Source organism: Tiliqua scincoides, chromosome 2, assembly GCF_035046505.1.
Source record: "Tiliqua scincoides isolate rTilSci1 chromosome 2, rTilSci1.hap2, whole genome shotgun sequence".
NCBI classification, from domain to species: domain Eukaryota; kingdom Metazoa; phylum Chordata; class Lepidosauria; order Squamata; family Scincidae; genus Tiliqua; species Tiliqua scincoides.
In genome coordinates, this window is record NC_089822.1 from 22,024,748 (window position 1) to 22,096,836 (window position 72,089).

At 45.3% G+C, this 72,089-nt stretch overlaps 1 protein-coding gene across 1 annotated transcript; it reads left to right on the plus strand.

Annotated features, from left to right (window-relative positions):
* The first annotated feature begins 9,256 nt into the window (after positions 1 to 9,256).
* SNX18 (sorting nexin 18) lies at positions 9,257 to 28,502 on the plus strand. The gene is made up of 2 exons (XM_066615800.1): positions 9,257 to 10,978; positions 27,293 to 28,502. Exons 1-2 carry the CDS (start codon positions 9,352 to 9,354, stop codon positions 27,544 to 27,546), a joined length of 1,881 nt encoding a protein of 626 aa, XP_066471897.1. The 5' UTR covers positions 9,257 to 9,351; the 3' UTR covers positions 27,547 to 28,502.
* Positions 28,503 to 72,089: the final 43,587 nt, after the last annotated feature.

Here is a 72,089-nt window from a genome sequence, read left to right on the forward strand (position 1 = left end):
CAAGCAGGAGCAAACTGCAAATTACACTAGCCCAAGGTTACCTAGCAAATAGGGTGGTCACTGCCGTATGTTGGCTTTTTAAAATAAATTATGGACTGTTTTCATGCCAGCTCAGAGTTTGCCACCTTTCCTGCTCCCCACTACAGCTACAACTAGTAGTAATGTGTTAGAAATAGGGCCACATTAAATACAGGAGCTGCAGAGAGTGAAGTAACATTCTGTGGGTGGAAGTGATGTCAATCATCTATGACAGTTAACTGTGACAGTTTAACTGTCTTTACCTGAGTAAAGGGTGTGCCTTATTGAGCTCTTTCAGCAGTTTGTACTATCAAACCAAGAGAGATAAACAAACTAGGTTATGTCTGTGTTGTTACAAAGTTGTCAGAACTTCTGGTCCTAAACCAGATGCTATACAAATAAGTGAGAACGGAAAGTAAAATTTTTGATTGATATTTTACTGCACCCTCAGTTTTATTCTTTATGCATATCATACTAAGTGTTGGAAGGGTCTACCATACGTTGTTGTGTTAAGTTTACTGAAAGTTTAATACCATTGTAACATAACTGGGTCTCTCTCCTGGGTCTCTCGCTCTAGCAATGATACTCTGTAGCAGTGACCTGTAAATCACTGGAGAGCAGTTGCTTAAGAGCAGTTAAGGAAAAGCTATGGAGAAAGGGCAATTGCTGAAGAACAGTTGAGGGCAGTTGAGAAAGTAGTTCAGAGGAACTTCCAGTTGAGGAGAAAGTGTCACAAACATCACCCTTGGGATAGGGAGGGACCAGGGGAGATTCCCAAGCCAACCAGGATTTAACCCTCCTCCACCTACAAGGGCAGTTGCTGAAGGACATTTGAGGAGAAAGAATAGTTGAAGAGACAGGGCAGTTGAGGAGAACAGCTGAGGAGAAAGGGCAATTGCTGAAGAACAGCTGAGGAGGGCAGTTGAGAAAGTAGTTCAGGGGAATAATTGAGGAGAAAGGGCAGTTGCTGAAGAACAGTTGAGGAGGGCAGTTGAGAAGGAGTAGTTCAGGAGAACAGTTGAGGAGAAAGGGCAGTTGCTGAAGGACAGTAGACGATGAAGAGGAGAAAGGGCAGTTGAGAAAGTAGTGGAAGAGAAAGAGCAGTTGAGAAGATCAGTTGAGGAAAAGTAGTTGAGGAGAAAGCTGTGGAAAAAGGGCAGTGGCTAAAGGACAGTTGAAGAGACAGGAGAGTTGTGGTGAGCTGATAAAATGGAAGATTAGTTGCCTCAGGCAGAGCACAGCGACATAGATAGAAGAAAGCTCCTCAGGCTCAAAATGACTCACTATCACCAAGCTGCTTGCAATTGTAATGTGGGGCCTGTACAGACACCAGTGACCATATAAGTGGTATGAATATAATTTATTAACTAATTAAACACAAAAGCCAGTTCCAACAGTCTTAAATACCTTCCCTAAATCTTCCTAAAATCAAGTGTTGTTGGTTTATTTTTCCTCCCCTGCAGCTTAAAACCAGGGTTCTGCTTCTGAATTGCTCCATGGAGTCAAATCCTAAGTACCTTTATTGGGAACTTGAACTTCTAAGTAAATGCATTCAGAATTGTAACATGGAAATGCCAATTCATGCAATTTCTGTGACTACATTTATGTAATTGTTTTACAGCACAATCTTTTGCATGTCTACTTAGAAGTAAAACCCATTGTGTTCAATAAGACATACATTCAGGTGTTTACAGGATTGCAGGCTTGATTTAATACAATTACTGTATCTAGATAAGCATTTTCTGTACAGTGTCCCAGCTCCATTTAGGCTACAACCTTATAATATGATCCTGAAGCAAGCCCCATTGAACACGTTGGAGCTTATTTTTGAGTAGACGTGCTTACAATTGCACTGTTAATGTGCAGAAGAGATCCATATTTAATGTAATATTGAAAATAGCATAAAATGTGAGTTTAATAGTCTAGGCACACACTGTGAAATTGAACCTATCTTTCCATTTGCTAATGCTCTCCATTCTTGCTTGAAGCATAATTTGTTTCCCCCTTTTTCTGAATGCCGTAAAAGCTCCTAATAATTGTCTCATAATCTCACATATGCCCAGACATTTTACACTTTATTGCCTACATCAGTGTTCTCACATGTTTAGCACTGGGACCCACTTTTTAGAATGAGAATCTGTCAGGACACATCACTGGAAGTGATGTCATGGCTGGAAGTGACATCATCAAGCAAGAAAATTTTTAACAATCCTAAACTGCAATCCTACCCACACTTACCCAGAAGTCCCATTGACTATCATTGGTAAAAGAATATACATAGTAGTATATCATTGGTAAAAGAATACATAGTAGCTTGTTAAAAGTACAGGTCTGTAACATTTCCCCAAATGTAGTCACATGGGAGCATCAAGTCTAATACATTAAAAATAAAATATTGAAATGAATGGGGACCCACCTGAAATGGGCTCGCGACCTACCTAGTGGGTCCCGATCCACAGTTTGAGATATACTGGCCTACGTAATCCTTTTCTGATGTTCTTGTATCCTGTTGCTCTCCATTTTTGCTACTTCATCTCTTCCCACTTGCAGTTTAGAACCAGTACAAACATGGTCCTGATTTTTTCACATGGCCTTTATGGTTGTCCTATTGCAATTCCATGTGGATATTTTCATATTCATGGTTTGTTTTCACATGCACTGGCAATGTTTGTTTCCCCCTCCCCTGATTACAGCCTCCTACCCCGTTTTTTTTTAACCTGGCTGAAGTGGAGAAGGGAATTCCCATAGTAAAATACTGTGAAGGTGCATTCAGAAGTGAACCTATCTCCACCAGGTGACTGACACAGGCAGAGGTGTGAAGATATCTCCCATGGGTGAACAACTCCATTCTATGAACATTTTATTGCATTTTCACCTGGAAAATAATCATGGAACAAATCCCACCTGAGTAAATTTCCACACAATAATGGAATGTTTGTTCTGCCATTTAAATGGCACTAAGCACCTCTCCCAGCCTGTCAGGTTGTTTCTCCACAAACAATAATCTGAACTCAAAATAATTTGCATGTTGAAAAAGGGTAGCCTTTGGGAAAGTGTTTTGAGTGGTGTCAGAAGCAAAACCCCTACATCTCAAGCATCAAACTAATTGGTTGCCTAGATAAAATGTGCCCTCATTTTATTATGTAGTTATTTTCGTATCTAAACCTGTGTATCAGAAAGATTTTGCATTTTTCTTCCGCTTATTAACAATTTGGTTTTGGATTTGAGATTGCCTTCCTTACTCTTGTAAGGGTGGTCCTCCTTATTCTTGCAGATGGTCTATGCCAGGAGGAAGATTCTGTTGATTCTCTCAGGCCTCTCAATGGTGTTCAGAATCATTGGCCAAAGTATTCTTTTGGCCTGACTTTTCATATTGGGACTTGGGGCACCATTTTGAGATCATCATCAGTATAAACTGTCCAGCAAAGAGGAAAAGCAAAAGCCAAGTCAGAAGTCACCATTACCACCTCCACCTGTTGGGAATAAAATACCAACTGTTGTGTAATGGCGAGAAGCAGCAAAACCTCCCCCAAGTTGTAATGATTTCTCATTGATTTATTTTGTCTAAATAAAAACTCTGGGAAACTTGTCAGAAGAGTGGGGTACAAATGCTTTAAATAAATACAACTAATGCTGGAGATACAATGAAAAGAACAGGATCTTTTTCATAGTGGCATCAAGGCAGGAGATCACCCAGTTAGAAAAATGTTTGCTTAGCCTTCATTATCCAGCAAACTATTGCAGGTATGACTTTTAAAATATAATTTTTGCATGGCTTTTTTTCTTTTTAAACTTTTTAGTGGCATAGTTTTTTAGTTTCTTGATTTGTTTTTTTTAACTTGTATTTAAAAAATACAAAAAAAATTGTATTTTGTTGATCAAGGGAAGATATGAAGAAAGGAAAATAAGTACAAAAGGTATTTTAAAATGTTTTGTGTTTTAACCAATTTCTGCCCAGCACATTTGGTGTACACATAATGTGTACACATTTAATCCCTGTTGTATATTTGCAATGCTGGGCAGGAATTTAAATCATGATTCCTACAAGAAGTGAACTCATGAAGTTTTCGCCTAGCAAACCTATCCCATGCACATGTGTATTGGGAAAGAGAAGTCCCATTGAGCTCAGTGAGGCTTACTCCCACTGCAGACTGGGTACCTTTTTGCCCAGTTATCCAAAGTTAGAGCTGAATCCAATACATCAGTGTTTCTCAAACTGTGAGTCCAGAGCCAATTTCAGGTGGGTCCCCATTCATTTCAATATTTTATTTTTACTATATTAGACTTGATGCTTCCATGGTATGTGATTCCATTTGGGGAAATGTAAAAGACCAGTACTTTTAACAAGCTACAATGTATATTCTTTTAACAAAGATAGTTACCCACTCCTGGGCAAGTGTGGGTAGGATTGCAGCCTAGGATTGTTAAAAATGTTCCTGGTTGATGATGTCACTTTCAGTCATGACATCACTTCCAGTGGGTCCTGACAAATTCTCATTCTAAAAAGTGGGTCCTGGTGTGAAATCTGTGAGAACCACTGCACTACATGTCTACTCAGAAGCAAATCCCATTATAGTCAATGGAACTTACTGCCAGACTCCCACACCCCCAGTGTGGATAGGATTGCAGCCACAGAGCCCCAGCCTATGCTTGTCTACTCAAAAGCCAGTCCCATTATAGTCTATGAAGCTTACTCCCAGGGAACTGTGGATAAAATTGTAGCCTTAGAGCCCCAGCCTGTGCCTGTCCGCTCAGAAGCCAGTCCCAGGACAGTCAGTGGGGCTTGCTCCCAGGGCAGTGAGGACGGGACTGCAGCCTCAGAGCCCAGCCTGTGCCTGTCCGCTCAGAAGCCAGTCCCATTAGAGTCAGTGGGGCTTCCTCCCAGGGCAGTGAGGACGGGACTGCAGCCTCAGAGCCCAGCCTGTGCCTGTCCGCTCAGAAGCCAGTCCCAGGACAGTCAGTGGGGCTTCCTCCCAGGGCAGTGAGGACGGGACTGCAGCCTCAGAGCCCAGCCTGTGCCTGTCCGCTCAGAAGCCAGTCCCAGGACAGTCAGTGGGGCTTCCTCCCAGGGCAGTGAGGACGGGACTGCAGCCTCAGAGCCCAGCCTGTGCCTGTCCACTCAGAAGCCAGTCCCAGGACAGTCAGTGGGGCTTCCTCCCAGGGCAGTGAGGACGGGACTGCAGCCTCAGAGCCCAGCCTGTGCCTGTCCGCTCAGAAGCCAGTCCCAGGACAGTCAGTGGGGCTTCCTCCCAGGGCAGTGAGGACGGGACTGCAGCCTCAGAGCCCAGCCTGTGCCTGTCTGCTCAGAAGCCAGTCCCAGGACAGTCAGTGGGGCTTCCTCCCAGGGCAGTGAGGACGGGACTGCAGCCTCAGAGCACGGCCTGTGCCTGTCCGCTCAGAAGCCAGTCCCAGGACAGTCAGTGGGGCTTCCTCCCAGGGCAGTGAGGACGGGACTGCAGCCTCAGAGCCCGGCCTGTGCCTGTCCACTCAGAAGCCAGTCCCAGGACAGTCAGTGGGGCTTCCTCCCAGGGCAGTGTGGACGGGACTGCAGCCTCAGAGCCCAGCCTGTGCCTGTCCGCTCAGAAGCCAGTCCCAGGACAGTCAGTGGGGCTTCCTCCCAGGGCAGTGAGGACGGGACTGCAGCCTCAGAGCCCGGTCTGTGCCTGTCCGCTCAGAAGCCAGTCCCAGGACAGTCAGTGGGGCTTCCTCCCAGGGGAGTGAGGACGGGACTGCAGCCTCAGAGCCCAGCCTGTGCCTGTCCGCTCAGAAGCCAGTCCCAGGACAGTCAGTGGGGCTTCCTCCCAGGGCAGTGAGGACAGGACTGCAGCCTCAGAGCCCAGCCTGTGCCTGTCCGCTCAGAAGCCAGTCCCAGGACAGTCAGTGGGGCTTCCTCCCAGGGCAGTGAGGACGGGACAGCAGCCTCAGAGCCCGGCCTGTGCCTGTCCGCTCAGAAGCCAGTCCCAGGACAGTCAGTGGGGCTTCCTCCCAGGGCAGTGAGGATGGGACTGCAGCCTCAGAGCCCGGTCTGTGCCTGTCCGCTCAGAAGCCAGTCCCAGGACAGTCAGTGGGGCTTCCTCCCAGGGCAGTGTGGACGGGACTGCAGCCTCAGAGCCCAGCCTGTGCCTGTCCGCTCAGAAGCCAGTCCCAGGACAGTCAGTGGGGCTTCCTCCCAGGGCAGTGAGGATGGGACTGCAGCCTCAGAGCCCGGTCTGTGCCTGTCCGCTCAGAAGCCAGTCCCAGGACAGTCAGTGGGGCTTCCTCCCAGGGCAGTGAGGACGGGACTGCAGCCTCAGAACCCAGCCTGTGCCTGTCCACTCAGAAGCCAGTCCCAGGACAGTCAGTGGGGCTTCCTCCCAGGGCAGTGAGGACGGGACTGCAGCCTCAGAGCCCAGCCTGTGCCTGTCCCCTCAGAAGCCAGTCCCAGGACAGTCAGCGAGGCTTCCTCCCAGGGCAGTGAGGAAGGGACTGCAGCCTCCCAGGGCAGTGAGGACGGGACTGCAGCCTCAGAGCCCAGCCTGTGCCTGTCCGCTCAGAAGCCAGTCCCAGGACAGTCAGTGGGGCTTCCTCCCAGGGCAGCGAGGACGGGACTGCAGCCTCAGAGCCCAGCCTGTGCCTGTCCGCTCAGAAGCCAGTCCCAGGACAGTCAGTGGGGCTTCCTCCCAGGGCAGTGTGGACGGGACTGCAGCCTCAGAGCCCAGCCTGTGCCTGTCCGCTCAGAAGCCAGTCCCAGGACAGTCAGTGGGGCTTCCTCCCAGGGCAGTGAGGATGGGACTGCAGCCTCAGAGCCCGGTCTGTGCCTGTCCGCTCAGAAGCCAGTCCCAGGACAGTCAGTGGGGCTTCCTCCCAGGGCAGTGAGGACGGGACTGCAGCCTCAGAACCCAGCCTGTGCCTGTCCACTCAGAAGCCAGTCCCAGGACAGTCAGTGGGGCTTCCTCCCAGGGCAGTGAGGACGGGACTGCAGCCTCAGAGCCCAGCCTGTGCCTGTCCGCTCAGAAGCCAGTCCCAGGACAGTCAGCGAGGCTTCCTCCCAGGGCAGTGAGGAAGGGACTGCAGCCTCCCAGGGCAGTGAGGACGGGACTGCAGCCTCAGAGCCCAGCCTGTGCCTGTCCGCTCAGAAGCCAGTCCCAGGACAGTCAGTGGGGCTTCCTCCCAGGGCAGCGAGGACGGGACTGCAGCCTCAGAGCCCAGCCTGTGCCTGTCCGCTCAGAAGCCAGTCCCAGGACAGTCAGTGGGGCTTCCTCCCAGGGCAGTGAGGATGGGACTGCAGCCTCAGAGCCCGGCCTGTGCCTGTCCGCTCAGAAGCCAGTCCCAGGACAGTCAGTGGGGCTTCCTCCCAGGGCAGTGAGGATGGGACTGCAGCCTCAGAGCCCGGCCTGTGCCTGTCCGCTCAGAAGCCAGTCCCAGGACAGTCAGTGGGGCTTCCTCCCAGGGCAGTGAGGATGGGACTGCAGCCTCAGAGCCCGGTCTGTGCCTGTCCGCTCAGAAGCCAGTCCCAGGACAGTCAGTGGGGCTTCCTCCCAGGGCAGTGAGGATGGGACTGCAGCCTCAGAGCCCGGCCTGTGCCTGTCCACTCAGAAGCCAGTCCCAGGACAGTCAGTGGGGCTTCCTCCCAGGGCAGTGTGGACGGGACTGCAGCCTCAGAGCCCAGCCTGTGCCTGTCCGCTCAGAAGCCAGTCCCAGGACAGTCAGTGGGGCTTCCTCCCAGGGCAGCGAGGACGGGACTGCAGCCTCAGAGCCCAGCCTGTGCCTGTCCGCTCAGAAGCCAGTCCCAGGACAGTCAGTGGGGCTTCCTCCCAGGGCAGTGTGGACGGGACTGCAGCCTCAGAGCCCAGCCTGTGCCTGTCCGCTCAGAAGCCAGTCCCAGGACAGTCAGTGGGGCTTCCTCCCAGGGCAGTGAGGATGGGACTGCAGCCTCAGAGCCCGGTCTGTGCCTGTCCGCTCAGAAGCCAGTCCCAGGACAGTCAGTGGGGCTTCCTCCCAGGGCAGTGAGGACGGGACTGCAGCCTCAGAACCCAGCCTGTGCCTGTCCACTCAGAAGCCAGTCCCAGGACAGTCAGTGGGGCTTCCTCCCAGGGCAGTGAGGACGGGACTGCAGCCTCAGAGCCCAGCCTGTGCCTGTCCGCTCAGAAGCCAGTCCCAGGACAGTCAGCGAGGCTTCCTCCCAGGGCAGTGAGGAAGGGACTGCAGCCTCCCAGGGCAGTGAGGACGGGACTGCAGCCTCAGAGCCCAGCCTGTGCCTGTCCGCTCAGAAGCCAGTCCCAGGACAGTCAGTGGGGCTTCCTCCCAGGGCAGCGAGGACGGGACTGCAGCCTCAGAGCCCAGCCTGTGCCTGTCCGCTCAGAAGCCAGTCCCAGGACAGTCAGTGGGGCTTCCTCCCAGGGCAGTGAGGATGGGACTGCAGCCTCAGAGCCCGGCCTGTGCCTGTCCGCTCAGAAGCCAGTCCCAGGACAGTCAGTGGGGCTTCCTCCCAGGGCAGTGAGGATGGGACTGCAGCCTCAGAGCCCGGTCTGTGCCTGTCCGCTCAGAAGCCAGTCCCAGGACAGTCAGTGGGGCTTCCTCCCAGGGCAGTGAGGATGGGACTGCAGCCTCAGAGCCCGGCCTGTGCCTGTCCACTCAGAAGCCAGTCCCAGGACAGTCAGTGGGGCTTCCTCCCAGGGCAGTGTGGACGGGACTGCAGCCTCAGAGCCCAGCCTGTGCCTGTCCGCTCAGAAGCCAGTCCCAGGACAGTCAGTGGGGCTTCCTCCCAGGGCAGTGAGGACGGGACTGCAGCCTCAGAGCCCGGCCTGTGCCTGTCCACTCAGAAGCCAGTCCCAGGACAGTCAGTGGGGCTTCCTCCCAGGGCAGCGAGGACGGGACTGCAGCCTCAGAGCCCAGCCTGTGCCTGTCCGCTCAGAAGCCAGTCCCAGGACAGTCAGTGGGGCTTCCTCCCAGGGCAGTGAGGACGGGACTGCAGCCTCCCTCTGTCCCGGTCCTCCGGCTGCTGCACCAGAGGCGAACAGCAGGCGGCAGGAGGGGCAACCCGCTGGCCGTCCGTCCGGCTGGGCCCGGCCCCATCGATGGGGCGGCAGCTCTTCGCTCGGCTCCCCGGCCCTGTCTCTCGGCTCTGGATTAGCGAAGCTGGCGACGTGGGACGGTCCCCCGGCCCGGCCCCTTCCACGCGCACGCGCGCGCGCGCTCGCTCGCTCGCTGTCTGCCCCTCGGGCGCGCACACCCTCCGCCCCGCCAGGCGGCCACCTCAGACGGGTGAAGCGGGGACTCGGGCGGGCCGGGCCGCGGAAGAGGCGCCTCGGACGCCGCGCAGGGGCCGGAGCGGGCGCGGGAGCGGGCTCGGGGATGGCGCTGCCGGGGCTGCGGGCGCGGGCGCTGTACGACTTCAGGTCGGAGAACCCGGGCGAGATCTCGCTGCGGGAGCACGAGGTGCTGAGCCTGTGCAGCGAGCAGGAGATCGAGGGCTGGCTGGAGGGCGTCAACAGTCGCGGCGACCGCGGCCTCTTCCCGGCCTCCTACGTGCAGGTCCTGCGGGCGCCCGCCGCCGAGCCGGCCCCGGCCCCGGCCCCGGCCCGCTACGCCAACCTGCCCCCCGGCGGCTTCGAGCCCCTGGCCGCCGCCTTCCACGCGCCTCCGCTCCAGCAGCAGCCGCCACAGCTGCCTCCGCCGGCCGCCGAGCCCTTCCAGCTGCTGCCCCCGCCGCCGCCGCTGGCCACCCCGGGCTTCCCGCCCTCCTTCCCGGCGGCTCCCTACGGCGGCTCCTCATACCAGGCGAGCCAGGGCAGCGACGACGACTGGGACGACGACTGGGACGACAGCTCCACTGTGGCCGACGAGCCGGGGGTGCTGGGCGGCTCCTACCCGGACTACGACGGCGCCGGCCTGGGGGGCACCTCCAACAGGTACCGCCTCTCCACCCGCTCCGACCTGTCGCTCAGCTCCCGGGGCAGCCAACCCAGCGCCCACCACCCGCACCACCACCCATCCGCGGGCACCGGCGGCGCCAAGAGCTCTGCCACCGTGAGCCGCAACCTGAACCGCTTCTCCACCTTTGTGAAGTCCGGCGGTGAGGCCTTCGTGCTGGGCGAGGCGTCTGGCTTCGTGAAGGACGGCGACAAGCTGTGTGTGGTGCTGGGGTCCTACGGGCCCGAGTGGCAGGAGAACCCCTACCCTTTCCAGTGCTCCATCGAGGACCCCACCAAGCAGACCAAGTTCAAGGGCATGAAGAGCTACATTGCCTACAAGCTGGTGCCCAGCCACACCGGGCAACAGGTGCACCGGCGCTACAAGCACTTTGACTGGCTCTACGGGCGCCTGGTGGAGAAGTTCCCGGTCATTTCAGTGCCCCATTTGCCAGAGAAACAGGCCACAGGACGTTTCGAGGAGGACTTCATCTCCAAGCGCCGGAAGGGCCTGGCCTGGTGGATGGACCACATGTGTAGCCACCCGGTGTTGGCCCAGTGTGACGCCTTCCAGCATTTCCTCACGTGCCCCAGCACCGACGAGAAGGCCTGGAAGCAGGGCAAGCGTAAGGCTGAGAAGGACGAGATGGTGGGTGCCAACTTCTTCCTGACCATCAGCGTCCCGACTGGTCCTCCTGCCGCTCTGGACCTGCAGGAGGTCGAAAGTCAAATAGATGGTTTCAAAAGCTTCACTAAGAAGATGGACGACAGCACCATTCAGCTCAACCAGACGGTCAGTGAGTTTGCTCGCAAGCAGGTCACTGGCTTCAAGAAGGAGTACCAGAAAGTTGGGCATTCCTTCAAGGGCCTCAGCCAAGCCTTTGAGATGGACCAGCAGGCTTTTTCAGTTGGTCTCAATCAGGCCATAGCCTTTACTGCAGAAGCTTATGATGCTATTGGTGAACTCTTTGCAGAGCAACCCCGACTTGACCTGGACCCTGTGATGGATTTGTTAGCGCTTTATCAGGGGCATTTGGCCAATTTTCCAGACATCATCCATGTCCAGAAAGGTAATGTAACTGTAACAGTATCAAGATATGTTTTAACTTCATTTTACATGTACTATAATGTGAAACAACCTAGTTTCCACTGAGTTTTCTTTTCAGAGCAGTAGTAGGGCCCAATCCGATCCAGTTTTTCAGTGCCGGTGTAGTCATTTCAGTGGGGCATGTGCTGCATCCTGTAGTAGTGGGGCAGTCACAGAAGCCTCTTCAAGGTATGGAAACATTTGCTCCCTTACCTCAAGGCCACATTGCAGCTGCACCAGTGCTGGAAAGTTGGATAGGATTGGGCCCGTACTCTTTTAACAGCAAAACAAGAGTCCTGTGGCACCTTATATGGCATATTATGGTACAGTGAATGGCAACTGTGTCTATCTACTAAACCAGGAGTCTCCAAACTTTTTAGCCAGAGGGCCACATCAAATATCTGGTGTGGTGTGGAGGGCTGGAAAAAAAATTTAAATATAAAATTTAAATAAATAAATTAGAGATGGAACATAGATGAGTGAATAAATGAATGAATGGGCTCATTTATTCAACCTGTCTGGCCATCAGAAGACCCTGCAGACACAATCAGAGCACAGTTCTGGTCATGTTCAGTTGAGTGGGCCAGAGGCTTTCAGAGGACAAGAGGTTGGCCGCGCCCCGGAAACAGGCATGCTGCGGGTCGCATTTGGTCCCCAGGCCGGGGTTTGGAGACCCCTGTTCTAAACATTTGAACTGTATATTTCATGTCTTTTTGGCTCCATTGCCTACAACTTTTTTTTTTCTCTATACCCATCATGCACAAAATCTACCAACTTAATTATTTAATTTTTCATGTTTTTATACCACCCATTCTCCAAGGATCTTAGGGTGGTGCACATAGTTCCTTTCCTCTGTTTGTCTTCACATCAACCCTGTGAGGTAAGTTAGGGTCAGAGATAGTGACTGGCCCAGTGTCACCCAGGAAGCTTCATGGTTGAGCGGGAATTTGAACCTGGATTTTCCATGCCTAAGTTCAATTCCTGAACAGCTAATTGTTTATCTTATGAAGAGGACCAGAATCTATGAAAACTTCCACCACAATAAATTGCCTTGTTTTTAAGGTAATACAAAACTTTCTTGGGTTGTTTGGTTAAAAATTGAAGACAGTTCTGCCTTTGAAGTCAATTTTCCTTTTCTAATGAATATAGAGGATGAAGTTAAGAAGGAAGTGTTTTTATTAAGGATAAAGTTTTGGCTTTATATTGGTGTTGCAGTGTCTCTCTCCTTCCCAATGAGGAACTATACCTGTGTACCCCACCAGGTGATCATTAGCTTGTTTGTGAACAAGCCTGAAGAAAACTGCTGCATAGATACTGAGCAGCATCTTAAAAGATCTTAAGAATATAAGAACATAAGAATCTTATGCATGTCTACTCTCAGAAGTAAGTCCCACAGTTATCAGTGGGGCTTGCTCCTTGATAAGTATGGTTAGGATTGCAACCTTGGCTGTCTAATTAGTCTGACAGTATACTTTGTATCTGTGATTTTAATTGTAGGGACTTGATGGTACTAGTAGTGAGCAACATGATGTTTTTAACGGTAACGGTAACGGTACTATTAAACATGTGTTTAAAACATATGAATTATTTGCTTCATGAATTAAATGAACATCATGGATATTGTACCTCAGATGAGAAATTCTGTCTCCTACCTGGATACTGTTAAGCCTGTCATCCTTCACTTTTGCTCCTATAAGTACTTTGTGAGATTTGGTCATAAATGTTCAGTTTTCTAGGATCCTGGTATCTGGCATTTCCAGACCTTTCTTTAAAGACATGGACCCTCTTTGTCAGTCTCTTTATACCCTTTCATCCTTTGGGTTTATATTTCACTGTATTGTTCTTAGATGAGTTTTGTGTGCATCAGTGAAAAACAATATAAATAAAATTAAATCAGTGTATTTGATAATTATGTGACGAGAGGTTTGCAATCTGTACAAGCAAACTTGCGTAAATAGCCCCCATTCATGACAGTGTGTTTGTCACTCTGGTGTCTAAATTCTCAATGCAGTTTTAATCAGTTAATGAATTCTGCACTTTAAGGAGCAGGGATAAGAATGCCATCCATTGTGATACAAAGGAAGCCGTGTTCACTGCATTATGTTTAAGAGCTATTTCTCAGCCAAATAGAAAAATTGGATGTAACCCAAAAGACAACAAAAAGAGACAATTGGAATGCAGAGTTGGCTCATGACATTTAAGCCCTTGAAATGATACTTCCAAGAGAAATCCGAAGAGCCAGTGTATCTAATTTGTTAAACTTAACAGTAACTTGAATGCTTCTAGCATCTGTGTTGTGTGTTAGATCATAAACAATGGCTAATAAACCCTTAAGCATTAGATGACTTGGAATACGCGTACATGTGTGGCTGTACTAATACTCCCATTGTTACATTTACAGTTGTAAACACTAACAATTCCTATTGCTGTCAAAGCTGTTGTGCCTAATAAAGGTCAACTTGTTTTTTCAGTAGATGATTTTAGAGAATAAGTAGTATAGCTTTTGCAGCAATGTAAAAATATATTATTAAGGCTCCAATCCTGCAATTTGAATTTGGAGACACTAGTTTACTGTCACAAGAAGGGCGAGAAAATAAACTAGGAACATTTAAATTTTGGTTGTTTTTGTTTTAACAGTTTTTAAAACCGTATTTATATATGCAACTTTTCTAAAAAGTGCCATTAGTAGAAATTCTTGCTTCCATTAGAAGATGGGTTCTGTAGCTATAACAAATTACAATGCCGTTTTTCAGACTTACTTCATATTCTCTATGCACAGGCAGTGACAATGTGATTACCATCTAAGTGCTATTACAGTAGTCTAGCATGAAAGGACATGATGGATGCTATTCATTTTAGCCAGCTTTTATCAAAATTCTTAAAATACGAGCATCTAGTACAGCCATTTTCAACCTTTTTCATCTCATGGCACACCGGCAAGGCACTAAAATGGTCAAGACACAGCATCGGTTTTTTGACAATTAAAAAGGCACACTGTGCTGTCACATCCCCCAATGGCCCTACTAATAAATGAGCCTCTCCCAAATTCCTGTGGCACACCTGGGGACCATTCACGGCACACCAGTGTGCCACGGCACAGTGGTTGAAAATGACTGATCTAGTAGCATTTACAGTTTCATATAACTGCTTTTCCTTGGGATAAGCCCTTATTTATTGATTGCTAGTGAGGGTAGGGGTGATACCTTGAAAAAAAAATGATAATGGACATCTGCCAACTCTTGGCAAGACTGTGTTTTAAGTAAGCTCATTTTCAGAGAATTTCATGTATATCAAGTTGGCAGGCACCAGGTCTATTAAAAATGAATGTAGGTGTAGTTCAGATATTATCAAATAGTTTCTTGGCCACCTGACAAGTATTACTTGCTTTATATATTTATGTATGCAACCTAGCATGTAAACTCACTGCAAAATTTCCTCCTGGCATTGACACAAGGCACAATGGGTCTGCACAGGTTGTATCCTGCCAAACCAAACTTGCCCTGCCTGCCATGTTTTGTGACCTCTCAGATGTTTTACAGACTTTTGCTTTTGTCCTCCCAGGGAATAGGAAAAGACAAGAGATTTATCAAGCTCTTTGTGACCTGCCTTTGGTTAGGTAGGTAACAAATTGGACAGTTCTGGCTTAGATCTTCACTGCATAAGAAAAGCATTGTGGGATTAAGTCAAAGGCCCATCTTGTCCAACATTCCTTTTTCCCACGTTAGCTAACCAGCTGCCTCTGGAAAGCCCACAAGCAGACATACTTCTCTCCCACCATTGCTCCCCTGTAACTAGTATTCAGAGGCATATTGCTGCTGAACCTGGGCCAATAATAGCCCAAAGCCATTATGATCAATAGCCATTGATAGATTTGTCCAATCCCACTTTAAAGCCATTCAAGCTAGTGGCCATCACCTCATCTTGTGACAATGAATTCCGCAGACTAATTATGTTCTTTTGTCTGGCTTGGATTTCCCATGAATCAGTTTCAATAAATGACCCCTGCTACCGGTATTGTGAGGGAGCGGGAAAAGCTTATCTGTTGTCTCCAAACCATGTATAATTTTAAAGTCCTCAATCATGCTTCTCCTTAATTGTCTTTTTTCCAAGCAAAAAGCTCCGAACACTGTAGTCTTAGCTCATAAGGAAGGTGTTCCAGCCCTCTGTTCATTTTGGTTGCCCTCTTTTGCATCTTTGGCTACCCTCATTTGCATCTTCTTGTGAGGTGGCAAGGACCATAACTGTCCCCAATATTCAAAATATGGTAACGCCACAGATTTATATTGGGGCAATATGATATTACAAGGCTATACATGTCTATTCGGAAGTAAGTCCCACTGTGTGCAATGGGGCTTTCTTTCAGGAAAAAAGTGCACAGGATTGCAGCCTTAAAAGCATTAAGACATCACTCATTTTATATTTAGGTCGTACAACAGATCTGATTGCTTCATGATTTAGAATTGCAATGATCATTGCCAAACTGGCAATTCATTAGGACAGTATTAGAAAATAAAGCCATGTAGAGCTGAGTGTATAGGCTGTGTATTCCCTGTCAACCTCATATGCAGTGTATAGCATTGGTCTTGAAGAAAGAGAATCTGGATTCAAATCCCAGCTCAGACTTGAAACTGGGTAGCCTTGGCAGATCTACCAACCATTACCTTAACTTGCCTCACAGTGTAAGGATAAGATGGAATAACCTCACATATGCTGCTCTGGTCCCTCTTGCAAAATGAATGCAATGCAGACATGATAACATAAAGAGAACCTATCAAGTTGTGATATCATCTTATGTGATGTCCTCCTTATATCATGACAGGCAGTGAATGCTATTTTACATGGCCATCTAGTTACTAGTAACATTAGTATCTTGCTCTCCTCCCCCTACTCCTCCTCCCCAATCCTCCCCAACATGCTGAAATCAATAGGAGCACTATGGGTGAGCAGTGTAATGTTAATTTAGTTTTTTCTAGAAGTGATAACAAAGGAAGGTGATGATAATGAATACTTATACACTACAAGGTACAATGTCCGGTATCTCTGGGATGGAAGGATTGCCAGATATTGTAATTTACCAGATATTAGAAACTTAATAATGGTGGTATGGTTCTGGATGGGGGGTTAAAGTGCTGCCCCCCCTCACTGCCCCATTGCTGCCTCCTCACTGGTAGCTGAGTGGGCAGGGAGAGGTGAGGAAGGACAATACCATTCTTTGCTTCCCCTTCAATACCTTCTTTTTCCTAATCCTGGCACGGAGCTTTATTGAAAATGAACTGGAAGAGCAGAGGACGTTCAAGAGGAGGTAAAGAATGCGGTCATCCTTCCTTACCTCTCTTTGCCCACTTGGCTGTAAGTGAGGAGTTGCTCACCTATGGGAGGGAAGACTGCCAATTTCCAATTTAATAGTACTTTCAGGATCATCAAGTGCCAGATATCACAATGTATCCACGAATTCCATATCCACGGTTTCAGTTATCTGTGGTTCACAAATTCCCCCCCCATTGTGCAAGTGACTCACCACTTCATTTGAAAGTGTTTTGCATAACGCAGCTTTTTTGCTTTGCTTGCTACAGAATACTGAAAAATGAAAGTAGACGCAAGAAAATTGAATTTAGAGCTGGTGGACTAACGCTACAGGAGGTGGCAGAGAGAATGCTAACAGGAAGTGGAGTCTAGAGTTCTCTGTCTGCTTCCTCTGCTGTCCCAGTGAGTGTTCTCTCTGTCACCTCCTGTAGTGTTAGTCTGTCCGCTCTAAGTCTAGCATTCTGAGCATCTACTTAAATTTTCTCAGCCTTCTATAGCAAGCAAAACAAAAAAACCTATGTTCTGCAAAGCCTTTGCAAACAAAGAGGTGAGTCATGAGCACAACGGGGAGGGATTTGGGTAGGGTTTGCTGCTGTTCACCGTTTCTGGTATCTGTGGAAGCAGCAGGAACCTATCCTCAGTCACTACTGGGGGACACCTGTACAGTATATTGCTTTTAATAAAAACTTTTACAAAACATTTTGCATTGCAGGAGTAATTAAAAACTCGTTCCCTGTCCCATGAAGACTCACAATCTAAGGAAGACAGAAGGGGAACATCAGCAACCGCCATGAGAAAAAATCTTGTCCTGGTGTGAACAGGACAGTTGTTCTCCCTTGCTAAATTTTAGACACAAACCAATTAGTGCTCATCCCTAACATGCCTCAGTGCTGGCACTGGGTATCAGAAATGTACCATAAGCCCTGCTCCACCATATCCTATGCTCCATGTTAGGCTGAACAGTTCAACATGGGGCTCCACCAGTCTGCACCAATTAAATAGCCAGTGTAGAATGGAGGAGACCCATTGTGGCCCCTGTATCCTTACTTGTGAGAAGGGAACATAAGTCCCCTTCCTCCGAGGAAGCCTCCAGCAGCGCCGCTGGATGCAGCAGTAGCCATTTTGGCACTGTAGCACCTGGCAGCACCACCAGGGATAGGATTTGACTGTTGCCCTTTTATGCATATAGAGCACGGGTCTCCAAACCCCGGCCTGGGGGCCAGATGCGGCCCGCAGCAAGCCTCTCTGGCTTGCGGCCAGCCTCATGTTCTCTGAAAGCCTCTGGCCCATTCGACTGAACATGACCAGAGCTGTGCTCTGATTGCATCTGGAGGGTGTTCTGAGGGCCAGAGAGGCTGAGTGAACAAGCCCACTCATTCATTTATTCATTCATCTAAGTTCCATTTCTAATTTATTTATTTAAATTTTATATTTAAATTTTTTTCCGGCCCTCAGCACTGCTCCAGATATTTCATGCTGCCCTCTGGCCAAAAAGTTTGGAGACCCCTGATATAGAGTTTTAAGCACTCCATAGTGAGATTATGCTGTATTTCTGATCAAGCAATGTCATGCCCTACTCCTACCATTGTGCTTCTGTTCTCCCTTCTTTTTATCTGTAGCCTGCCTTCTTCAATATCTATAGCCTGCTATACTAGAAGTTTTGCACAGTGGAAAGAAGCAAGAGTTCTTCACACATTACAACAACACTACGATAGAATCGGACAGTTGGGTTTGTTACTTGATGCATAGGTTTAAGAAGGCTAGAGCAAGAAAAGCCAAAGTTCCCAACAGCTCAGGTCACATCAGTTCTCTACCAAAAGTAGACAACACTGCTAGTGCATGTAAGAAACTAACTGCAGAATCCTAGGCATGTTTATTCAGAAGTAAGTCACACTCTGTTCAGTGAGGCTTACTTCCAAGAAAGTATGTACAAGTGAGTGTTGCTTTGTGACACTCCAACTAGCAACGGGCCGCATATGTGACCCTGCCACTAGTCCTTCCACACACACACCCCAAGCATCTTAAGCTGAGGAGGAGCTCTGCTCCTCTTGTCTCTGGAGGCCTTTTTGAACATCCCAGAGGCAGTGGCAGTTGCACGCTGCCTCTGTGAGGTTCAGAAAAGCCTCTAGAGAGAAGGGGAGCGCAGCTTCCCCTCGTCTTCGGAGGCTTCATATAGCATCAAGCCTCACTTGACACGGGGGGGGGGGGTTTGCTGGTCCACATCCCTGTTGCTAAGCGATGCATGACTGTATAGGATTACAGCCTAACTGTATTAACATATGGAAGCATTTGTGTGTTGAAAATGGGAGCTGCCAGGCCCAAAAATATGGTTGCTCCCTCTCCCCAGTGTTTAGATGACCTGGGGTGGAGGATGCTCATATTTGAACAGGATATTCATTTTTATAATCTATGTAGTTTATGGAATGATTTGGTCTTGGAGGAAATATGAAATTAAATGATATTTCATTGTAAAAGGACAAGAATCTTGGGTAGGTCTGAACACTTGTCAGTCCAAAAACGTTGGGATTTGTGGAGAAAACGACTATTCCAGAATGTGCACCAGCATTTGTGAAAGTTTGGATGTTTGACAAAGCCTACTAGGTGTCATTTCCTTATTTGTCACTTTTTGAACTTCACTGCGGTGTTAGTACTCATTGCAAATAGCAGTTGTCATCATGCTCTTGAAATGAATTATCTCAAGTAGTGAGGGTGAGAAACCTGGGGGCTGTGGTTTGCTGTGGTGCTCATCACAAAACTATGCTTCCTGTCATGGTCTACTATTCTTGTGAAATTTCAGTGTGGGCTACCTCCTGCTTTGCTTCAGTATATTGTCACTGCAGGGGGAAAAAAAAAAAAACCATTCCCATATTACTTGGCCCTTTCTCATTAGACAGTTTTGCTAGATTTCTGGGCTTCAAGTTCAAACCATAACCAAATAAAATAGAAAATACTGTATCAGCAATTGAATACAAAATGATACATCTTTTGAGGGGGGAAAAATAAACTCTGGAACATCATGACCATACTTTGATCTGTCCATATAGTAGTCTTGATAAATGACAGCTAGGTAGGCTTTGTGTACGCATAAGGTAATATTCTTTAGTGGGAGAAAAGTTGAAAATTTTAAAGGAAGTAAAAGATTCAAGGGACTCTGTACTGTCAACACCAACATTCGCAATAGCCGTGATTATGTGTGCATCAATATAGCTGCTGGAAAAAGTGAAAGCTTGTTTAAATGCTAGATGAAGTGTGGGCTTCAAATGTTTATGCCTGCTGAAAATGGCATATGGTAAACATCATTTTAGGCTAGCACTTACATGACTTGCATTTTAAGTTACTGGTTAAATGTTTGATGAAATTGAGAAGCAAAAAATATGTGAGTTTGTGTGTTATGTAAAAATAGAGCATGCATAATTCTCTTAACTTTTCTTCCATTGATAGCCTTGTGGGGCTCCAGCTCCAGGTTGAAGGGGGAGGGCTCCATGTACTCACAGTACCCAGTTGTTGGGCCTCCATGGGCTTGATGACTGCAAGGACATGGGAAGCAATGCTGGACAACCTATTCTTGCATTTACCAACTCATTTAAAGGCTAACCCTGTAACAGAGGAGAATAATGAAACCTTTCTCCCTCCTCTTCAGTGTTGTAACTCTTATTGTTCCATTCTGGATAGTCCTTCCATTTAGGTTACACCTGATGTCTGGATCTGGGCTTACCTCCGTTGCACCAGATAGGGCAGTGGTCAGTGGGTCAGAGAGGATGGATTAGGCTGCCCATGTCTGCAAGGATCCAGAGTCACCAGGCTTGGTCAAATGCCCAGGGCTCTAGCAAGACGCTGGGGATCCATGCCACCACCATGCTGCTGTTACCCAGGCCATTAAAGATGTCTAGAGAGGCCGGAGAGACTTCCCTCTCTGTCACACCCTGTTCCTTGCTGACACATTTAGTGCAGTAGCAGGCAGAAGCCTTTGGCTACTCTCCAGGCGCTAGGAGCCTCTTCAGCTGCTGCAGAGCCAACCAATTTGACAGAGCTGCAGCTGAACCCAGGAAGGATTGATGGGAGAGACTCTGTGAGGCAGGGGCTCAGGGTAGTTTATGACACTTACTTGGAGCACTTTCAGGTATATAAGCCTTGGGCCCATGATGAGAGGCTGGCAGGTACTGTGAAAAACTTTGAAGGGAGATGTTTGAAGGAGAGAGGATACCCTACCATGTTGGGTTGCCCTTCAAGGGAGGGATCTGGCTTCCAACCCATCAGCTAAGATGGAGGAGGATAGGAGTGCCATGAAACTCCCTTCCCATGCCTACTCTGAAGCCCCTTTGCAAAAGCAATCAGAATGGAACCTGAGGAGAAAAAGAGAGGAAGAACATGAACCCCCTTTTTAACCAAAGGGGTGTCACACCCATTACTGGCACTAATTGCATGTCAGAGTTTGATATAGGTGAAATTACCTGTTCAGATTTTTGCTGCTGGATCAGTGCTGAATGAATGAAAGAGCTGATCAACCTGGCTTTTGGAGAAGTGGGCTGAAGGAAAGATGTTTGGAACTACCGGGCTAAGTATGATATGTTGTAGAGCCCTTGGGGAAGAACCTTGTGATACAAGTAAGTGGTAAGAGGAGGTTAATGCCAGCAGAGGATGGTCTGTTTTTACAGAAATATAACAGAGTTCTGAATAACTTTCTGAACCATTCAGTATTTTTTGTACTGTACAAAAATGATTTACATTGAGATAAAGTGTTCTCTTTCCCCCCCCCCCCCTCATGTTAATAAAAACCATATCAGTTGCAGTAGTTGAAATACTGGAAAAAATTGAGAACATTGTTTTGATGAATACTTTTTATGATGTACGAAGGAAGTTTGAATCAAGCAACATAGTTACTGAGTCTGGTGTTTGGTTTCAAGTGACCTCTCTAAGGATTTGGCCAGAAATTCTTCCCAGCTTTACTTGCTGCCATTCCTTAACTAGAGACCATGGAAGTTCAACTTGGGCCATCACTCATGAAAAGCATACAGTCATGAAGGCTTAACCTTTTGTGATCCATCAGGAGCCTCTGAGATGGGCAGGCTGTACATACAATTGAATGAATAATATTCTACTGCTGAATCTACAAAAGCCTCACTTGTTTACTTGGAAATCGTTGAAGGTTCTAATTACCTTTTCAAATATATTATTTCTGACAGTAGAACTGTAAAGGGCCCAGTCCTATCCAAATTTCCAGCACCAGTGCAGCCGCAATTCAGCCCAGAGGTAAGGGAACAAATGTTTCCATACCTTGAGGAGGCCTCTGAGACTGCCTCCCCAACACAGGACGCAGTGCATACCCCATTGGCACAGCAGCACCGGCACTGAAAAATTGGATAGGATTTGGCCCTAAGTCTAGTTCATTAAATGTTTTGTGTCTCAGCTGTTCTTGCTCGGATAGTGTCTCAACTGTTCTTGCTTGTAAGCACCTTATTAAGATGCACAATGGAAATACCAGTGAAGGATAAAAATCTTCATAAGTGATAAGATGGGGATGGTTTCCCAAGTCTAGTTAGAAATCACCACTTATAGCTATGCAGGGAAGTGCTTCCTAGTTTTGTTTTGTTCTTAAGAAAGAAACCAGCTAATGAAATTCTTAGCTTTAGTTAGAACTACTTTAAACAAATGTTAAAACTACTGATGATGGAAATTGGGAATCAATGTGAATTTGTCAAAACTGAAAGAGAGCCAATGTAAAAGGTGAGTTTCATATATATATATATATATAAAATCAAGTTTCAACACAAAAGTTAGCAGGAAAAAATCATATTTTGGAATCTCTAGACCTAGTATAGGGGGGGCAAACCTTTGACAGTGAAACTTGATTTAAGAGCAATCCCCTGTATTTGAGTTCAGATTTATTTCAATAGTTTCCTCAACAGGAGAATAGTGTGTTCAGGAACACTTGTAATGAATGGTATTTCTGCCCAACGTAGCATATATGCAGAAGGGACCAAATGTGTACACCTGTGGGCTGTGCAAAAATGGGTTAAGATGGCAAGTTATCTGACATCAGATTTATAGTGCCAAAAGCTATTCTTGTCTTAGCAACTTAGTGGCTTTATCCATAAAGACTTTGCACACTCGTTCTATGCATGTATGCAGATTTATTTATCTTTTGCTTTCCAGAAACTGTCTTAGCAGAACATGTTTAACTCTTATAAAAAGTGATTTTGGGATTTTGGGAGCAGTTTAAAGAACATCGTGGGCAGAGCAGGATACTGCAGGTACATGTGACCATTTTCCTTTCAGGAGTTAATACTAGAGTATTCTAAAGTGAAACTACATTGGAGGAAAAGACTATGTAGTGCCCCCCCATATCCATGGGGGATATGTTCCTGCTACAGCAAATACCCAGAACCACAGATAGTAGCTAACTCTATTCAGATTCCCCGTCAGGTTCATGACTCTCCTCTCATCACTTGCAAACGCTTTGGAAAAGGAAGTAGATAGCAAGACTTGTAGCTGATAGAGGAATGCTAAAGAAGTTATGTACTGTGAGTTTACATGGCATTGCTGCAGTCAGACTAGCCATTTTTCTAGTTCTGCTGGTTGGTAAAAATTGCAACATTGCAGAATGATGAGAATTTTCTAGAATCAGCATGACAAGTGCTACATTTGAATGTTTGTGCCTGTAAATTGTTAATACTATTTGTCTATTGTCCATTTTAAAAGAAGCAAATTTCTGTACATATCCCTTTCTCATAACATTGAGATTCCACTTTTATATAGCCACTACATTGTTATCTTACCCTTTAATATTGAGCAAATTTTACTTCACAATGTTGATTTCCATTTTTGGTAGTGATAATACTTACCATGAAAAACGTGTAACTATGAAAAATAGTATTGAATACACAGTTACAAATTGTCTTTTTTGAATATGTAAGATAGGAGCTAAAACCCATATTACTTATTTATGTGTTTTGTCCCATTGTTTTTCATTTTTTTAAACAATTTTAAACATTTTTTTCTGTGTGTAAGTCAGGGAATTAGAGGGCAGGTTCTCTCATGGATTGAGAACTTCTAATTCCTCCTCTTCAAATCCATTAACTCTTTATCGATTTTAAATCTTTCTGATATTTGTACAAATAAAAACCATTGACAATTTAAACCTTCTATTATTTCTTCTCTAGACTTCAACTTGGATTTCTACCAAAAATTATTTTAAACTCCAGCTGCAGTACAACCCTCAGCTTGCCCTGGTCTGAAATGCACTAAAAATATTATTACTAACATAAGTAATCCAGAAAACAAGAGTTTGGAGGCAGGGGGTTAAAAGTTAGAGCTGCTGCTAAGAATAATACATTTTTAAATATTCAAAGGTCAACATTACTTGCAACTAGCTGGGAGAAATTGGAATGTCATGAGGGAAGTGCAGAGAAAGGCATTTTAACCAATTGCATAATCTCTTCCTGTACTTGCAGCCTGTGCTGTTCTCTGTGGCACAGACCAAGGTATGCATATCATGTAGGGCGCAATCCTATCTTGCTCTGGAACAGGCAAGCCAGGAGGCTTGCGCTATATCCAGTGTGAGATAGGGCTGCAAAGTGGCTCAGCCAAAGGTAAGGGAAAACGCTTCCCCTTACCCCCGGGTAAACCACTGCAGTCCCTATGGGTCTCCTCAGACTTGCGCCACCTCCTGAGGTGGTGCAAGTCCAAGGAGAGAGGAGCAACTTGAAGCTGTTCCATGCTGCTTGGGAATGGGGGTTGGGTTTGGCATAACAGCTGGATCCAAGCCCTGCCTCCCATTCCCTGCCTGCCCACCCCCAGAGCTGCTCTCCACTTGCCCTCCCCTACCCCAGAACACCTGCTTCCCGCTTCCTCCCCACCCACCCCAGAGCCTTGCGTCGGCTGAGCTCAGCTGATGCAAGGCTCGCCCCACAAGCCATCATAGAGGCTGGATGCAGCCTCCATGTACCAGTGAACCTCCATGCGCCGGCACGGCTTGCTCTAGAGCAGTGGTTCTCAAACTTTGAAGAGCTTTACTCCCTCAGTAAGTCTTTGTGGGGGAGGGGCTAGGACAGCGACACGACACCCAGAATCGCGCTGCTGGGGGGGGCAAGGGGGGTGCTTGTGACTTACTTTCAGAAGGCAGAGCTGCAGGAGGTTGAGCCCTGCACAACGTTCCCCAAGGCTTGGAATGTTAGGAGAAAGCGGGTGCAAAGCACTTCTGTTTTACAGGAGGCGCTTTGTGCCTGCTTTCAGTGAATGTTTCAAGCCTTGGGGAGCACTTTGCAGGGCTACGCAGGGCTCCCCGCACCTCCTGTAGCCTGCTGCAGCCCTGCCTTCTGAAAGCAAGTCACAAGCACCCCCTTGCCCCCCCAAACGGATGCGATCCTGGGGGTCACTTCCCTGCCTCTCCCCTTCCCCTGCCCCTTAAAGAGACGGGGGAACCTTTACACAAACTGGTGGGTCATGACCCACCAGTTTGAGAACCACTGCTCTAAAGGAGGTGTAAACATGCTTTACTACGCAAATCTCCCTAACTAACTGTGCTGCATGTCTCACTTTTGCAAACAAATTGCTTGTGCTCCATGATGGAATGTCATACCAGGCTGATTTCAGCAAGGCTCTTTATTAATGTTGGTAAACCACCTGAGAGAGCCCTCTATATTTCAAGTGGGGAGGTTAATTCATGCTGTGTGCCATCATATGGCAGCATAGGCCTCTAAGTTTTCATGTTCATCCTAGCTGAAGTACTCACATTTCACCATTTGTGCATCAAGGGGAGAAGGTGGTCTTAAAAAAAGGAGTTAACTAGACTGATTAGAAATGAATGCCTAATTAGTTCTTTAAGGAAAATGGAAAACAAGCCAGGCTTATTCATCTCTGTCTGATAAAACCCAGATGTTGGGTATAAATCAAACCTAAATGTTTTACCAGTTCAAGCAAATGGCATGGTGCTTCTTTTGTGTTAATCCATTCTTGAAGTTCTGGTTTATAACTTCTGAAAACAAATGCAGTTAGCTCACTTAAGATGAATCAAAACTAAAGCAAAGCTCTATGGTGTCTCAGAGAGAACTAAATGGGCAAACCCTGATTAGGCAGGAGGTCTGGTCTAGAGGGTAGAGCCTCCGTTAGCCCGAAGATAACATCAGAAGGTCACCAGTTCGAGGACACAGGCAGCTCCTGAACAGCTGAGAATGGTGAGACCTTGAAGCAGCTGACAAGCCCAGCTGAGTGATTCCACCTGCTCTTGGTGTGAGCAAGAAGCGTCTTGGCTGCCCTCCATGTGAGAGATGGGGCTGCTTGTCAGCCTGCGTGGGAGAAGTGGAGGCCAGAAGTGAGACCAATCCAGGAAGATCCATTCTGAAATGTTGGTTCTTGAAAAAGAGAACCTCTATGTTTGTAAAAATCCCCTTGAGGGATTTAGAAATGCCTGCCTATGTAAACCGCCTTGAATAAAGTCAGAGGAGTAATCCGATGACCAGAAAGGCGGTATATAAATATCTGGTTATTATTATTATTATTAGCTAAAGATATTATATGTTCAGAAGTGCTGACTCAGAGCATGCTAGTGACATCTAAAGATCATGAACTTTATACTTACTTGTATTCTTTTTTGTATATACCTTACATATTTAGGACACTTCTTTGTCTGGCAGAACTAACCAATTCGTTCGTTCGTTCGTTCATTCGTTTGTTCATCATTCAATCATTACTTACCTTTGTACATATTCTGTCTCAAAGGCAATGTCAACTATATTCTGGGATAAGTAAGAATCTTGGAAGCTTATTGGAGTTCTTCAGTGGGAGAAGTTCAGTAATGGTAGATCAGCTTCCTTGAGGACAACTTGCTGACAACTACTGTTTTCCTTTACTTAGTATAGGTCCAGGAAAACATTAGGTATGCTCCTGAATGCGCTCTTAGGTCTGGTCCCCTTCTCATGAATTGACTGTGCACCTTAGAACATGTCTCAGAATCCCTGGTAATATGCAGAAGTTGTTTGACCGGTGAACTCTTTAGCATCCTTTGGAATGGCATACAAGTTTCTGAGATGTACTTGGTTTGTGTGGGAATGCTGAGCCTTGGCTTGCTGTCTTTCACCTGTATGAAGTTTGGAAATGCACAAATTTAGCTGTGGCACATGCAGATTTTAGATCAGCATTTAGTATCTTTCACAACTTCTTACCTGAAAGATTTGCTAGTGAACTGGCCCATTTGTACAGAGAGAATTCTAAAGTACTTTTTGTACTTTTCAAAGATTCTGTTTACTGGTGACATTGCATTTCTCTTGAGTATAGTTGGCTCTTATTCATTTAAGGAGATCCTATATGTTTATGATATTAAACTGAAAATCTTTTATGCAATTAAATAGTTTTAGGGAATGGTAATTGTGCTCTCTTGCTCACTGTCTCTAACCACACTTTCTCACAGTGAATTTTGAACTCTGCATATCCTTAGGAACATGTTTATAATATGAGCCTGTCATAAAATGAACAGAACCGAATGAATAACAAGAAGTGTTTCACTGTTTAATCTATTTTAATCTAACTTTCTGTTTAATGTACTGTATAGATAAAGCAAATTGAATTGGTCAAAGGCATGTTTTCTCAAGGTGTCAGCAGTTCTTTTCACTCTTAAAGAAGAACATTGACTACTTCAGAATTCAAGTATATTTTGTATTCAGTATCAGTGTGACACAGTGCAAAACGCTGGTGATTTATAAAATAACCAGCACATCTTTTTTAGATAGTGTTTATGTGCAAGAATTGGACCACTTAATTCTTTAGCATTTTGAGACCTCCTTTGGCCATGGCAAGCACTTTGCAACCACATGTGGTAACGTGTATTGAGGAGAGTATCACTTCCTGTACATGTGTAACTTTTATTATTTTACGCAGCACGGGAACAATTTCATGGTTCTTAGACTTTTGACAGCAAGCTTTGTTAGTGGTACAGCTCCTAATGTATTCCAGGCACCTCTTAATTCCTGTATCTTTTTTGTTGCTGTTTATTATGCAGGTGCCCTTACCAAAGTGAAGGAAAGTAAGCGGCATGTGGAAGAGGGGAAGATGGAACTACAAAAGGCTGATGGCATTCGGGATCGTTGTAACATTATTTCTTTTGCCACCTTGGCAGAAATTCACCATTTTCACAAAATTAGAGTTAGAGACTTCAAATCACAGATGCAGCATTTTTTACAACAACAAATACTTTTTTTCCAAAAAGTGACACAGAAGTTAGAAGAAGCTCTTCACAAATACGACAGTGTTTAAATACCTGGATGGCTACAGTATTGCTTAATTCCTGGACTTTGAATGGTGGATGTTTCTGGGCAAGTGGATGAGTTAAGCAACAGAGGCGAACAACGCTGTCAGATACCTTTGGCACTTCTTGGTGTGCTGTACAAGGATTATTTTGTAATCTGTTTTGGATTCCAATGGAACCTAATAATTGCATAAGGAGGAAATAATTATGCCTATATAGTGGTGACTATGCTACAATTTATAACTAAGTTATACTCCAAATGCCTACACTACCATTGTAATGTTTTTGAAATAATGATTATACTATTTGCCTTATTGCTTTTTTTAAATACAGTATTTTAGTGCATATTCTGTAGACCTCAAGACCTTGGAGGTCTTTAAGGAAGGAGGCTAGATAAAAGCCTGCTTCTGATGCCTTTTTAAAATCTCTTCGGTTTGAATTTTCTAAATTCAACCAGTTCTGTGTTTACAAATTCCTATTAGAGCAGCTATGCGACTGTGCCTTTAGACTCATGGTTTTCCATTTTTTTTCTAGTAAACCACATTTTTACGACTGAATGAATGAAGGAAAGGGCCTGATTTCAAACCTCATCATGACCGGGGGGGAAAAGCTAGTTGTCATGTGATTTGCACACCAAGTATTATGATAAATGTTGGCTGAAAAAAACAGGATTTAAAATCATTTTTGACTTTGTTCTGATTAAGAATACTATTTATTTCTTGTACCAGACCCTTAAATACAGTCATAAAAATACAGCTCTGCTGTATTTACTTTCTTAACATGAAATCTTTTAGTGTAACACATCTTTGAACAGAAACTTGGACCACTTATCTAATAAAAGAGTACTGAAGTGTATCAGTGGGATAAGAGTACAGGATTGGTGGTTCATACTTGTATGTATGTGTGTGGTTTTTTTGAAAGACTCTTTGCATGGCTGTTGATTGATTGGACTTTCTAATCATAGAACTACAATATCGACTGAAGCTGTTGCATATCACAAATTGTCATCAATATTTGCATATTGGTCATTGCAACAAAAATGGTAAAAGTCATTGACAGACCTGTTTATTTAAAGCCATGTAAACTAGTGGCAGTCACCACATCTCGTAATGGGGGGAGCTGTGTTCAAATCCCCATTCAACTATGAACTGTAGTTGCTGATTATGGGACAGCCATTCTAACTCATTCTAATCTATTCATTTTCATCTACCTCACCAGGTGGTTGTGTGAATGGTAAAAAGGGGTCGGGGGAGAAACCGTGTAAGCCACTCTGAATTACTTGGAGGAAGGATGGGATATAGTTGTAATAACATGTATTTAACTCCTAATGTTTGTTTATGGGCCTGATACGTTGAGGAAAAAATGGCGAAGCACCTTCTTGCCCAGTGTTCATTTTAAACTCGCTTCCCCCATTGGTTTTCCTCTACAGGGCTTCAAATTCAGATTTGCCTTCATATTAACATCATTGTGACAGAGGCTGAGAGTAACCAGCCTTAAATTCTGCAGACTAATCTACTCCTTTTGCATCTTGGGGCAAACTTCTAGGATTGCCCACTAGAGTCCATTGGTCTCCCTTAAATCTTTACAGAGTACTTGCTTAAATCTGATAGCCTTATAATTATAGCTAAATTTCTATGACTGATGAGTCAGTTCTCCTTAATGTCGTTGACAAGACTTCACAACTAGTTCTGAACTGCTAAGAGGGCTTTGGTTTTATGCTTCTCAACTATCAGCCTATGACAGTGGTTCACAAACTTTTTTGCCTGGCAGCTCCCTTGATCTACTGGGCCACTGGCTCCCTATTAGGGCTACAATCCTATACATGGTATAGGAGAGTGGGTTTTTTGCGACGATTCCTAGCTGATTTCTGCAGCTCCCTGGGGAGCCACATCTCACAGTTTGGGAACCACTGGCCTATGATACTGTATACCAAAATCTTTTCTCGCCGAGGGAGTTTCCAAAACAAAATGGAACATACTGCTCCCCCACTCTAAAAGGCAAAAATCCCAGTGGGTAAGGACAAGGTCTTTGATTCCTAGCCCTTACTTATTTTTGACCTCTTGTTATTAAATCAGTAAACTTTAAACAAAATATATATGATAAAGTTGACAACACTGGTTTAATGAAAAACTCAAGCCTGTTGATATGTACAACCAGATTCCACTGGGGGAAAGCTCTTGTGTCTAACTATGTTGTGACATCATTATAGCCTGGTGACAGAGAAACCTCATCTTTCAGAATTTCAATGATCAAGAATCGGGATTCTCATAGAATCTGACCTCCTTGTTGCCACACATAAATGAACAAAACTATCTTTATAAACTTCTTCACTTCTCTCTCAATGTGCACACACATTTTAATTTGTGTGTGTGTAAATGTGTGCACACATACATATCACACACACACACACCACTTCAGAATATTGGCACAGCAACAGAAATGTTCCCACTGAGCAAACAAGGATGTAAATCATTCCACTTAAAATAACTATTAAAAGGAATGTAATGATCTAGTAAAGAAATCATATATGACTAATTCCCTTGTGTGCATATTTATGAAGGAGCAAGACTTGTAGAGTACCTGAAGCACATTTCCACTTTTATAATGTGTCAGAATGTCTGGAAACAAATAGAGCTACGTGTGACTTATACATATATTCCTTAAATAGTAGAGGTGGTTGGTTGAGGACCAAGCTGCAGGCTTTTACATATGTTTGTAGCCAGTTTCCCTACCACGAACATCCAGCAGGTATCTTGAGAAGCCCTGATTCCTACTTTTGTGTTTGCAGTTTTGTGCCTACTCCAATTGGTACATAAGAACAGCCTCACTGGATCAGGCCATAGGTGTTCTAGTCCAGCTTCCTGTATCTCACAGTGGCCCACCAAATGCCCCAGGGAGCACACAAGACAACAAGAGACCTGCATCCTGGTGCCCTCCCTTGTATCTGGCATTCTGACATAGCCCATTTCTAAAATCAGAAGGTTGCACATACTAATGGCTTGTAACCTGTGATAAATTTTTCCTCCAGAAATTTGTCCAATCCCCTTTTAAAGGCATCTAGGCAAGATGTCATACCAATCTTTAAAAAGGGAAAGAGGGGGAACCTGGGAAACTATAGGCCGGTCAGCCTAACATCTATACCGGGTAAGATGGTGGAATACCTCATCAAAGATAGAATCTCAAAACACATAGACAAACAGGCCTTGCTGAGGGAGAACCAGCATGGCTTCTGTAAGGGTAAGCCTTGCCTCACAAACCTTTTAGAATTCTTTGAAAAGGTCAACAGGCATGTGGATGCGGGAGAACCCGTGGACATTATATATCTGGACTTTCAGAAGGCGTTCAACACGGTCCCTCACCAAAGGCTACTGAAAAAACTCCACAGTCAGAGAATTAGAGGGCAGGTCCTCTCCTGGATTGAGACCTGGTTGAAGACCAGGAAACAGAGAATGGGTGCCAATGGGCAATTTTCACAATGGAGAGAGGTGAAAAGCAGTGTGCCCCAAGGATCTGTCTTGGGACCGGTGCTCTTCAACCTCTGCATAAATGACCTGGAGACAGGGGTGAGCAGTGAGGTCGCTAAGTTTGCGGACGACACCAAACTTTTCCAAGTGGTGAAGACCAAACGTGATTGTGAGGAGCTCCAGAAGGATCTCTCCAAGCTGGCAGAATGGGCAGCAAAATGGCAGATGCGCTTCAATGTAAGTAAGTGTAAAGTCATGCACGTTGGGGCAAAAAAATCAAAACTTCACATATAGGCTAATGGGTTCTGAGCTGTCTGTGACAGATCAGGAGAGAGATCTTGGGGTGGTGGTGGACAGGTCGATGAAAGTGTCGACCCAATGTGCGGCTGCAGTGAAGAAGGCCAATTCTATGCTTGGGATCATTAGAAAAGGTATTGAGAACAAAACGGCTAATATTATAATGCTGTTGTACAAATCTATGGTAAGGCCACACCTGGAGTTTTGTATCCAGTTCTGGTCACCGCATCTCAAAAAGGATATAGTGGAAATGGAAAAGGTGCAAAAGAGAGCAACTAAGATGATTACTGGGCTGAGGCACCTTCCTTATGAGGAAAGGCTACGGTGTTTGGGCCTCTTCAGCCTAGAAAAGAGACGCCTGAGGGGGGGCATGATTGAAAAATACAATTATGCATGGGAAGGATAAAATGGATAGAGAGATGCTCTTTACACTCACATAACACCAGAACAAGGGGTCATCCACTAAAATTGAGTGTTGGGAGAGTTAGGACAGACAAAAGAAAATATTTCTTTATTCAGCGTGTGGTCGGTCTGTGGAACTCCTTGCCGCAGGATGTGGTGATGGCATCTGGCCTGGATGCCTTTAAAAGGGGATTGGACAAGTTTCTGGAGGAAAAATCCATTATGGGTTACAAGCCATGATGTGTATGTGCAACCTCCTGATTTTAGAAATGGACTATGTCAGAATGCCAATGCAAGGGAGGGCAGCAGGATGCAAGTCTCTTGTTATCTGGTGTGCTCCCTGGGGCATTTGGTGGGCCGCTGTGAGATACAGGAAGCTGGACTAGATAGTCCTATGGCCTGATCCAGTGAGGCTGTTCTTATGTTCTTATGATTCCATCACCACATCTTGGTCAAGGAGTTCCACAGACCAACTACATGCTGAGTAAAGAAATATTTTCTTTTGTCTGTCCTAACTCTCCCAACACTCAATTTTAGTGGATATCCCCTGGTTCTGATCTTGTGAGAGAAGGAAAAGAGCATCTCTCTATCGTTCCTGTGCATAATTTTGTATGTCTCAATCATGTCCCCCCTGAAGTGCCTCTTTTCTAGGCTGAAGAGGCTCAAACGCTGTAGCCTTTCCTCATAACAAAGGTGCCCCAGTCCAATAATCATTTTAGTCATTCTCTTTTGCACCTTTTCCATTTCTGTTCACACTTCTGTTCGTGCTGCATCCGTTCTATTTATAGGCTAGACCATTGGTTTTCAACCACCGTGCCATGGCACACTGGTGTGCCACGGGACTTTGTGGAGAGTCATTTATTAGTAGGGACACTGAGGGATGTGAGCCCCCCTACCAGCATCATGGTGTATCTTGTCCATGGTCAAAAAATTGATGATGTGCCTTAACAATTTTAGTGCCTTGTCAGTGTGCTGTGAGTTGAAAAAGGTTGAAAATCACTGGGCTAGACCCTTCTACAGTACTGAGTCACACAGCAACAACTTCTTTTCTGAACTAGTCAACATTTTAGAGGACAGATGCTGGGGAAAGAGAATTGAGTACTAAAAGTAGGAAATACAACATACACCCACATACTCCAATATCTCCATGATGGGGAATAGGAGAAGGCTCTCCCTTACAAGTTCTGGAGTTTGATAATGAGAAAGAAAATGTTTTGATGTGGTGCAGTGGTAGACAAATCTGGCCAGTGTTTTGAAGATATGTGGGATATGACTGTTGGAGAGAAGCAACCCTTCCACAAACACAGATCAGTGGCTTTCAGTGTATTTTTTTATGACCTGTGCTTTCATTCCCCATTGTCCAATATAAATATGTTTGCACCATCTTTTAGTAGGCACACAGTATTTTTAACTAACAAGAGAGTCCTTACCTGAATTCTGTAGGTACAATAAAACAGCCCTGAAGAACAGGTTTGAAGAGATCTTACAAGCTCTCCCTGTGTGCATGTGGTAAGAACTCAGATATTTTTTTTTCCTGCCTTTGAACTTTGCTTGTGATAAAGCCCAAGCAGATAAATTGTTCCAAGAACTTGAACTGTTCCATTAATTCTGTATGTATGTAAGGAGTTGGCCAAGTTGTGGCTATAGCTAACTACTCACATTTTAGTAAACATTGTCACTGGACCTTTCAAGCAAATTTTGGGTGGAATGAAAATCAGATCTGAGCTGCAGGGGAAGCGAAGTAGACATGTAGCTTACTCATTTAGCTTTGGGATAGCAACTCATATAGTTGCATTCCTCATCTTGTTACTATTTTCAATAGAATGTTTTCTCTTGCCAGTAACCACAGGTTAGTGCTTGCTCAGAGCCTCTCACTTTTTTTGTGGGAAATGGGTAACTTTACATGTTCAGCTTCTTCCCTTTGTGAACACTTAGGAGAGAAGATGCCGCTGAGATACAGCTTGAACTCTTTGGTGCACTTACTGTAAAGTGCTCTGCATATACAAAATTGCAGCTGGGGGGTGGGATGTTTACAACATCCCCATTACCTTATTCTGCTTTCCCCATTACCAGGTTCCTAGAAAGTCTGCCACATTTGGCAAGGGAACATACAGGACACACAATGGTTATGATTATACCTTTTTAATTGGACCAGGCATGGTGCTAATAATAGTGTAGCAAGCTTTTGAGAATTTCAGATACATCCTGATTAAAATGTAAATGATTAAAATGTACCTTTCTGCTCTTTAATTTCTGATGACGAGAATCTTTTGGCAGCTCTGCAGTGTGCTGAGTGATTCTTTTCAGTGGTGGTCTCTGAGCGTAAGAGCCATTTTCTTAACGTTGTGTGACTGATTCAGGAACTTGCTCCCTTTTAAGCAAACAATTAAAAGCCTGTCCTAAAAGGCAGTGTTTATCATTAGTTTTGTTTTATTGTTATTTGTGATTTAGTTTGTATTGATTTTTTTAATTGCATGAAGCTTTGAGAATCTTGTTGATCAAACAGTGGGCAGTAGACTGCCTGTGTAAATGTTTTCTTTATAAGCATTCCAGTTTTTCCATTTCTTTCTATTTAATTAGAAGTTTATGACCCACTTTAATTGGTATTCTCAAAGTGGGGGAGTACAGAATTAGAAATTCCAACAGGATGCAATCATAAAATACCACAATAAGGGCAACTAGATCATAGGTAAAAGGCAGGGTCAGGCACTAAGAAAACTAACACTATTCGTCAAAAGGTTGCCGAAATAACCACCTGCTTCAAGGGGGCAAAGTCCTGGATCTGTTGTATGTTTGTTTTTGGCATCTCTCTTTATGTTGTATGTTTGGAGCATTTTTATATGGCTCTCAGCATCATTCTCAATTGCTTGCAATAGCAATCCAAGGGAAGCTATTTGCACTCTGCTGGATCTGCTGGATTGCACATTATTAAGGGTGCAATCCTTTGCACATTTTTCTGGAAGAAGCCCCACTGGACACAGTAGGACTTACTTCCAAGTAAGCATGCATAGGATTATGCTGTAAATGTGCTTCACTCATTTCTGCTCAGTCCACTAGTGTACACATTTCATCCCTGTTGCGTGTATGCAACGTTGAGCAGAAATGGCTTAAACTGACAGCCCAATCCTATCGAACTCCCTGTATGGTGATGCAGCCACACCAACAGGGCAAGTGCTGCATCTCATGTGGGAGTTTCTGGCTGTGAAAGCCTCCTGGATAAGGGAATATTTGTTCTCTTGCCCTGGGGTAAGTCCCTGCTGGGTCGTCTAAGGCCTTCTAGGACTGGACCATTAGTGAAATAAATGGGATTAAGTGCACTTAACAGGAGACGGTTGTAGCCATGGCTAAGTAATTGGGTAGTAGTAGCCTAACAACTAATTTTATTATTCATCAACCCGTTACAATAAATGACACAGTAGTGCCCTGAGCTTTCCTATACTGCTTATTTATATTTATTTCTGGACATCTGGAATCCCCCCAGATTAACTGTCATTGCCCCTAGAAAATAAGTTAAAATTACATTTCAAACAGCCTGGTCCTACTGAGGATTGGGCATATGGCAGTGGAAGCAAGCTAGCACACATTTTGTGTGCAGCAGTGCCACAATTTCATCTCCAGACCCCGCCGTGCCTGCCAAACCAGGAAAGGCAGCAGGGAGAGGGCAAAACTGGGTGGGCAGGGGAAAGGGGTGGGGGTAGGGAAGCAGTAGGAGGGAATGGATTTGGCAGCAATGGTGTGTGCCAGAACATATTCCCTCTTTTTCGAGGCTGGCCTCCCAGCTAAAGAGCTAGCACAGGTCTGAGGAGACCTACTGGGAAGCTTACAGAGGAATAAAGAGAAATAAGTAGAGACACCCTAGTTTGAGAAGCCCTGATTTAGTCAGTGGCTTCTTTGTTGTTGGCAACCTTCAGTCTCGAAAGACTATGGTATCGCACTCTGAATGGTGGTTCTGGAACAGCGTCTAGTGTGGCTGAAAAGGCCAATCCGGGAGTGACAATCCCTTCCACACCAGGAACAAGTGTAGTCTGTCCCTGGTCTGTCTCCCTGGCTATGGGCCTTCCTCCTTTGGTTCTTTGCCTCAGTCTTTTGGCAAAGTGTCTCTTCAAACTGGGAAAGGCCATGCTGCACAGCTTGCCTGCAAGCAGAACGCTCAGAGGTAAGAACATAACATAAGAACATAAGAACAGCCCCACTGGATCAGGCCATAGGCCCATCTAGTCCAGCTTCCTGTATCTCACAATGGCCCACCAAATGCCCCAGGGAGCACACCAGATAACAAGAGACCTCATCCTGGTGCCCTCCCTTGCATCTGGCATTCTGACATAACCCATTTCTAAAATCAGGAGGTTGCGCATACACATCATGGCTTGTACCCCATAATGGATTTTTTCTCCAGAAACTTGTCCAATCCCCTTTTAAAGGCATCTAGGCTAGACGCCAGCACCACATCCTGTGGCAAGGAGTTCCACAGACCGACCACACGTTGAGTAAAGAAATATTTTCTTTTGTCTGTCCTAACCCGCCCAACACTCAATTTTAGGGGATGTCCCCTGGTTCTGGTATTATGTGAGAGTGTAAAGAGCATCTCCCTATCCACTCTGTCCATCCCCATGGGTCAAGGTTTCCCATCTGTTGAGGTTCATTCCTAAGGCTTTCAGATCCCTCTTGCAGATATCCTTGTAGCACAGCTGTGGTCTACCCGTAAGGCACTTTTCCTGCACAGGTTCTCCATAGAGGAGATCCTTTGGGATCTGACCATCTCCCATTCTCACAACATGACCAAGCCAGTGCAGACGTCTCTGTTTCAGCACTGTATACACACTGAGGATTCCAGCTCATTCTAGGACTGTGTTGTTTGGAACTTTGTCCTGCCAGATGATACCCAGGATGCGTCAGAGGCAGCGCATGTGGAAAGCGTTCAGCTTCTTCTCCTGTTGTGAGCGAAGAGTCCATGACTCGCTGCAGTACAGAAGTGTACTCAGGACGCGAGCTCTGTAGACCTGGATCTTGGTATGTTCTGTCAGCTTCTTGCTGGACCAGATTCACAAAGTCTGGAAAACGTGGTGGCTGCTTTACCGATGCGTTTGTTTAGCTCGGTATCGAGAGAAAGAGTGTTGGAGATTGTTGAGCCAAGGTACACAAAGTCATGGACAACCTTCAGTTCATGCACAGAGATTGTAATGCAGGGAGGTGAGTTCACATCCTGAACCATGACCTGTGTTTTCTTCAGGCTGATCGTCAGTCCAAAATCTTGGCAGGCCTTGCTAAAACGATCCATGAGCTGCTGGAGATCTTTGGCAGAGTGGGTAGTGACAGCTGCATTGTCGGCAAAGAGGAAGTCACGCAGACATTTCAGCTGGACTTTGGAATTTGCTCTCAGTCTGGAGAGGTTGAAGAGCTTTCCGTCTGATCTGATCTGGAGATAGATGTCTTCTGTTGCAGTTCCAAAGGCATACTTCAGCAGGACAGCAAAGAAAATACCAAACAAGGTTGGTGCAAGAACACAGCCCCGCTTCGCTCCGCTTCGGATATCAAAGGGGTCTGGTGTGGAGCCATCAAAGACTACAGTGCCCTTCATGTCCTCATGGAAAGACCTGATGATGCTGAGGAGCCTGGGTGGACATCTGATCTTGGGGAGAATCTTGAAGAGGCCGTCCCTGCTGACCAGGTCAAAAGCCTTTGTGAGATCTATGAAGGCTATAAAGAGTGGCTATCGTTGTTCCCTGCATTTCTCCTGCAGTTGTCTAAGGGAGAATACCATATCAGTGGTGGACCTGTTGGCTCAGAATCCGCACTGTGATTCTGGATAGACGCTCTCTGCAAGTACCTGGAGCCTCTTCAGTGCAACTCGGGCAAACAGCTTTCCTACAATGCTAAGGAGAGAGATGCCGCGGTAGTTATTGCAGTCACCCCTGTCGCCTTTGTTCTTGTACAGCGTGACGATGTTTTCATCCCTCATGTTCTGTGGTACTCCACCTTCTCTCCAGCAAAGGCAGAAGATTTCATGTAGCTCAGTGGCAATGATCTCTTTGCAGCTCTTTAGGATTTCAGCAGGGATGCTGTCTTTCCCAGGTGCCTTGCCAGAGGCGAGGGAGTCCAGGGCCACGTGAAGTTCTGCTAGGGTTGGTTCACTGTCAAGCTCCTCCAACACAGGCAGGCACTCGATGTTGTTCAGTGCTTCCTCAGTTACTGCATTTTCTCGGGAATATAGCTCAGAGTAGTGTTGCGCCCAGTGTCCCATCTGCTGCGCCCAGTCCTGGATGACCTCGCATGTGGCAGACTTCAGAGGGGCAGTTTTCTTCTGTGCTGGACCTAGGGCCAGCTTAATACCATCATACATCCCCTTGATGTTGCCCATGTCAGCTACTATCTGTATCTGGGAACAGAATTGGAGCCAGTAGTCATTCGCACATCTGGCAGTCTGCTGGACTTTGCTGCGAGCAGCTCAGAGGACCTGCAGGTTGCGCTCACTGGGACAGGATTTGTATGCTGCTTGAGCTCTCCTCTTTTCCTCAATGACTGGTGTCAACTCCTCAGAGTGGGCTTCAAACCAGTCTGCTGTCTTGTTGGTCTTCTTGCCAAATATGGACAAGGTGGTGTTGTAAACGGCATTTTTGAAATGTTCCCATCTGTTGGATGCATCTGCATCGGCCGGGCCTGGAAGAGATTCCTCAAGTGCTCATGCAAATTCCTCCACTTTTCCCTGGTCTTGCTGGTGTCAATGCGAGGTCTTCCTTCCTTTTTCGTGTGATACAGTCGCTTAGTTAGCAGTTTCACTCTGCTGAACACCAGGGAGTGGTCAGTGTCGCAGGCAGCACCCTGATAACTGCGTGTGATCTTGATGCTGGGAAGGCTGGAGTGTCTGGTGAGAATCAGGTTGAGCTGGTGCCAGTGCTTTGATCTTGGGTGTCTATGTTGGGGCTTCGTGTTAAAGAAGGTGTTGCTGACGCAGAGACTGTGATGACAACAAAGCTCTAGCAGGCGTTGGCCATTTTTGTTCATCCTCCCAGTGCCGAACTGGCCTAAGTAAGTGGGCCACAAACTCTGGTCAGCACCAAATCTAGCATTGAAATTGCGAGGATGAACGATGGCTCTTTTTGTACTCCCGTACAATCCGGCTCGCCATCTCAGGTCATCAGAGAAGGCCTTTTTGCAAGTGCCGCCACCCAAGGAGGTCCGGGGGACGGCTGCAAGAAATAGGGCCTTCTCGGTAGTGGCACCAACATTATGGAACTCCCTTCCCCTTGACTTGAGAATGGCTCCCTCTCTTGAGAGCTTTCGGCGAGGCCTGAAAACACTGTTGTTTAAACAAGCCTTCTGATTTCTGGCCTTCTTAACTTTTTTATACATCTTTTAGTTTTACAGGCTTGATTCCTCGGTGATCTGCTCTTTTACTCTTTTAATCTGACTACTGTTTTTATGGCCCTGTAGTGTGTTTTTAAATGTTTTTATCTGCTTGTATTAATGTTTTTAAAATCTATTGTTTTTTTAATATGTTGTTAGCCGCCCTGGGTCCCGTTAGGGAGAAGGGCAGGATAAAAATAAAGTTTTATTATTTATTATTTATTTCAGGGATGTTCTTGATAGTGGTGGCCAGGTCATCATAGAATTTGTCTTTAGCTTCTGCTGAAGATGACAGAGTCAGTGCATATGCACTGATGAGAGTGACAAGTCCTGCTGATGAGTGGAGCTGCAGGGACAAAATTCTTTCACTTCCTGCAGAAGGTGGGATGATGGATTTCAGCAGGGTATTTCTGACCGCAAAGCCAACTCCATGTTCCCTGGTCTCGTTTCTAGGCCCTGCCAGAAAAATGAGAAATTTCTCTCCTTGACAGATCCTGAATCCAGAAGCCTTGTCTCTTGAAGGGCGATGATGTCCATCTGCAGTCTGCTCAGCTCCATGTCGATGGCAGCTGTTTTGCGGGCGGCGTCTATTTCTTGCAGGTCATCAGAGAAGCCAGGTGTCATTGTCCTAACGTTCCTGGTGCCCAGCTTTAGGGCAGGAGTTTTCTGTTTTCTGTTGCCTGGTGCAGAGTTGTCGATCCGCTTGTTGGTTTTCACCCTAAACCCCACACACCCCATGAGGTTAACGGACCGTGGCGAGGCAGCACCTTACTGGCTGGGGACTGCCCAGCTTAAGGCAGGCAGTAGCTGCCCGATGAGATGCAATGATCTCTCCCACCATCAGAAGCAGCCCCTGGCGTCATGCTCTATGCCAATCGAGCGAAGACTTATAACCAGTAAACTGTTGCTTCCCGTGTTGTGCTGACGCCGTATGGCGAAGTTGGAGTGTCCTCTCTAGTGCGCGAAGCCTGGGTAAAGAAGGTATGAAGGATAGGCTGTTACCCATGCAGCAAATCCCCCCTCTCCATGTCGCTGGAATGGTCCAATGGAAAGGCAGAAGCCAATACGGTTGGTTCCAGCGGTGTCGCGGGAGCTGCCAGAGCGTGACTGTGTACAGCCGCAAACTGCCTCAGGGACTCCGGCTCCTGATTTTGCCTCGAGGTTGACTCCTGAAGCCTTTTCCACAACTGGATATAGCCACAAGGCAGTGGAGGTTTGAGGTCAGAGTTTCCTTCTCTTAGATGAGCTGCCCTCCTAGGCTGACGAGTCCCATCTACCCGGTCAGTAGCTTCTATCAGTGCTTATATCCAGTGTTTATATCCAAATTCTTGGAAGCAGGAGCTACTGTGACAGTAGAAAAAAGATGTAAAAGGGACTGGCTGGTTAAGACTTCTGGGTTACAACACCTTGGAGTTACAAGCGGCCCCCAGTAATGGTTTAGTCAACCACATAAGGTCTAATTATAATATGATCTGATTCTTATAAGTAGAAGGGTACATGGTTTTCCAGTAGCTACAACCAGTGATCCCTGCAATTTTTGAAGGGACTGTGTGGAGCTCAAATGGAGCACAGGGGCAGCTGCTGAGCACTTGGCAATGATGTCATCATGGAGTTCCGTGGCAGAAGCTGCCCAAGACTCCAATTTGAGTGGGTAGCTTAGAAGGAATGCTGATTATAACCTCTTAAGTGCTGAACTTGTTATGACATCTTTTCATTGTGCTGACACTTTCTGATGACTCAAGAAAGCACGGGAAGCTCATGTGATTGATTATCCATTTACAAGGAACCTTGTGAGCATGAACTTTCAGCAGGGAGCAGACCTTGCGACAGGATTCCTCGTTTCCTACATTCCTACTTTGGCACCTCTCCAAGCTCAGCCTTCTGTGGGAGAATAAAAACTGATCAATTTATTGCAGCTGCTTGCTCTGTAAACAGTTCAGTTTCTGCCATGTGGTAAATAACACTAATCAAGCATCACAGCTTAAAGACAGTGTAGTGTTGATAGGCTGATGTTAGTAAAAAGGTATGCCTCAGGACCTTAATCCAAGGTCTCACACTTTTAAAGCACAGGCTGTGGAAATGTTTGCAATATCACCAGCTTGCCAAGGTATCATTGAACATATATCAGCGGAGTCCTTATTTCTATGCCTAAATAAATAGTCAAAAGGATTATGTTGCATTAGTGTTTACAATAGGGCCTTATGAGCACTTTCCAATACACTGAAGTGGTCAGACTATTGGGCCCTAGCTATATTGTTTTCTTAAGCTTTGATTGTCGGTGGGTCTAATGGGTATATACAGATTTCTATAATCTGAAGATATGGAGCTTTTCATCTTTAGTCGTTAGTTAGTGCTTGGGAAGCAGATCATCTTCTCACCCAATACGTTGCTGTAGGTGCCACTGGAATCCATGTATCATTCATGGTATGTTTCCACTCTTAGCGACTGGTGGCAATATTTCAAGCCTCGATTATGGTCAATCACTGGTTTCTTAGATCTTCCTCAATGTGTCTGAGCTACATTTTCTTCAGTGCTCACAAATGAGGTTTACCCATAGACATCCTGTTGTACCTAATGAATGCTTTTGTTATAGATTCTGATTCTAGAACTAAACATTTCACATTTGATAAGTTATACAGGCCAAGGTAAAACACAAGCATGATTGACTTTGAAAATTTGATACCAAAGGGGCAATCCAAAGAATGTGGGCTATGGCTAAATCACACTAAAAAAAATGGATTTAAGCACATGCCTAAGCCCTTGAAATCCCTTTGAATAGAACTGAGAGCTAGAGAGGCTTTACTGCAGCTCTGTTGATATGAATGATGTAGTCTTGCTACAGTGTAATGACTGAAGTGGGAGGGAAAGGTTGCAACAGCTACTTCTGTGATTAGAAATATTTCAAGATGCATTTTTTCTACTCTCCCCAGTCTCTGTAATCTTCCATCTAACCCCACTCTAAACATTCATTTATACCTGGAAAAACAAATGGGAACTCTGTAAGGATAATATCAGCACCACTCTTGAAACTAGACATTATGTACCTTAATAGGTTCCCAACTGTGTTTTGGCTGTCCAACGTTCATGCTGGTGGATGTGCAGGAAAACACACTGCTATGACCAAACACCCCTCTCCTGAAAAGAAAAAAAAACTCCCTCCCCCCAAAAAATAACTCTCTATGTCCCCTGAAGCTAACCTAGGAAGCAGCTTGTTGCACTCTCCCTTCTAACCAGAGCTCTAGTCAGGAATCACACATAGCCTTCCTATTTCAAATGTAAATTGGAGTCCCATGTCTGCCTGGTATCACCAGAGAACAATAGCCTGAAATCTCACTCACAACTGGTCATTGGTGCAGTCCCTCACTAGGCTTGGGAACAGGAAATGTGAATGGCTGTTAAAAATCAGTCTCTCAGAACTTGGGGGACTAGATTCCTAAAAGGGGATAAAAGTGAGCTGAACAGCTCAGTTAAGGAATCTAGATCAAATCCATAGCCTGAGCAGCTGGAAGCCAAAGCTAGAGAGAGCAAGATGTGCCTTGCAAGATAACAGCCAAGCCAAGATGCAAGCTATGATGATATCCAGCTGGGAAACATTAACTTCTAGGAAAATCTTCCCTTAGGTACCAGGAAGATGCTGCTTTTATAAGTAGACGCTTGAGTCAGGGAAGTATTAGTTTTATTACAATAATAATATTATTATTATTATATTATTATTATATTATATAATAAGTATTATTATATATAATAAGTATTATATTCGCTTTATAATTTACTTTGGAATGTTTCCTTTTGATCGAAAGTATAGTCTGTGTTCTCCTTGTTCCCTTTGAATCCCCAATAAATCTTTGATCTCATTAAAACAAACCTGTCTAGAGCTTTAACATATAATGCAGTGATTCCCAAACTGTGGGAACAACCTGGTGGGTCGCAACCTGATTTTTGGTGGGTCACGAAACTGACAAGCTCATAGCTGACAAGGAAAATTTATGGAGCCCTTATGGAAACAGAAAGGAGCAGTATGTACATGTTTACTCATGAGTAGGCAACCATGCCTTGGTTCTTGTGGAGAGTTCATGTGGATAGTCCACATGTATGACTATTTGCCTCTGGGGCATAAGTCATGGGTGTGTCCTTGGTGCAAGGAGCTCCAGGGTCTCAGGGAATGCGTCCGCTCCCTTGAAGCCTTGGTGGCCGACCTGGAGAAGCAGAGGCAGGCAGAGAAGGACCGTGGGGAGACTTCCGGGGACGATCAGGCTTTGTCCCAACCTCAGGCGTGCAGCTCCTCAGCTGCCCAGGTGGGAAGTCTCGGGGCTGGAGGACATCATTCTGGAGAGGAGGGAAACAATCCCCTAGGGGGGGACCCCTTCTCCAGGGGACAGGCCCGTATCCGAACACACTCAGGATACTCCTCGGCAGGAGGGGGGTCGGGGGCTTCTTGTAGTGGGGGATTCGATTATTAGAAACATAGAGAGGGGGGTTTGCGATGGATGTGAGGACCGCATGGCGACTTGCCTGCCTGGTGCAAAGGTTTGGACATCACTTCTCGTCTAGACAGGCTGGTAGACAGTGCTGGGGAGGAGGTAGCGGTTGTGGTGCATGTCGGCACCAACGACGTGGGCAAGTGTAGCCGGGAGGTCCTGAAGGCCAAATTTAGGCTGGAAGCTGAAAGCCAGGACCTCAAAGGTAGCGTTCTCTGAAGTGCTACCTGTTCCACGCGCAGGGCCAGCTAGGCAGGCGGAGATCAGGGGTCTCAATGCGTGGATGAGACCGTGGTGTAGGGAGGAGGGGTTTAGATTCGTTAGGCACTGGGGAACGTTTTGGGACAAGTAGGGCCTGTACAAGAGGGACGGGCTTCACTTGAACCAGAATGGAACCAGACTGCTGGCGCATAACATTAAAAAGGTGGCAGAGCAGCTTTTAAACTGATCCCTGGGGGAAGGCCGACAGGAGCCGAGGGGCATCCGGTTCGGGACTCCTTGTCCCATGGGGAGGTTAGAGAACAACAAGACAAAGACAGAGTAGGAGAAGAAATGGGGAAAGGTAGTGTGATGGGATGCAATAGACAGTTTGGCACAGTGAGAGGATGCGGGGACAAAGGAGCGAATAAGCAGCCCATCCTGGGGCTTTCCATGTGCTTTTATGCGAATGCCCGAAGTCTCCAAGCAAAGATGGGAGAACTGGAATGTCTGGTGACAAGGGAAAACGTTGACATAGTGGGCATAACGGAAACCTGGTGGAATGCGGAGAATCAGTGGGATACCACAATCCTGGGCTATAAACTCTACAGGAGGGACAGGGAAGGGTGTTGGAGGTGGGGTGGCCAGACATTCCAGTTCTCCCATCTTTGCTCGGAGATACAGGCACGACACAGAAGTTCTTGATTTTACACCAGTCCAAGGGCCACATGTCTGGTGACAAGGGAAAACGTTGACATAGTGGGCATAACGGAAACCAGTCCAAGGGCTGCCGCAGAATCAAGTAGCCCCCTTGTGGGGCTACTTCCGTTACCTGGGGGAAAGGGAAAAAGTTCCCTTCCCCTGGGGAGCCAGCAGCAACTGCCCTGTTGTGCTGTTTTGGCACTGCAGCAGTCCCGGTGCAATGGGCAGCTCAGGAGTAGGCTGCAAAAAAGGTGTTTTACTTTTCCTTATGAGGAAAGGCTATGGCGTTTGGGCCTCTTCAGCCTAGAAAAGAGACGCCTGAGGGGGGACATGATTGAGACATACAAAATTATGCAGGGGATGGACAGAGTGGATAGGGAGATGCTCTTTACACTCTCACATAACACCAGAACCAGGGGACATCCACTACAATTGAGTGTTGGGAGAGTTAGGACAGACAAAAGAAAATATTTCTTTACTCAGCACGTGGTTGGTCTGTGGAACTCCTTGCCACAGGATGTGGTGATGGCGTCTGGCCTGGACACCTTTAAAAGGGGATTGGACAAGTTTCTGGAGGAAAAATCCATTATGGGTTACAAGCCATGATGTGTATGTGGAACCTCCTGATTTTAGAAATGGGCTATGTCAGTTGCAAGGGAGGGCACCAGGATGCAGGTCTCTTGTTATCAGGTGTGCTCCCTGGGGCATTTGGTGGGGCTGCTGTTAGATACAGGAGGATACAAAAGGAATCCAGATGAGTGTTTAGCCAGCAGTACCAATGTTTGGAGTCCTGTTGGCAACTTTCAGTCTCGAAAGACTATGGTATCGTGCTCTGAATGGTGGTTCTGGAACAGCGTCTAGTGTGGCTGAAAAGGCCGATTCGGGAGTGACAATCCCTTCCACACTGGGAGCAAGTGCAGTCTGTCCCTGGTCTGTCTCCCTGGCTATGGGCCTTCCTTCTTTGCCTCAGTCTGTTGGCCAAGTGTCTCTTCAAACTGGGAAAGGCCATGCTGCACAGCCTGCCTCCAAGCGGGCCGCTCAGAGGCCAGGGTTTCCCACCTGTTGAGATCCACTCCTAAGGCCTTCAGGTCCCTCTTGCAGATGTCCTTGTATCGCAGCTGTGGTCTACCTGTAGGGCGCTTTCCTTGCATGAGTTCTCCATAGAGGAGATCCTTTGGGATCCAGCCATCATCCATTCTCACAACATGACCGAGCCAACGCAGGTGTCTCTGTTTCAGCAGTGCATACATGCTAGGGATTCCAGCATGTTCCAGGACTGTGTTGTTTGGAACTTTGTCCTGCCAGGTGATGCCAAGCATGCGTCGGAGGCAGCGCATGTGGAAAGCGTTCAGTTTCCTCTCCTGTTGTGAGCGAAGAGTCCACGACTCGCTGCAGTACAGAAGTGTACTCAGGACGCAAGCTCTGTAGACCTGGATCTTGGTATGTTCCGTCAGCTTCTTGTTGGACCCCTGGGCATTTACTAAAGGGAGCCAATGCTCTCTGCTATTAGCTATTGCAAAGGGAAGGGATGCAGAGAGACATGTGATGACCATGATGGCCCCAAAGGGGTGGTGGACACATGAAAGGGAGATGCAGCACCAATATGTTGAAAGATGGAATTCCCTCCGTCTCTTTGCTGCCCTTGTGGGGTGTGTTGCACTTGTTTCCCTTGCTGAGGTGGTGAAGTCAAGGTTACAATTAGGAGTTTGAATCTGGAGTCCTCCTGGGGCAAAATACTGGAAATAAAAATTCTGAAAAAATAAGAGTTAACAAATGTCTCACCCTACAGGTTGTGAGGGACAAAAGTGTGTTCACGCAAAGTGCCAAATGTCTTTATGTGTCAAATGCCCTTCCACCACGGTTCCTATCACCAAAGTTCCCCTTTGGGGGACCAGAAAGGTATGACCCCATACCACATGTCTGATCATCTGAGTTGTAGGCTCCCTGGCAAGGGCTTCAGTGCTGAGATTGGTGTGCTATGATTGGCTGCTAAACGTAGTCTATATATTATATTGTAGGAATGTGGGTAGGGCAGGTGGTTGACAGGATTTTGAATTTTCTGCTGTTTTTCCCTTTCCTGTTGTTCCTTATAGGGTTCCTCCTCCCTATACCAGCTCTGCTGTTGGTGTAGCCCTGTTGGTGTAGCTCTGTTTTCCAGTGTTGGGGGGCATGTCCATTGCCTGAAGGGGAGTTTGGATATGATGTGCATCAACTCCTCATTCCTCCCCCTTCACACCCCAATCACTTCCCTGTTTTGACCTCTCAGCTGGTGCTGGCATTCAAGTGACATCCAGATTATGTTCTTCCAGCATTGCACTGGCATCTGTGGTGTGTCCATTGGGAGATGGACCTCAATGCCAGCAGGGCTTTTGTTGTGCTGCAGTACATAGAGATACACTGCATAACACCATGATAGGATCAGGCCTTTGTGCAACACTGCAGGGTGGTACATTAATGGGGTGATAATTTTAAGTAAACAGAGTGGATTAAGTATCCAACAAGCCAATGAACAGCTGTATTTGCTCCAGCTGTTGCATTCACTGCAACCATTCAATGGCTTATTTTAGGAAGAATGTTCTGATAAGACATTTAAATACAGCATCTTTTCCCAGGTACTAACTTTCGTTCCCATACTCCAGAGTGCAAATGTCTTTGTCATATCAGAGAGAGGAACAGATCCTGCAGCTTTTTATATTAATTCATTGCAGCTGTATTGTATCCAAAAGAACGAAAAAATGATCTATTCCACATGGCTTGTAGGGTCAGGAAAGAAAAAGTTTCCACCTCAACAAAGTGAGATTAATTTTTCAATCAGAAAATCTTGACCACTTTTCTACATTTCTGCTTCCTCTGTTGATGATTATGATGCTATTATTTTAGGAAAGGAATTTGGATCCGGGACTTTTCCTTGAACGGCTGCAGTCTCATGAAGAAAATGCTGGCTTCAGCATTGTAGGGCATAAGTGTACTGTGTGTCAGGGCTGGGGGAAGGTAGGAGATCCTTAGGTAGGAAGGAAGTTGATCTTAGTAGTTCAGCTGGACTTAAAAGATCATGTGTGCTGTTTCTCTCTTCTTCAGCTTCCTCTCCTCCCTTCTCCCTTTCCTGCTCTGTCATTTTGCTTGGCTTTTTACAGTTGAGCCCTATTTAACATTCAAATGCACGCCAAGGTGAATTTACTAGCAATTTGGCCAATGGCCTTTACATGGGAAGATTGCACCAGCAAATTCAACTAACACTAATAAAACACAATTAACATTATAACTCAGAAGCCTCTGCACTGCTGATGGATGAACAATCTTGTCTTTCCATCCTAAGTGCATCATTTTTGCAATCATAAAAAAAGATAAGGTTCACAACAGCAGCACACTATGCTCCTTTCCAACATAAGAATACAGGTCCAGCCTATTTATACAAGGATTTTTTATATTTATTATTATTAACGGTATTTATATATCGCTTTTCAACAAAAAATTCACCAATCCGGTTACACAGGATTTGACTCAACAATTTGACTCAATGGCCACTGCAAATGAGAAGGAATGTGCTGATCCCTGGAGAAGGGGAAAATGCATCCCTTTAAAAATCAGTTTAAAAAACTGAACAGTCCTTTAACTATAGCCTCCTTAATGAGAGAGGGGGGGCAGCAGACCCCTCCCTTCCCCCTGAGCACTGAAAGAAAAGTGAAGGGAGGGGGTTGGAATTGGTGCAGGGAGGGACTGATTGATGGATTGTCTTCTTAATGACTCTTATCTTACATCACAAAGATCATCAAGGCTGTTTTTAAATCACTGGGGCAAAGAAACTTTGTTTTTTAAATTGATTTGCTATAGTGCTTTTTTTTAATAATTAGTCTCAACCTGTATCTATCATGGACTGGAAACACCATAGCTACTTTCCTCTGGAATCTATATTTTCCCAGCACAACCTTGATCCTGTGAGTCTCAATAAACACAGTTGCAGGAAGTTGCCTGATAACCTTTTCATTTACCTTATTTGAACACATGATGTGTGACCCAGTTGTAAATCTATGTATGGCACTGGCTACCTGCTGGCAGAGCATGACCCAGGTGAGTAATTTCACCTTGGAGAGCTGGACCGATGGGAAGAGGCATCAGGTCCCATGGGATTCACACACAACATATACCACTCTAGCAGGCTGGCTTGTGAGAAGATTTGATTAGCTTTTGTTTCTTGGAAAATTCAGTGAACAGCACAACTTATTTGCACAGTACATTTAAATCTGTGAAGGAAAGCTACATCTTGGGAAATTCCTGACTTGGAGTAAACACAGACCTTTACAACAAAGTCTTTAGAAGGGTGCTCTCAAGTGCTCTCACCAGGGCTAAATTGAATCAAGAAGTCCATGCTAATTGAGCAACTGGCCTCCAGAGCTAGGACTACACCCTTGGTAAAGTGCAAAACAATAGATGCACCCACTCAAGGTCAGGATGATCAAGGGACAACAGAAGAGTCCTTGATGACCTCACCCTACAAAAGATCCCATAGCATTCTATGGGAAGAAAACATAAAAAGCTCTTTTTACATCTTAGAACTGCACCAGTATTGTATTAATTGTTTTTGTTTAAATGTTTTTATCAATTGTATTATATATTGTATTTTTGTTGTTGTTGTACACTTCTTTGGGCACCAGAAAAGTGGTATAGTAATATTTGAACTCAATCAATCATTAAAATAAAGCTGTCCCAAGAAGCCACTGTGCCAAACTGGCACCCAGGGTGGGTAACCAACTGTCCCTTTTCTTTCTAGCCTTTCCTGCTTCTTCTGCACAGACTTTCCTTGAGTGCAACTGAGAAAACCACTGCTTCAGCACCCATTGGGCAGGCACCCTTCCTGAGCATATAGCTGCTGTGTGCCAAGCAGCTATCCTTTTGTATGCCACCTCCCCTGGGAAAGTAGTTTCAGTTCCCTTGCCCTGCTTGCCTCCCTACAACTAGTAATGGCTACAACATAGCCTCTGGGTTTGCTTTTCTAGCCAATTCCACCTTTTTCATCACACTTTTGACCAGGAGATCATTTTATCTTAGCAACCTAGCCCCACAATTTCTGCAACACAGCCGGTGGAGTAATATACAAGAGAGCCTCCCTCCCTCACCTTAATGGAGAGCTAGATTCATAAGGAGGAAGGTATTTTGGCCTCCAGCTACCTAAGCTTTTAAAGATAGTAACTAGCACCTTGAAACATTCCCAGAAACAAACTACTAATGACTTCTGTAATAAGGGGTTGCTTTCCAAGTTGTCTTAAACCAGGGAGGAGTCGCAATCATGATTAATGGGTTTGAGGAAGATGCCAAGGAGGCAACTGGCCTTTCATTCTGAGGCGCTATGCCATACAGTTGCCAAATAAGGAGGTGGAGCATTTAGGCAAGGAGATTTCCTGGCCAAGCACTCCATACCATACAGGTATGAAAGGTTTGAATAAGAGTGCCTGAGAGCTGGAGCAAGCATAGAGTCAGAATGAATCTGCATAGGAAAAAACAGGTCATGCCTAGCTGCTAATTAAAAGCACAGTGTCCAAGAAAGCCACATGCTGTGTAATTCTTTGTCTGTGCAATGAGTGAAATGCTGACTCACTGAAACTATTAGGAGTGGATAAACAGGAAGCTGAAGTTGTGATTACTGAGTTGGAGCATCTGGTAGGGATTGCTGAATAGGGTTTAGAGCATTTCCCAGCACAGCAAATCACAAACTCAACTCTGGATGCTGTTTCTTGGGATTTAGCATGCAAAGAGTGCTTATTCATGCCTATTCCCCACCCTTCTCTCCCGCGACATGCTGACCTGTTTCTACCATCTGCTGAAAGCATCACAGACAGTGCCAAACCCTCTGGAGACACACAGTAGCTTGTGGATTTCATTCTTGTTAGGCCTCTCACTCTGCTGAATTGTAACCCCATAACAAAAACCCTATGTAGAATGGTGCGGGTTTTAACATGCATTATTGTGTCATTTATTTTTTGTGTTCTAAAATGCCCTCAACTAGCTTGTTAAATCACAGACAAAAGCTGTAATGATTCATACACCAAAAAAGATGCCAGCCAGTTGTCAGTTTGGAAATCTGCCTTCCCCTTGTCAAAAGCATCAGATATTTGGCACACTTAAGTGGGTGATTTCAAACCAATGAGACAGTCTAGCACCAATAGTTAGAACCTTCCTTTGTGATATAGTCTTTCATCTGCTGTCTTATTGTCCATGGAATATTCAGCCACTACATTTGTTTTCCAGTTTTTGTAAACAAATTGTGCAACCTACATTAAAAAAAAAAATTGAAACCACATTCACTGTAAAATCACTGTAAAACATACCCAAATAATTCCTGCCTTGTTACTGATGCTTCTATTATGGGTCAAGTGAGATGATTTGAATAGCAATGGGAAATTAGCTTGTGGGGGGTCTGACAAATTTGTGCTTGTGACATTTCCAATAGTTGGCCAGGCTTTTTAGAGAAATACTGTATACCCCAAAAGCCAGTCATGGTCCCATCTATTGCAACCGAACCATCTCAATCCAGTAGGGCAGCCATTTTCAACCACTGTGCCATGGCACACTGGTGTGCTGTGGATGATCTGCAGGTGTGCCGTGGGAGTTTGGGGGAAGATCATTTGTTAGTAGGGCCACTAGGGGATAACAAAGATCATTTGTTAGTAGGGCCACTAGAGCCCCTGCTGTCAGTGTGGTGTGCCTTGTCAAAAAAACTGATGGTATGCCTTGACCATTTTAGTGCCTTGTCAGTGTGCCGAGAGATGAAAACGGTTGAAAATCACTGCATTAGGGCATATCTTATGCAGAAGCAGGCTTCCATGCACTCAGCTAGTGCACATGCACATATGGATGTGATATGCATGCACAGCTACATTGCAGTGCTAATCTAGGCTCATTGGAACTGGCTGGACATGTCTTTTGCCTTGGAACTGGCTGGACATGTTTGATTCTGCAAACAGTTCTGCATTGCTAGTGTTGTTTTGCTATTATTGGCTACGGTTTGTTGCATTCAACTTTCAGACGTTAGCTGCTGCTGCTCTCTACTGAATGAAAGAATTGGGATGCAGCATCATGTTAGCAAGGTCAGGCCCCGATCTCCAGGTGTTAACTGAACACCTTAACAGGCCTTCCTATGCAGCTGTGTACACAGGGGTCCTGTACACAGGGGTCCTGTTCAGATGTTCAGTAAATGTGAAGCAATCAGGGCACTGTGCCCCTCCCCTATGCGCAGGGGAACACTAGAGAAGGAACAGCTGAAATAGGCTCCATTGTGTGCAACTAGCACTGGATCAGGACCTGGTGCCGTACCAGAACTTTAGGGCCAGAATTATTGTTAATGAACAAGTTATTTCTTTACAAAACTGGCCTTCTGCAAATGTTTTCAGCCAGCACAGCCCTTTGCGCCCAACTAACTTAATGGGTGAATTATACAGTGTGAATAATTTAGTAAATCAATACGGGCATTTTTCATCCAATAAATGATTCATTCCTCATTATTCTATTAATTATTCAACCTATGCTTGCCTTTTACAAGAGGACACATTGAGCCTTGCTGTCCAGTCCATAGCATGTCAGAAGGAGCAAGGTCGGTTTCTCTGACTCCCTCGGCCTGGATTTATTTTTCTTACTTGTTCTGTTTATTATGGTTCTAGAACCAGCACAGGCTCAAATAACTAAAGGGATTATACACCGTAAGGAAAAGAGAGTATGACCATGAGCATTACCTCCCCAGACATTAGATCATGAATGTTCACACTGTTTTAAACATAAACAGATAAGACAAAGGGGAAGAAATCCATTTCCTCCTGCAGTTGCTTATGTGGAGCAAAGTTTAACAGACTAGGAGTTCTTCCTGTTTCTCTGCTGTATTACACTCTCTCTCTCTCCCTAATTCAGTAGTTCAGTCTTTGCTCAAAATCAGTATATTTTAAACCAGCACAGATACAAGGTAGAATTTGAGCTACTTAGGGCGCAATCCTAACTTGCGCTGGAACAGGCAAGCGAGGAGGTTTGCTCTGTATCCAGAGCAGGATTGTGGCCAGAAGCGGCTTAGCCAGAGGCAAGGGGAAACTCTTCCCCTTACCCCTGGGTAAGGGCTGCTGGCCCCAATGGGTCTCCTCAGACTTGCACCACCTCCTGAGGTGGCACAAGTCCGAGGAGGGCGGAGCAGCTTGAAGCCATTCCGTTCTCCCCGGCGACAGAGGTTGGCCAGCCCTACCTCCTTTTCCTCACTCGCACACCCGCCCACCCCCGGGGTTGCCCATCATCCTCCTGCCTGCCCAGAAACACCTCCCCGCTTCTCCTCCCCGCCCCCCCATGCCTACCTTTTCCACTTGTGTCAGCGCAGGTGGGCTGACACAAGCGGCTGAGGGGAATCTGGCGCAGAGGCGTCTGTCAGCCTCCACAGGCCAGCGCTTCTTGGAGCAACAGCCTGGCTTCCCCTCGGGGAGGCACAAACGTGCTTTACAGCTTCCCCCCAAGGAAGCACAAACGTGCCTAACTCAAGGTTAGGATTGCGCCCTTTACCTCTTCCTGCTGCTTAATTGCATCAGGATGGATGTCCTGTGGAATAAAAGATTTGGAGGCATGCCAAGTATACTGGATCCTCTCTCTCTCTCTCTCTCTCTCTCTTTTAAAAAAACTATAACTATTGTCCTGCATGATAAGACAAGATGCTGAGGAACCCGTTGTCAGCAACATGATGGCCTGAGGGTCAAACTAGATGCAATGGGAGAATTCCATGAATGGAACTGGATGTCTTTTTTATTTAAGAACAGCAGCCTTTGAGGGAGAACCAATCCTTTCCTCCTGAGCTACAGCCCAATCCATGTTACCCCTGCAAGCCTCTATTAAGCACAGCTGGGAAAACATTTGGGCACATAATTGTGGCTCTGTGTCATTGTGGCTTATTTTTGAAATAGAAAGCAACATCTCTAGTTCCAGTTGTGGAACTCCCACATCACATGGAGATTGGCACTTAGACTACAACCTATTCTAGTGAGCTACTATGATCTGTGTGTGCACAGTTCCCATAGCCTTCTTCAGGCATGAAAGGGAATAAGGATATGGGACAGCAGTCCTTGAAATTAGCACACAGCATGATGTCTCTGGATTGACCAGGCCTAATCTAAATAGTTAGTTCAAACAAATCCGGATCAAACTATGAATTCAGATCCTGGCTTGTTACTGAACCACAGTTAGACAAACTATGAATACTGATCCTGGCTTGTTACTGAACCACAGTTAGACTAAACCATAGTTCCTTAAGTTCATTGATATAATAGAAAACAAAGGTTTATTCAAAGGAAAATGTGGAAGCTTCCAATATTCTCCTTTGAGCATGAATTAAGAGATAGGAGAAAACACCAGTCAGGTTCATTGCAAATTATTCATGATAATATAAACTATGGTTTAGACTTTTTAAAAATCAACTTCCCTGTGTAATTTGGGCAAGCTGCAATTAACAGAACAAGAGGTTTGCTTTCGAAAGAGTTGTAATTAAGATGCATGAAGGCATCCACACATAATGTGACCTGAGGGCAAGTGCATTTAACCTATCTGTGCCCCATAACAATGCACCTGTGTAAATGGATGTGAAGTAGCTGCACATGATCTGCACATGATCAAACAAGGCAGCATTAAGGCGCCGCATATGAAAGACACACATATTGTGTGGTTCTCTCTTGAGACCCTTTCCATTAAGCTCCCTTATGCTGATTAATCCATTATCTGCACTCAGCTTTAATCAAAATTGTGAAGTACACTGGGTTCTAACCATTAGACAAATTGGCAAGCAGTTATGGTGCCACTGAGACATAAATAGCTCTTGAATTTGTGCCTAACATTTGTTAGGCCTATATACCCATTCTTAGAGATGTTTCCCCTCTAACCGTAACTAGAATGATTTGTGCTCATTTGATTATGCTTTTCTTGTAATTGAATTATGGGCTGAAGCCACAGATGCTCTTAGGGCACAATCCTAACCAGGTCTACTCAGAAGTAAGTCCTATTTTGTTCAATGGGGCTTACTCTCAGGAAAGTGTGGTTAGGACTGCAGCCTTAAAGTGTTTAAAAATTATTTTGTTAGCCCTGAATGTATCCAAGAGTAGACATTTGGACCTTTCTGTATCTAACCTCCCCTTATGAAAATTTCCCCATGCCACTGAGACTCTCTTGCAAGGGAAACAAAACAGCAGAGAGAAGATAGGAATGGAGAAGGTAAAGTGAACAAGTCATGAGTATGAGCAAATTAACTAACAGCCCAATCCTAACTTGTGCTGCAACAGGCAGGCCAAATGGCCTATGCCTGTGGTTTTCAAACTCTCAGGGAGTTTGAGGACTGCAGTAAGTCCTTGCAGGGGAGGGGAGGGAGGCAGGGGGGAGGGGAAGCAGTGATGCAATCGCTAAGGGGGGCTGCAGGGACTGGGATGTACTCATCAGTCCCTGCAGCTTCCTGTTGGGGGTATGGGGAGCCCAAGAGTTTTATCCCTTTATGTTCAGTTTTAAAAAATTGAAAAGTCCTTTAATAATAGCCTCCTTAAAGGCGGAAATGGACAGACTTCAGAAATTTTGGATCACCAACGAAAACTGACACAAATTGAGCAATGGAAACCTTTCTATGCTTGGTTGAAAATGAAGTTTTAGAAATTCAGGTCCAGCCTATTTAAACACAAATTTTTTATATGTGGATTTGACTCAACACGAATGGCCCCTACAAATGAGAAAGAATGTGCTGATCCCTGGAGAAGGGGGAAAATGCATCCCTTTAAAATCAGTTTTAAAAACTGAACAGTCCTTTAACAACAGCCTCCTAAATGAGAGAGAGAGAGAGAGAGAGGGCAGCAGGCTAACAATCCATCAATCCTTCTCTCTCCTTCAGACCCCTCCCTTCCCCCAATGAGTGAAAGAAAGGGATCATTTTGCATTGGTGAAGGGAAGGGCTGAGTGAAGTGCTGATGGATTGTCTTCTTAATGATTCTTATCTTAGAGTCAAAAGGTCAGCAAGGCTGTTTTTCAATCACTGGAGCAAAGAAACTTTGTTTTTTAAAATGATTTGCTATAGTACCTTTTTTTTTTTAATCCACATGAGTGCTTGGAATGGAACCCATGCAAATAAGTAGTCTCAACCTGTATATGATAGGGCATTTAGATGATTGTATTATATATAATCTATGTATATATGTATATACATAGATGTATATATATATATTATATGTATATTATACTTGATATGATATGATAGATGAATAATGAATGAAAAATGATATTAAGAGGTACATTTAGAAGAGGAAATTAAGACATGTAATGATTTATTAGTTTTAGTGATATATGATAATATGTGATTTCCCGCACCCTTTTTTTTTGTGTGTAGTGAAGTGTGTTGATTTTTGTGTTGTGTGTTATGTGTGTTTGTTTATATTTGTCTTTGAAAAATATTTAAAAAATAATAATAGCCTCCTCAATGAGAGAGAGAGAGGCCAGCTGGTTGACATTCCATCAATCCTTCTCTCTCCAGCTGACCCTTCTCTTCCCCCTGAGCACTGAAAGAAAGGTGATCACTTTGCATTGGTGAAGGGAGGGACTGAGTGAAGCATTTGAAGGAGGACTGATTGATGGATTGTCTTCTTAATGATTCTTATCTTACATCACAAAGGTCATCAAGGCTGTTTTTAAATCACTGGGGCAAAGAAACATTGTTTTTTTAATTGATTTGCTATAGTGTGTTTTTTGCCATCCACTTGAGTGCTTGGAAAGGAACCCACACCAATAATGAGGCTCAACCTGTAGTAGAAATAGAAAACCACTGGCGCAAATCTGAGCTGCCTTGTCTAGCACCGAGCAGGCTGGGAGGAGGGTTTGGATTTGGTCTGTTGAGCTGCAGCTGGTCCCATCCCCTTCCTGGGCCCAATCCGCCCAGCATCCCACCCTCCCCCACCCAAAAATGCTCTGCCTCCTTTCCACTCTTCTGCCACCAGGCCTGCCCTGGCCGGTACAAACTTATCCCCTTCAGGTGGAGAGTCAACACCAGCAGGCCAATGCACATCCTTACACTGGCCTAGCTGATTCAAGAGTAGTCAAATAATGCATTTTATGGCATGTTCGTGACACTCTTGGGCCATGAAGAGGACTTGGCCCATCTGCCAGTCTGGGTTGTGCTTAACATATAGTTAACCTATTTTTGTCCAGCCCATAGGTGTACACATTTGATCACTGTTGCGTATATGCAATATTGGGCAGCAGTGGCGTCGCTCGGGGGGGGGGTGCGGGCCGCACCGGGTAGCGCACACAAGGTAAGGTGAATCTTTTTCTGTTTTAGGCTGCAATCCTATCCACACTTTCCTGGGAGTAAACCCCACTGACTATAATGGGACTTACTTCTGAGTAGACAGGCATAGGATTGAGCTCTCAGACTTTTAAAGCCAGGTGGGTCCTGATAGTGATATGCTTGAAATATAAGAACTTAAATTGAACTGGGTACTGGGACGGGGTGAAAATCTTACTGATTCTTTTTAGGGGAAGGGTGTTACTACAGGCAGGCTACAGAGAAAATTCACTTGGTGGAACAGGGTTGGCTTCCCCTTATTTAATTATTTGTTTTACTTTAAATATTTATAATTATTTATTTTAATTTGCTTTATGATGGGTCCTGGACAGATTGTCATTCTAAAAAGTGGGTCCCAGTGCTAAAAGTTTGAGAACTGCTCCAATAAGGTGTTAGTAAGTTGACACCCAGGGGAGGTGACACCACTAGAGACCAAAATCACTAAAATCACAATTTGTAAAAATACCATCATGTTATATATCAATCAATGTGTAATTTCTTGCAGAATGCAATGAAACAAACTGTGTTAAAATATCTTTATTCTACCAAAAGTTACAGCCAAAAAACCAGTGGGGGCAGGGCAATGGTAGATCACCACGCCCACCACCTGGAGTGTTGCCCTGCCCACTGCATGGGGGTGATGCGCTGGCCTCCCACACCAGGTGATGCGAACCCTAGTGATGCCACAGTTGGGTAGAAATGGTTTAAAATCAAACTGTATAGGTGATGTCAAATATATAGTTTAGCCCTGGATTTCTCTTTTTTTAATCCAGTCATGAATGGGTGTATGTGTCAGAACTATGCTTCTGGAAAGGGTTAAATCCTCCCCTTCCCCCATATTGCAGTCTTCCCCAATTAGGGGAGCTATTTAAAAGACCAAACTATGCAATTAACAAAATATGCTTTGTTTTGGTTGAATGTGATGGTGGCTAAACTTGTGGTCCTCCCCAAATGTACTAGTTCTTTCCTACTACAACCCAATTCTACAAGGTTCTCCACCTGGATGTGGTAATAAAAAGTCCAGCTGGGTTATCTGACACAATGAATAACCAGAAAGAAAGCTCTAGCTCAGTGTTTCTCAAACTGTGGGTCAGGATCCACTAGGTGGGTTGTGAGCCAATTTCAGGTGGGTCTCCATTCATTTCAATATTTTATTTTTAATATATTAGACTTGATGCTACCATGAGATGTGGCTGCATTTGGGGAAATGTTACACATCTGTACTTTAACCAGCTACTCTGTATATGCTTTTTAACAATGATAGTCAATGGAACTTACTGCTGGGTAAGTGTGTGTAGGATTGCAGTCTAGGATTGTGAACAATTTTCCTGCTTGATGGTGTCACTTCTAGTCATGACATCACTTCTGGTGGGTCCTGACAGATTCTCATTCTAATAAGTGGGTCCCGGTGCTAAACATTTGAGAACCACTGCTCTAGCTCATTTTGGCTGTCTGAATATAGCAGTGTTTTGGGAAGGGTTGTCTGTTGACAATAATCTCAGTGTTGTTATAACTTTTCCAGACTAGGGTTTCATTGCAGGGTGGATGATTCTCTTTTTCCACATAGAGCCCAAAGATTTTATACTAGACAGGAGGCAAAATTACATACATAGCAAGGGATTACAAATGCTCTCCAGACGTTAGCACTGACTTTATGATTATTAAGATTTCAAAAGTCTAGCATTTTTTATCATTCTGGAATGATAGAACCTTTTTAAGCAGCAAAACTTTTGAACATATTGGAAACTTGTAGTACTGTACATAGGAACATTAGAAGCCACTGGACACTAAGGTCCATAGAGTCCTGGTTCCAGCTGTAAACAGCCAGATGAATTGGGGAAGTCCACAATGTGTCTATGTAATACATGTACTGTATATCACATTTATATTCTGGCTTTACACCCGCATAACAAACACTCAAAGCAAGTACTTGACACGTATCAGTTTGGAGCTCAGCATTTCAAACTGATCAAGGGCCTGAATCCTAGCAATTCCTCACTGAAATTAAGTCCTGGGTTTTAGGACAAGAGCCCTGGAATCTCAATGGCAATCCATTCCTAGCAAGAATAGTTTCCAGAAGAAAAGCAATGTTTTCCATTTGGAAAAAATCCATGGTTACAAGAGTTATTTCTGAGCTTTTAAAGAAAGGGGAAAACTGAGCATAGGGTTGGCAAGTGCTACATGCTACTAAAATGAGCCCATGGCAGATTTGCTGTTTTATAGATTTGATACATGCAGCCCTTTAAGAGGGTTTTTAGGGCATTACAGCATTTTGAACAGACCACATCCCAAAATGTACAGCTACTGTGTGTTGCTGGTGGCCAAAGAGGCAGCATTTTGCGGTTGGGGAAAATTGGGAAGGAAATCTTTAGTACAAAAGACAAAAGAGAAGGAAACAGCTATGAAAAAAGAAAGGTGAATGTAAATAAAATGGTAAAAACCAGTAAAACAGGTAATGCTTTAGGAAGGAAGGAAGGAGAAAGTAAAAATCATTGAGGGGAAAAAAATACCCAGAAACATGAAATGTGATTCAGTTACCGTATTTTCTTGAAGTATTTCCTTATGAACAACTCCCACCACTAAATATAGCCCCCCCATGTTCGTCAAAGTCTTAAATTCAAAAGGTATTTAGAGCTCCTTATCATCAGCTGCAGATACTTCAAGGTTTCCTGACTATCAAGTGAGCAGTTTTACAACACTGGAAGGACAGGTCCACACCTTTAGTACACCACAGGACAAAGGAGTTACACCCCAGCCCTATCAAAACACCCCCTGCTGATGCAGCTGCACAACCAGAGCATATGCTGCACGCTGCAAAGGGAGCAGACCTGGAGGTCTCCTCTGGGTAAGGGAAGACTGGTAGGGGTAAGGCGCCGCTTCCTGAATGGATCTGTGCCAGCAGTTTAGCTGGTGCAAGTCCAAGTGGACCCTGGGAGGCAAAATGAGGCTGGAAAGGGGAATAGGATATTGGTGGCACTGCTGCTGCTGATACTGCCCCCTTCCCAGCCTTGATTTGCCCCCTCCCTGCCCCATTCTTCAACCTTCCTAGTCTGTTGATCTACCCCTGCCTCCCACCCCTCATGCTGACTTACTGGCACAGTGGCTCCTTTCCAGGTTGCTGGTGCGTGGCTGCATGCCACGGTGGCAGTGCAGCCATGCTGAATGGAGCATCACATTTTGCAACAGCCGTAAAGGAACTTACATGTCGGAACACTAGTTCAGGCAGCGCAGTGTTCTCCTAGGACTGGCCCGTTAGCCGTCACTGTCAGTGTTATTCTATCAGTAATAGCTTATTGCCAGTGAGGCAACGTTTTTGTATAAAAAGTATGACTATTTATGTTGCTGAGTGCACGGAAGAAAAAGAAAAGCTGAGCCAGGGAATTACGACCGGAAAATATTTTTGCTGATCTGGCCAACAGAAAATACTACCAATAGAAAAACCTGAGAGGTAGGTTTCTGATGCTCCGACGACAACACTGCTTGACTTTCTCTTCTGCTGTTGGATGCTACTGACACTTATTCCCACTGAACTGCTATACACAAAAGAAAATCAAGAACTGAAGGCTTTCCCCTGCTCCTTCCACCTCACTGCACCCAATCTTTGTTACTTTGTTGGTCAGAAACTCTAGGGGGGAAAATGTTAATAAACACTTTAAGGGCACAATCCTAACCAGGTCTACTCAGAACTAAGTCCTATTTTGTTCAATGGGACTTACTCTCAAGAAAGTGTGGTTAGGATTGCAGCCTAAAGGAATTGCAGCCTAAAGGAATTGCAAGCAGAGATTGGCTTGACAGGTGCCAGTTAGAAAACTTCCTCCAGGGGACACCTGCTATTTTGTTTGCAGTGAGTCCATGACTTCAGCAGCCCTTGCTAAAGGTTACAAGAAAGAAAAAAAGAAAGACAGAAACCAGTTAAGAAAATGAAAATCACTGAAGGGGGTTGGTATTGGTGAGAGGGGGGAGGTGCTGCTGGAAGCAAAATGATTTAAGATATTGTTTCTGAAACTGTGACTCAGGATCCACTAAGTGTGTCGCAACCCAATTTCAGGTGGATCCCCATTTATTTCAATATTTTATTTTTAATATATTAGACTTGAGGCTCCCATGGTATGTGACTGCATTTGGGATAATGGTACACATTTGTACATTTAACAGGCTACTATGTATATGCTTTTAGCAATGATAGTAAATGGGACTTACTCCTGGGTAGTTGTGGGTAGGATTGCAGCTTAGAATTGTTAAAAATTTTCCTGCTTCTTGATTTCACTTTCCAGTCATGATATCACTTGCAGTGAGTCCTGAAAGATTATCACTCTAAAAAGTGGGTCCCGCTGCTAAATGCTTGAGAACCACTGCAGAAGTCTCTGTATGTTTCGTGTACACAGTGGTGTTCCCAGTATTTCTGTGGTGTTTGCCTGTTTTTTTTCAGGTGCTAAGTTTTTCAGGTGCCTGAACATCCAGGTAAAGTGGTCCCTCCCTCTTGCCTTCAGAGCCATTTGCAGCTACAAAAGCAAAACGGGGTGGGGGGGAAGAGAGAGAGAGAGAGAGAGCGCGCCGCTATGTTAAATTCTGTCCCTGTAATTATTTGAATTCATCTGTCTTTTTAAAATAGAAAATGTGTCTGCCTGGTTTGATCACCACTTTCCAGGAAGGGAAAGATACTGTTTCTGGCATAATTAAAAAAAAAAAAAATCTTTTGAGAAAACTGTAACACTGCCTGACATCTGTCACCTATTGACCACTCGAAAGACACTGTCTGTATTGACAACAGCAATGCCATCTGGGTTTTTCAGTAACCCATATCCTATTTCTGAACTCAGTCAGAATGGAGGAGTATGGAGAGAAATTGGGATGTTTACTAGGGATCAAAAATTGCCCATTTCAGAAAGAGATTATGCAGGGGACAAACTGACCAAACACTCTCTCCATCACCCTGCAAAAAAAAAGAAAGAAAAAATCCAACTCAAATAGTCTTAACTTAAAATAGTAAAGGAGTTCATGAAGTCATTGTCAACCCCAAACTCACCCCCTCATTTTGCTTTAGAGGCCAATTCCTCCCACCCATCCTCCAGTCTAGAGGGGCAACAGTGTTTCAAAGGGGCCACAGTAAAGAGGGTTCATAGGGAGCAGATTGATCCCCAATCAGAAGTAAGCCTGCATGATGGGGTGAGCGAGGGCAGGTGAAGGCAGGGAGAGGATTAACAGGGTGGTGCAGGCAGAACGTGTGGGTGACAGATGGGGGAGGGGATCAGGCTTGGGAGGGGGCAGGGCTGGCACACCGATCCCAAATATCCTTTTACCCCAAGGAGACCACCAGCAGCCAAGACCACCCCCCAGGATGCTGCAGAAGCTGTGCCAGTGGTGCCACTGCATCACTGCTCAGGGAGAGATAGGATTGGACTGTTTGTCACTGGCAAGGAACTATGATAGCTAAAACCTGAAGCAGCATATTTGGAGGGAGTGTGTAAATTCCCATATGCTGGCAAGAGGTTTGTCTCTGCGAATCATTCCCTACTTGTGACCTCAACAGGACTCCAGGCTTCTTGCGATTGAAGAGAGAACACTGAAGTAGATGCTCACACAAGGCAATTACATTCCTAACTGTCTGCTAATGATTTCTAACCCTCAAAGTCATACCGTATGCTCAGCATCACCAATTAATTGGGTAAGGATTCTGCAATTAAAAGTTTGGTTGATTAAGGACGTAAAGCCTGCAGTCCTAATGATTATGTAAGTGAAAAAGTAATAGGGAAAGCAAATGGTAAAAAAGCAACCAAAAACATTAAGAAACAGTGTTTAGGGTGCGGCTCCTGCCTAGAACAAAGCTTGGCATGAAATGCAGGAATATGGCAACCTTCCTCACATTATATGCATGGAAGGGAAAATTGGAAACGGCTGTAGCTACAAGGACCATAAGCAGAATCATGTGCCAAAGAAAAAAGTAGAAGCATAATAAATTGCAGCTGAGCATTAACAAGTGCAAAAGTATAGGATTTTATTGAAGGACATTGAACCGGATTATGGTGTATTCATTTCAGGAACAAAAAAGCCTGGAGGCATAAAGAAGACATAAAGAGATTGTTTATTCTTTCAGAAACTTAACAAAATTTGGAGCAACTCTCCAAAACAGCATCTCTGGGAATCATCTGAAATATGCATAGCCCCCAAAGTGTTTTGCTGTTGATTCTCTCAGAGTGGATATTACACCGGAACATTTTGAAAGTTGGCTGTGAAATAACAGTCAGTTGCAAAGGACAAAAGAGAACCAGTGTTTCATAAAACATTTTGACTCGTTTTGATTGATCATCTGTTTCACCACCCTGTCCCAGGGACCTGGTGTGGATAACAAGCAGTCAGACAAACCACAGTTACACCCACCATTTCTCAGAGCACCAAAAGTCTTAAATAACATGTCTTCAGCTACTTCCAAAAGATGCTCAAACTCAGTGTTTGGCAAGTGCCTTGCTAAAAAAAATTCCACAGTCAAGGGGCAGCCACTGTGTACACCTCTCTACATGCTCTGGTAGTTGCTAACTGTTAATATTAGCTAAAAAGACACCGCATTACAGGGTTCAGAAAAGTTATGGGGTGTGTGTAATCATGGCAGGTTTTTTTCCTCCTTGGAAGATGTTGGAGGAGACGTATAAATGGCTGTCTTGATCATTATTGAATTCAGAACCCAATCCTATCCATCTGTCCCCCAATGATGCAGCTGCACCAAAAAGAAGCAAGCTATATCTAGTAGGGAGGTGGATCAGGAAGCTTCAGAGGGGAAGGGGAAATTATTTGCTCTTAACCATTCCTAAGTCTCCTGCTCTGCAATGGGTCTCTTCAGACCTGCACTGGCTCTGTAGTTGGTACAAGTCTAAGGGAGCAATATACACCCTCACTTGGGCTGGTACAAGTCCCTTGTGCCACATTCTGGGGAGACAGGCCAGCACAAATCCATGCACTGGCCTTCCCAGGCCCATGCAAGCCCTGGCGGATGGGTAAGTCGTGTCGGCCAAGCTCGGCCAACGCAGGGGTCTGGGGAGGGTGGGGAAGAGACATGGAGGAGGTGGGAGGGAGGCATTTCAGGACGGGTGGAGGGTGGGCGGCAGGCATTCCCGGAGGTGGGCGGGTGAGGAGCAGGGGGCGGGGCCAGGATTCAGCAGTTATGCCAGATCCTGACCCTGTTCCCAAGTGGTGCGCTGCAGCCTCTGGCTGCTCCGATCTACTCAGATTTGTGCCACTCCTGAGTAGATCCATTGGGGATCAGTAGATCCATTGGGGAGCAGTAGTGCTCTTCAGACCCTTGAATTTTGTGGAGAGAGAATGTGTGACAATCACACTGCCTAACCCTGTTCCCACCAGTAATGAATGCAAGTCAGTTTTTCCCTTCATGTGTTCAGCATTGTCCTTACAGACAAATCCTGAACAGGACAATGCAGGGCTAACTTCCATCCTTAGTGGGAGTGGCACAATCCAGGGGTCCCTCCCTAATTTGCTCTCTGTGGAAAACAAATGCCAGAAGATGGCTAGTATGTCAAATGAATGAGGATCTGCCCAAACATGGTTCAACACTGTAATTCAGGTATGTTCAACCAACAACCAACAGTATTTATATACCGCTTTTCAACTAAAAGTTCACAAAGCGGTTTACAGAGAAAAAAACAAATAACTAAATGGCTCCCTGTCCCAAAAGGGCTCACAATCTAAAAAGATGCAAATGAATACCAGCAGACAGCCACTAGAACAGACAGTGCTGGGGTGAGGTGGGCCAGTTACTCTCCCCCTGCTAAAAAGAGGAGCACCCACTTGAAAAAGTGCCTCTTACCCAATTAGCAGGTATGTTTATTTGGTTTGAGGGGAACAGGCAACGCATCCCAATTAATGAACTTACATTTGATTGGCATTTACATCAGTAATCTTATCTTTGTCACATAAAACGTTAGACACAGATCCTGCAATCAGTTGTCACAGCTGAAGCCCATCATTTAAATTTAGTATGGACATTGGATTATAGCCAATACAGCTGTATGATAACAAATTACAAACAACATGACGCAAAATTTTCTATTATCATACAGCTGCATGACAGATACAGAAACACTCAATCCAACATTAGCATCAGAAGATTTGCCCCATAACTGCCAACACTTTTGTTGAATCAAGGCTGGACAGAATCAACTTGAATTCCCCCAAGAAGAACGCCTTTTCTTTTCATTTTGAATGGCAATTTTCCTAAGTAGTACAGTACAGCTGGATATGGGGCCATAGCTCATTGATAGACCACGTACTTCACATATAAATGCATTGAGCTTTGGGAAAGTCAGGGTATAAATGTTTTAAATAAATGAATATAGCAGACCTCAGGTTCAATACCTGGCCTGTCCAGATAAGTCTAGGAAAGACTTGCAGTCTGAAAACCTGGTGACTTGCTATTAGTCAGTACTGAGTAAGTCAAAACTGGGTCAACGTCAATCAGTACTGAGTAAGATGAGCCAATGGTACTAAGTCAATGTCAGTCAATACTGAGTGCTGTCAGTCGATGCTGAGAGAGATGAACCAAATGATCTGACTCAGTAAACAGCATCCTATGTCTCTATGACTAATATTAACACGGCACCCTCAGCATCATAGTGCATCACCAATTAAAAGAGTACAGGTATCTGTCCTGAGAATAAGGGTATGTGTGCCTGTTCGTGTGTAGTTTGCAATCTGCTGTTTTCTTGAAATTTCAGAGATGAAATATGGAATTTCACAAATGCAAAACACGTGCCTCATGCTTGACCTACAGCCTTGCCTTCTTAATCTGTAACTGACTGAATGTAAGTCATTTTCTGCTGGAATGCAGAAAGCCTGAAGAGGCCTATATCCTCTCAGTCATGGATCATGGATGGGGGGAAATGGATCATAGTTACCCATGCTTGAGAAAGTGACCTTGGCGGCCAGTCAAGGGCTTCCATCCCACAATCTGACTGTGTTAAAAAAGACTGTTTACCATTGCTGCATCCTGTGGAAAAAAGGAGAAAGACCTCACTTAGAATGAATCATAATATTGAATACTTCGCAAGTGCATAGTGCTGTGGTTTTCAAACTGGGGCATTGTGACGCACCATCCTGAAGGCCCTGGCCTTGGCCCCCTTAAGGGGCGGGGGCAGCAAGGAGGCAGCGATATGATCCCCAGGATCGCGTCACTAACAGGGCTGCAGGGACTGGGATGCACTCATCAGTCCCTGCAGCAGCCGTCCTGGGTTTTGGGGAGCCTGCGCAAGCATCTGCCAGGCTCCCTAGGTCATCAAAAATGAAAGTGCAGCAATCGTGCTCCACTTTTGGTTTTGTGGAGGTGGAGCGCGATTGCTCCACTTTCACTTTTGGAAGGCTGGGGAGGCCTGCAGACACTTGCGCAGGGCTCCCCGCATCCCAGGACAGCTGCTGCAGGAACTAAGAACATAAGAACAGCCTCACTGGATCAGGCCATAGGCCCATCTAGTCCAGCTTCCTGTATCTCACAGTGGTCCACCAAATGCCCCAGGGAGCACACCAGATAACAAGAGACCCTTGCATCTGGCATTCTGACATAGCCCATTTCTAAAATCAGGAGGTTGCGCATACACATCATGGCTTGTACCCCATAATGGATTTTTCCTCCAGAAACTTGTCCAATCTGGTGAGTGCATCCCAATCCCTGCAAACCCGTTAGCAGTGTGATCCTGGGGATTGTGTCGCTGGCTCCCCCCACCCCCACCAAGACTTACTGCCGTTCAAACTCTCCCTGAGAGTTTGAAAACCACTGGCATAGTGCAATGATTTTCAATTTTGGGGGAAGGCCGACAGGAGCCGAGGGGCATCCGGTTCGGGACTCCTCATCCCTATGGGATGAGGATGGGGAGGTTAGAGAACAACAAGACAAAGGCAGGGTAGGAGAAGAAATTGGGAAAGGTAGGGAGATGGGATGTGATAGACGGTTTGGCACAATGAGAGGATGCGGGGACAAAGGAGCGAATAAGCAGCCCATCCTGGGGCATTCCGTGTATAAATGCTTTTATGCGAATGCACGAAGTCTACGAGCAAAGGTGGGAGAACTGGAATGTCTGGTGTCAAGGGAAAATATTGACATAGTGGGCATAACGGAAACCTGGTGGAATGCGGAGAATCAGTGGGATACCGCAATCCCGGGCTATAAACTCTACAGGAGGGACAGGCAGGGGCGTGTTGGAGGTGGGGTGGCCCTTTATGTTAAGGAAGGGATAGAATCCAGCAAAGTAGAGATTGAAGGTGGGTCCGACTCCACTGTAGAATCTTTGTGGGTTAAATTACCAGGCTTGTGCAGCAATGTAATACTGGGGGCGTGCTATCGTCCTCCAGACCAGAAATCTGATGGGGACCTTGAAATGAGGAAACAGATCAGGGAGGTGACAAGGAAGGATAGGGTTGTAATCATGGGGGACTTCAATTATCCTCATATTGACTGGGTCAATTTGTGTTCCGGTCACGATAAGGAAACCGGATTTCTTGACGTGCTAAATGACTGTGGCTTAGATCAGCTAGTCACGGAGCCCACCAGAGGACAGGTGACTCTGGATTTAATTTTGTGCGGTATGCAGGACCTGGTTAGAGATGTAAACGTTACTGAGCCATTGGGGAACAGTGATCATGCTGCGATCCGTTTTGACGTGCACGTTGGGGGAAGAATACCAGGCAAATCTCTAACAAAAACCCTTGACTTCCGACGGGCGGACTTCCCTCAAATGAGGAGGCTGGTTAGAAGGAGGTTGAAAGGGAGGGTAAAAAGAGTCCAGTCTCTCCAGAGTGCATGGAGGCTGCTTAAAACAACAGTAATAGAGGCCCAGCAGAGGGGTATACCGCAAAGAAAGAAGGGTTCCACTAAATCCAGGAGAGTGCCCGCATGGCTAACCAGCCAAGTTAGAGAGGCTGTGAAGGGCAAGGAAGCTTCCTTCCGTAAATGGAAGTCTTGCCCTAATGAAGAGAATAAAAAGGAACATAAACTGTGGCAAAAGAAATGTAAGAAGGTGATAGGGGAGGCCAAGCGAGACTATGAGGAACGCATGGCCAGCAACATTAAGGGGAATAATAAAAGCTTCTTCAAATATGTTAGAAGCAGGAAACCCGCCAGAGAAGCGGTTGGCCCTCTGGATGGTGAGGGAGGGAAAGGGGAGATAAAAGGAGACTTAGAGATGGCAGAGAAATTAAATGAGTTCTTTGCATCTGTCTTCACGGCAGAAGACCTCGGGCAGATACCGCTGCCCGAACGGCCCCTCCTGACCGAGGAGTTAAGTCAGATAGAGGTTAAAAGAGAAGATGTTTCAGACCTCATTGATAAATTAAAGATCAATAAGTCACCGGGCCCTGATGGCATACACCCAAGGGTTATTAAGGAATTGAAGAATGAAGTTGCAGATCTCTTGACTAAGGTATGCAACTTGTCCCTCAAAACGGCCACGGTACCAGAAGATTGGAGGATAGCAAATGTCACGCCTATTTTTAAAAAGGGAAAGAGGGGGGACCCGGGAAACTATAGGCCGGTCAGCCTAACATCTATACCGGGTAAGATGGTGGAATGCCTCATCAAAGATAGGATCTCAAAACACATAGACGAACAGGCCTTGCTGAGGGAGAGTCAGCATGGCTTCTGTAAGGGTAAGTCTTGCCTCACAAACCTTATAGAATTCTTTGAAAAGGTCAACAGGCATGTGGATGCGGGAGAACCCGTGGACATTATATATCTGGACTTTCAGAAGGCGTTTGACACGGTCCCTCACCAAAGGCTACTGAAAAAACTCCACAGTCAGGGAATTAGAGGACAGGTCCTCTCCTGGATTGAGAACTGGTTGGAGGCCAGGAAGCAGAGAGTGGGTGTCAATGGGCAATTTTCACAATGGAGAGAGGTGAAAAGCGGTGTGCCCCAAGGATCTGTCCTGGGACCAGTGCTTTTCAACCTCTTCATAAATGACCTGGAGACAGGGTTGAGCAGTGAAGTGGCTAAGTTTGCAGACGACACCAAACTTTTCCGAGTGGTAAAGACCAGAAGTGATTGTGAGGAGCTCCAGAAGGATCTCTCCAGACTGGCAGAATGGGCAGCAAAATGGCAGATGCGCTTCAATGTCAGTAAGTGTAAAGTCATGCACATTGGGGCAAAAAATCAAAACTTTAGATATAGGCTGATGGGTTCTGAGCTGTCTGTGACAGATCAGGAGAGAGATCTTGGGGTGGTGGTGGACAGGTCGATGAAAGTGTCGACCCAATGTGCAGCGGCAGTGAAGAAGGCCAATTCTATGCTTGGGATCATTAGGAAGGGTATTGAGAACAAAACGGTTAATATTATAATGCCGTTGTACAAATCTATGGTAAGGCCACACCTGGAGTATTGTGTCCAGTTCTGGTCGCCGCATCTCAAAAAAGACATAGTGGAAATGGAAAAGGTGCAAAAGAGAGCGACTAAGATGATTACGGGGCTGGGGCACCTTCCTTATGAGGAAAGGCTACGGCGTTTGGGCCTCTTCAGCCTAGAGAAGAGACGCTTGAGGGGGGACATGATTGAGACATACAAAATTATGCAGGGGATGGACAGAGTGGATAGGGAGATGCTCTTTACACTCTCACATAATACCAGAACCAGGGGACATCCACTAAAATTGAGTGTTGGGCGGGTTAGGACAGACAAAAGAAAATATTTCTTTACTCAGCGCGTGGTCGGTCTGTGGAACTCCTTGCCACAGGATGTGGTGCTGGCGTCTAGCCTAGACGCCTTTAAAAGGGGATTGGACGAGTTTCTGGAGGAAAAATCCATTATGGGGTACAAGCCATGATGTGTATGCGCAACCTCCTGATTTTAGGAATGGGTTAAGTCAGAATGCCAGATGTAGGGGAGAGCACCAGGATGAGGTCTCTTGTTATCTGGTGTGCTCCCTGGGGCATTTGGTGGGCCGCTGTGAGATACAGGAAGCTGGACTAGATGGGCCTATGGCCTGATCCAGTGGGGCTGTTCTTATGTTCTTATGTTAATACTTTTCTTCTCATGGCATACAGACCTCTATGGTCTTTTCTATAGTCTATGCTTCTTGTGATGTCATATCTGGCTTCTGGAAGACCCAGGTTTTGGAAGTGTGTTTCTAAAGCAACTGTCTGTAGTAACAAATTGTCTGTTCATCTTCCTCTGCTGGCAGAGTTGGCAGAGGAAAAGGTGCAGACACTTTATTACTACAAACAGTTGCCCTAGAAACAGTGGCAGAACCCAGAAGAGATTTTTTCAGAGATTTTCAACACTGTGATTCAAACTCCTGTGGCACACCTGCAGTCCTTTTACAGCACACCAATGTGCCACTGAAAATAGCTGGCATAGTGCTTTGTGAGTGTGCAAAGCACTTCATAAATAATATTTTGGTAGAATCTTTACAATAACCCTGTAAAGGAAGTAAATAGTCTTACCTCCCTTTTCCAGCTAGGAGTTGAGGCTGAGAGGAAGTGTCTTGGTTGGTGGCACCTAATGAGTTCACAGCAGAGGCAAGATTCAAAACAGGGCAGAATGAACTCAGAGATCAGTCTCTGAGCCACTGTGCTAGCTGGCAAGAAGCCCTGCAATTAGCACACATGGTTGTGATTAAGTTGATTTTGGAGGTTTTACGCTGAAAGATTTGACCTGCTGGTAGAAGCAGGAAGTTAATACGAGGCTCTAGTAAAAAATTTAAAGTCTACTCTGCAAAAACAACACACACGAATAATTTGTGGCACCCTCTTAGGCTGCAGAGTTAATACAGGGAAAACTGCATGAAACATTTTTATAAAGCTGACTTCCATTAAAACAAATAACCAAAACCAACAAGCTATTTATTTTATTCTTCAGACTTTGTCCCCTTATTGCTTAAGGCAATTAGGATGGTTTTGCTCTTATTTCCAAATCAGTGCAATGTTTAGCTGGGCCTATTTATAGCATGTGTGTTTCCCATGCTAACAAAACAGTAGTGTGGCCAGCATCCTTTTAAGCTCTTTTTAGGTCTCATCCAAATTTGCAACTGGGAGCTGGCCTAGCCATGAGGCTGACTGAAGAGCTCACGTCAAGACACCAGCAACAGCCACTGGAAAAGATGCCATGCTGCAGCTTAGAGGGACAGTTGCTCTCCCTCCACTAAGCATAAGAGGAACACCACTTTAAAAGATGCCTCTTTGTCCAATTAGCAGGAGGCAATTAAGATATTGTTTTATTTAACTTCATGAAAATGATATTTATTCCTAAATAACTTTCATATATAAGACTTAAAAGTAAAGTCTAATCTGTAAAAAAAGTTCAGATTTAGGGATCCTTAGATGAAATGTATGCTGCTCTTTAGTCTCCATATAGAGCAGGTTTGTTTATGCAATTCACTATTTTCATGACATGGTGACATTTCTCACCTGTAGTGATTAATTCTCACACAGTCAAAATGATGTGATGAAACAGTTTCAGACATAATCAGCTGCATCATGAGTTTTCCATTACTGTATTTGACATGCTGACATCATTTCATTCCACATCATAAGAACTAGTAGTAACCATGACACCTTGTTAGAGAAATGTCATTTCATATCATTAAGGATGATGGCTGCAGTGACTCTAGGGTCAAATTCTTGCATAATGCAAATCAAATGTTCCCATGAGGATTTTTAATTATATCCATGGATCCCCGAAATTTCTAAATGAAGCACAGTCAGGCCCAGAATAATCTAGAAATAAATCTCATGGATTTCTGAATCACATGTATTCATCTTGGCCTCTGAAAGACTGTTTATGGAATACTGGTTGATTAAAGCTGAATCCTACCTACACTTACCTGGGAGTAATCCCTATTGGCTATAATGGGACTTACTTCTGAGTAGATATGCATAGGATTGGGCTCCAAGGCAGCTGTGAATCCAAGGTTTATTGATGTAGTCTTGAGGCTATGGTAGGGTTGTTTGCCATCCAGAATTTTTCCAGTCAATCAGGAACTTAATAGTGGTGTTCAGAAGGATAGAAAGCATTTTTATAGAATTTTTGAAGTATATTATGGAGAAATCCTGTACTTCTGAAATCCCAGTATGGCAGGTACCATCAGATAACAGCACAACAACAGCCCTGCCATTGTAACACCAGTGATACTAACCAACATGCCTTCGACACCAGCATCACACTGCACCAACATACCTCCAACGTACACTCACAAATAGGTGAAGATGTGGGTGGGACAAGGAGGGGTTGACACACACTGTATCGTCAACACCTTCCAGATGACAGACATGCCCCAAATATTGACAAAACGATATACTGACATCAGAGCTGGCATTGTCAGAAACAGTGCACAGTCCAAAAATTCAGCACTGGAATC

Coding starts and splice junctions, on each gene's coding strand:
- SNX18 (XM_066615800.1), top strand. CDS start 9,352: ATGGCGCTGCCGGGGCTGCGGGCGCGGGCGCTGTACGACTTCAGGTCG. Junction 10,979..27,292: donor CATCATCCATGTCCAGAAAG/GTAATGTAACTG, acceptor TTTATTATGCAG/GTGCCCTTACCAAAGTGAAG.